This window comes from Quercus lobata, chromosome 9, assembly GCF_001633185.2.
Source record: "Quercus lobata isolate SW786 chromosome 9, ValleyOak3.0 Primary Assembly, whole genome shotgun sequence".
Taxonomy (NCBI): domain Eukaryota; kingdom Viridiplantae; phylum Streptophyta; class Magnoliopsida; order Fagales; family Fagaceae; genus Quercus; species Quercus lobata.
The window spans coordinates 19,557,821-19,629,909 of NC_044912.1; the positions used below are offsets into that span (position 1 = coordinate 19,557,821).

General features: G+C 32.5%; 2 protein-coding genes across 6 annotated transcripts; both read right to left on the bottom strand.

Moving 5' to 3' along the window:
- Positions 1 to 28,008: 28,008 nt before the first annotated feature.
- LOC115959908 (trehalose-phosphate phosphatase A-like) lies at positions 28,009 to 34,595 on the bottom strand. Of its 5 annotated transcripts, XM_031078572.1 has the most exons (14): positions 34,235 to 34,590; positions 33,939 to 34,016; positions 31,225 to 31,271; positions 30,643 to 31,133; positions 30,393 to 30,533; positions 30,209 to 30,280; positions 29,944 to 30,069; positions 29,737 to 29,793; positions 29,527 to 29,628; positions 29,315 to 29,392; positions 29,122 to 29,191; positions 28,947 to 29,017; positions 28,776 to 28,868; positions 28,009 to 28,383 (listed from the first exon to the last, which is right to left on the bottom strand). In XM_031078572.1, the coding sequence occupies exons 4-14, from the start codon at positions 30,928 to 30,930 to the stop codon at positions 28,345 to 28,347; spliced, it is 1,137 nt and encodes a 378-aa protein (XP_030934432.1). In that variant the 5' UTR covers positions 30,931 to 31,133; positions 31,225 to 31,271; positions 33,939 to 34,016; positions 34,235 to 34,590; the 3' UTR covers positions 28,009 to 28,344. The 5 variants fall into 5 exon arrangements, with proteins under 5 accessions (XP_030934432.1, XP_030934428.1, XP_030934430.1 ...); XM_031078568.1 differs by having other exon boundaries at positions 29,527 to 29,793; positions 34,235 to 34,595; XM_031078570.1 differs by lacking the exons at positions 33,939 to 34,016; positions 34,235 to 34,590 and adding an exon at positions 32,527 to 32,584 and having other exon boundaries at positions 29,527 to 29,793.
- A 16,990-nt stretch (positions 34,596 to 51,585) lies between these two features.
- LOC115960383 (BAG family molecular chaperone regulator 7) lies at positions 51,586 to 55,595 on the bottom strand. The gene is made up of 3 exons (XM_031079258.1): positions 54,684 to 55,595; positions 53,045 to 53,335; positions 51,586 to 52,137 (listed from the first exon to the last, which is right to left on the bottom strand). Exons 1-3 carry the CDS (start codon positions 55,413 to 55,415, stop codon positions 51,910 to 51,912), a joined length of 1,251 nt encoding a protein of 416 aa, XP_030935118.1. The 5' UTR covers positions 55,416 to 55,595; the 3' UTR covers positions 51,586 to 51,909.
- Between the last annotated feature and the right edge of the window lie 16,494 nt (positions 55,596 to 72,089).

Below are 72,089 nucleotides of genomic sequence, written 5' to 3' on the forward strand. Positions count from 1 at the left end.
TCGAACCTAGGATCTCATAGTTATCATGAAACCTTAAGAACCACAAAACTAACTCCTTGAAGTTCACAATCTTACTTATTATTGGGAAAATTTTGCAAAATAATATATATAAATTATTTATTTAAATTGTTATTGGTTTGAAGTTAAATGTGAATCTAGAATTTTTTTTTTTTAATCGTATTTTGGAAAAAAAAAAGTTTCAACACTTAAAATCAATGTATTTTTTTTTTTTTATGAAATCATGTTTTCAAAACACAATTTTTAGAAGAAAAAAAGAAAAAAAAGTTAGAACCCAAATAGTTTCAAAATGATGCAAATATAAATAATAATTATTAAAATGATATTTATTTTACAAATTTTGCCCTTGTTATTGGGATTTAATAGATTTGAAAATTTTTACATTACTTATCTCTACATATTAAGAGGATTTAAAAAGTTAGTTACGGCTTAGAAAATGTCAAAAATACCCCTAATATAACTAAATAATCATTATTCTTAAAAATAAAAAATAGGGTTAAAATTGTAATTCAATAAAATTCAAAAACAAAAAAAAAACTACCAGAGAAAATTTTTTCCTAAAACACTTTTTATTTAAATATATCTCACACACGTTTGATACATTTTTTCCTAAAAACTAGTACATATTAAACCCAGCAGTTTATTCCATTTGAAATCCTAAATTTTAGTTTCTTAAAAATCCATTCTACAATAGATAAATTCAAATTGAAAAATTACATTAAACTCAAAATAAAATAAAATAAAGAGCCACATCGCACATGTGAAACGCGTGTGATGAGGCTAGTTATTTTTAAGCATTTAATATCAATCTTTATATATATATATATATATATATATATAATCATTTAATATCAACCTTAAAAGCAAAGAAATAAATGGACTTTATTATTGGGGCCACTAAATTAATTGGGGTTACTTTAGTTTTCTATTATAAGGTACTAGTTTAGGAAATAATATTAAAATTGTTAAAGTAGAAAAGATAAAATAATTTTTAAATTTATAAAAATAAGAGAAATATAAGGATTTTAGGCAGCTGTTTATTTTTATTTTTTTTAATTTTAATTATCTTTAATTAGAAAATAGTGAGGACAATTTATATATATATATATATATATATATTTAGAAACAAAGAATGATCAGTCCTATTTTGAAGGAGACTCAGAGATTGTCATAAATTCCTTATGATGTGGCAATAAGCTCTCTTCTTATTTTGGTAATATAATTAGAGATATTTTGTCTTTGTCTTTTTTTTTTTCTTTTTTTTGGTGAAAAGGAAGCATTATATTAAACAAGAAGAAAACAGAGGAGTAGGTCCAAGCCTTTTAGAATACACTCCCTGGCAATTTGCCAAGACAACAGAAACTAAGTCCACAGGTGGATTGGAATGTAAAACAAACTCTAATTGTTGCAGACGACCCGGGTTGGCAAGCCAATTTGCACAAGAGTTAGCTTCGCGATAAATGTGCCTAAAAACTACCTGGGGAATATTTGAGGCCAATTGTCTACAGTCATTGAAGAGAGGAGAGAACACTGAGTTGTGAGAGACCCAGTTGTTCAAAGCATCTACTATAGCTTTAGCGTCTGATTCAACAATGACCTTAGACACCTTCATTTGATTGCAAAGAACAAGAGTTTTGTCTTTCTCTAACTTGTTGTTAAGTTGTCCTTTCTCTCATTCTGTTAAGTAAGGTAATGCAGTTGCTCATGTCTTAGCAAATATTAACTTTATTGTTATAGTTGATTTACCAACTTCGTAATACAAAGTTTCAATGACCTCCTATAAAAAATAAAAAAAAAAATTGATCCCTGTAAAGAGGATTTGTGAATTTCATTATACATACATGTATAGTCAAAGAGAATTGAATAGGAAGTTGATAAAATGAGATTTCGCCCTGTTTATGTGTTCCTCGTCAGTACTTTTGGACGATGTGCGTGTTCCTGTTTAAGAGAAAAAACCAAGTAAATGATGACACCAGTTTTGGGCCTGCCAAGGACCCTCCGATATTTGAATTAGCTTAAACTTTTTAGAAATAAATAATCTATAGAGTAATTTGTGTGTGATGTTCAGAATGTCCCACTTACTTGTCTCTCCTAGCTTTATATATCCTTTGTGTGAGTAAATATTCAATCTATTGGCCTCACCTTACATTGCACCTAAGCTAGAGGATTAATGGCTTAGTAATGACCGCCTAATCCTAGCCATTTAAGGTTCGTAACGACTATTAAATGTACAGAAGTGGACGGCAGTAATGGCTCCGCATCCATTTATCATTTGGTCATTAAATGCTGAATTTATGTCTGGGATTAATGCGCTTACACTCATCCATACCTAACTCGTCACTTACTTGGACGGTTTGTAGTATGTAGTATGGACAACCATTTTATCGTTCTTCTTCAAAACTCTCTCCCATTTGCCAAAAATATATATATATATATATGAATTTTCATGTTTTTTCATTCGGCCATGTGGAATCTTGTGCAGGGCCGGCTGAACCATATAAGCAATTGATGCAATCGCCTAAGGCCCCCAAATAAAAAAAAGCCCCCATTTGTAAAAAAAAAAAAAATATATATATATATATATAATATTTATCTATATATTTTAATTACAAAAAAAATTAGGTACTTTTATTGGTCAATAAAATGCATTAAGAAAGCCATATTGTATTCTAAAATGCAGAATACTATACAATAATAATGCACACAACTTGATAGGACAAGACTGCACAATGCACATAGTACTGTCTTGTCCACAAGTCAAGCCTAAGTTAAGCTGGCCCCCACACAGCCCCATAGTAATTAATAAGTTATCACATTTTTTTTAATGCAAACTCTTACTTTATTAATTATTATAAATTACCACACCAATTAATAATTTGATGTATATTATATCAACTCATTTGTATTATAGTCATACTAATTTATTGAACCATGTAATAAATTGATTTTTATTTGTACAAATTTAGACTTTAAAGTTTTTTTTTTTTTTAAATCCACTTATAATTTTTGCCTAAGGCCCCCTAAATTGTTGAGCCAGCCCTGATCTTGTGCCCAGAATATCTGGAGTTCTATAGATTTTGCCTTTGCACTTTCGGTTTTTGCCACCATTCTCATGGAGACAGAATCCACATTCATATTGGTTAGACCGGTACTTGGAAAAAGGAAATTCTACGATGACTTTGGTCAACTTCAAAAAATTACCATGACTTGATTTTTCTTTTCTTTTCTCTCTCTCTCTCTCTCTCTCTTTTTTCTTTTTTTTTTCTTTTTTCTGTTGCTAATATGGATTGATTTAACTTAAATTTGAATCAATGATTAGATGAATTTATGAAAGAAAATTATGAATTAATTTATTTAATTTTAAATTTTTAATAACAATTGTTATTTATTGAAGAATAAGGAAAATTATTGATTACATTATGGTGACTTGATCAAGTTATACATGAGCAAGGGAACCTTTCCAATTCACTTTAGAGCGACCCTAGCCAAAAATAAAATAAAAAAAAGAAAGTAATTTTCATTTTTTAACTTTTGTTACAAGAATGGTATTTTCTACTCAATAAAGTGGTCTAAATAAGTGACTAAAATTAAAAGAACAATAATATTTTAGATCAAACCCCAAAATGTATTCAGCCAATACGAACCCCAATAAAAATCACTTTCGAAAAGAGCACCATGCCTTCTTATATTTGCTCAATATTAATTTCACTTGGATGCATATAGGAAGCACCACACGATTTCACTTTGGATGCATATAATATAACAACATGTCAAAAAGCACAGACAGGAAAGTTGAAGACTTGAAATTCTGGACTTAAATGTACATGTAATGTAGAGGAACAATTATCTCATGAATTCAATATATGTATCGTCTCTCTCTTTCTCATAACATGTGAATCTCATATAATTTTAAGACTTACATACTATGAGAGAGATTATGCATATGCCGGAAACATAAAATATCTTCTCAAGATAGAGGTGGGAAGTTTTCCTTTCTTTTCGTCTTTTTTTTATCAAGTACATATAACACAACTTATACATCCATACAATATTTGTGTGTGTAAACATCCGTACAAGATTGACTATGTGATTTCACCCACCATTTCTCATTAATCAAGGAAGGAGATTCCTAAAAATCAAGGTATATAGGAGACGTCAACTTGATGCAAACACTATAAGTTCAGCAAAGTTGTCAACTGAATTTGAAATTAAGGTAAGATGGGGGCATGTGACATACCTAATATCTTAACCAAACCAGTCTAAATCAAGTATTCCTTTTGTGATCTCAAGCACAAAAAGGATGTAACATATCTTGACTAAGCCAGTCTAAATCAAGTATTTGTTTTGTCATTTAAAAACCAAACAAGGTGCTCAACCTCCTTTGCAAATTATTGCAAAGCTCTAGTAGGAATGGTAGGTGTAAAAAGCCCTGAAGACTGTTATGAAAAAGAATCATTGGATCCTAGGACCGACATTAGGTCTTGTCTATTATTTGACAAATATACGACAACCCTTTTAAATAGTGCTTTTGTACCTGTTTATTCTTCCATCTTAGTCGAGTTCAAAGGCACAGATCTAGCTTTGTGCAGAAAGCATATGGATGTCTTCTAATTTTTGGGTAAATTACTCATTTACATGTACCATTCATGTGGTGAACTCTTAAAATACATAGCGACTATGTCGTTTATTTGCGACATTTAAGCCTATTTGGCTTGCTTTATGAGACATTTCTGTTAATTTTGACTTAATTTGATGATGTAGCAATGTTAATCTTTGTAGGTTTGTTTCAATTAGCAAAGCCACTTTACCATGCGTGCCGTGAGCTATATGTGGGTGATGCATGTCTACGTTGAAAATTTTCCAACAATCTTGTAATTTGCAGAGATATTTCAGCATTGTTTGGATATGATAAAAAAGAATGACAAATGCTGATTTTTAGAGTTCGGTCATGGAAGAGAATTTCGAGCCAATCTCTAAAAAAATAGCTGTGAAGTACAAATTGGAAATGTGGGAAGATTCACTAAATTTAGAGATGTCAAAAAGATATGATAAAATTTAAATTTATGATAGCAATGGATTTCATTTTAATGTAGGTTGGACCGAAATGCCAAAATACTTGTTCGTGGTAATAAAAGACTTTATTAATTGACCTAATTGAAATTTTATAATGGAATAAGTTGTACAATAAAAAATAAAAATAAATAATCCTATGGGTGGTGAGATTTTCTTTTATTAGGTAAACCCCCTACAAATTAAGTGAAAAAAAAAAGGAAAAAAAAAAGGAAGGTAAATCCCCTGCAAAGAAGAGGATTTGAAGGACTTGATTGTTGGGATTTAACCTTTTCTCTATTGTAATTTCCTGTGAGAATAGAAGGATCATCATGTTCCTTCTTGGCAATCCCATGAGGGACTATCCAGAAGACTGATACCAAAGCCAGCATATACAGCACAAATTATGTTAGGCAAAGTAATGTTGTTTCTCATGTCTTAGTCAAGAGAGCAAGATCGTCTTTTTCACTTTTTATTTGGATGTAGACTATTCCTCCAAATATTAACTCTATTGTTATAGCTGATTTACCAGCTTCTTGATAAAAAGTTTCAATGACCTTTTCCTAAAAATAAAGAATGACCCTTGTAAAGAGGATTTGTGAATTTCATTATACATACATATATAGACGACATAAGGTCTTGTCTATTATTTGACAAATATACGACAACCCATTTGAATAGTACTTGTACCTGTTTATTCTTCCATCTTTGTCAAGTTCAGATGCACAGATCTGGCTTTGTGCAGAAAGCATATGGATGTGTCTTCTTCTAATTTTTGGGTAAATTACTCATTTACATGTACCACTCATGTGGTGAACTCTTAAAATACATAATTAACGACTATTTCGTTTATTTGTGACATTTACGCCTACTTGGTTTGCTTTATGAGACATTTCTGTTAATTTTGACGAAATTTGATGACGAAGCAATTGCTAGCCATGCTTATTGGGAAAGAATTTAAAAAATAAAATTAAAAAATTGTTCCATTGAATATCTATTTCTCTTTAGCTTTCTCCTTTAATCTTTATTTGGGTAAGGTTTTGTTCACAAGAGGCAAACAGTATAACAATAATTGTCTTTAATTAATTTTCAATGAGTGTACTTGTATGTTGGTACTAATCACATCATAAATCCTATTATAATCAGCGAAAATATCTCATTAAACAAACCACTAGGAGATAAATGCCACAAAATAATCACAAGATAATTCAAATAATGTCTTATTAAGAGTATACCATAGAGATGGTATCTACAATCTACCCTTAATTTTTTTTTTGTTTCTATTTACTTTTTTTTCTTCCATCCGAGCCCCATGTTTATTTGTCTACTATATAGTATATCTATGTGTCCCCAACTGCCTTTTTCTCTTTATCAATTTTGAATGTGGTTCTTTCTCCAAAAAAAAAAAATAAAAAAGAAAAAAATTTTTGGATGTGGTTAACAATTTATCATAACTGTCTAATTGTTTTAGAGAAAGAAAACGTTTTGAATCTTTTGATTCTTCCTTGGCCAATGGCTACAAAAACAATTCTTTTCCTTTATCTTTTCTTTTCAATTTAGTGAATCTACTCCCTTCCATTATGTATTAACCTTGTTTATATATAACTTGTTCAAGTAGTTGATCAAGCTTCCATTTATTGTTCATGAAGCAAGAAAAGAGGAAGGAGATTGAGCAAGAGAGTCTTTATTGTGCTTCAGTACTGCAAGAAGTGACATGTTTTTGGCTTGATAATACCGTTAGAGATACATTAACCCAATGTAATTGGCCAAAACTCAATTCTTCTATTTTTGTAAGCCAAGTCTCCTATTTGTAATTGAAGTTTATTAGTCTACAGTTTAGTTATATATATATACTCATATTAAGATTCATTGTATCACATGATTTGTACTACATTCTCATATATTAAAGATGTACAAAATTGGCAAATTCTTAATGATGTTTATACTTCCTTCATTAGTCCCCATATCACTAAAGGTATTCACGAGAATCACAAACATTATTACTTAACTGTTAAAAATGTGCTTACCTAAACCAAATAACAACCATAAATTCAGTTGCACCAAACAATAATAAGGCTTCAATATAATAATAATCATAATAAAAGCCTTGTTAAGACTTTTAGATAGATACGAGTCTTGTCATTAATCATTAAAAACGTTTTAAAGGCAGAATTTAAGGAAAAAAAAATTATTCAAATTACCATAAATGTACAAAATTGGCAAACTCAAAATGACATTTATCTGTCCTTCATAGTAATAATCATAATAAAAGCCTTGTTAAGACTTTTTGATAGATACGAGTCTTGTCATTAATCATTAAAAACGTTTTAAAGGCAGAATTTAAGGAAAAAAAAATTATTCAAATTACCATAAATGTACAAAATTGCCAAACTCATAATGACATTTATCTGTCCTTCATAGTAATAATCATAATAAAAGCCTTGTTAAGACTTTTTGATAGATACGAGTCTTGTCATTAATCATTAAAAACGTTTTAAAGGCAGAATTTAAGGAAAAAAAAATTATTCAAATTACCATAAATGTACAAAATTGCCAAACTCATAATGACATTTATCTGTCCTTCATTAGTCCCCACATTGCTAGGGTATTTAGGACCATTACTAATTAACTATTAAAAACGTACTTACATAAACCCCAAAAACACCATAAATTCAATTGCATCAAACAATAATAAGGCTTCGATATAATAATAACTAGTCGCTATCCCGTGCTATACATGAAAACCTATCTATTTGTGAGGTAGACTAAAATAATTTTATAAAATCTTAAATTATTTAAGAAACTACACTATTGTATGATTTACTCTTGTATAACTTTAATTTGTGTTACAATTTGATAAAGAAACTATTACTTGAACATGCAATGACTTACAAAAAATTTGTCAAACAGTTTCAGATACTACAAAAAAAAAAAAAAAAATCAAAAAAAGAATTCATATATTAAAGAAGGGTATGAATACAACATTTTAAAGTTTGCGTTTTCAAGCCGCGTGTTTCAGCTCTTTTTTTTTTTTTTTTTCCTTGCTGGACGTGCGTCTATCACTGTTCATTGTCCATGAACAGTGATTTTAGGATTATGAATAGTAAAAAAGAGTGAATAGTAATTTTTCACACATTAAAAAATTATTTTGCTACAGTGTTTTCAATTTTCAGTTTTCAGTTTCAGCAAAAATAAGTTGTATCTAAACAGACCCTAAAACTTTTGAAAGACCAAAAAATATTTAAAAATTAGATGATTCACTGCTTAGGAATTATTGAAACAAAACAAAATATATATAACTAAACATTAGAGAAATATAAGAGAAATATGAACTACATTCAAAAGAATAATTTCAATTATTGCAAACTTTTTTATCTTGTAAAAAATGGCTAGAGAGAGTTTGGTGGTTCATGTATGAAAATTACTTTTTAAAAAATACATGAAAAACCATAAAATAATTTTTTTTTTTTTTTTACAAAGTAGAGGAGAAGAAAATAACATAAGAAGAGTTTATACCTCTACTCGGTTATATATATATATATATATATATATATATATATATATATATAGGGTTTGCATTGCTTTTATAGTTGTAGGGATGAACGGGCCAGATATGGCTATTGGGCTGTGGGTCGTGCCTGAGAACATCAAATAGTCCGAGGATAGGTAAATACTAATGAAGGAAAGCAAATTAATGGTAATAAGGAGCTGGAAATGTTGTCCGAGGAGAAGTACCTCCTCGACTAAACAGAGTAGAGGTCAAAGGTCCAACCCTTCATCAAGAATGAGGCAATAGGCAATCATACTAACAAAGATAAACATCATATAGGGATAAGACAAAAGAGAGCTGGGAAATATCTGAGAAGAAAGCTGCTACCACCGCATTGAATGCTTTGCAGCTAACCCTCTGGCCGCATTAATGTGGAAGTAATACTTGAACAGTAACATTCAGCCTTACAACTACCTACAAAGATTTCAGGAAGGTGCTGATGGGACAAGTATAAAAGCCAACAATCTGATTTACATGTGGAGGGCTAAGATGAAGAGGGAAAGCAGAATATAAAGAAGAAAAACCCCATTACAAAGGGGGCAAGAGATAATCAAAGGAAAAATCACTATAAACTCTAGAATTGTAATTTTGTATAAGTCTTGGAGAAATAAATAAGAATAACCTTTGTCGGACTTGACCTAGGAGAACCTTTTTTTGTCTAAAACTGTTTGTTTTATGCTTTCCAGTATCGGCTAACCCATTATGATCATTGTTCACCTGACTCATTGAAAGTTCAGTTTCAAGCCCACTCTCTACAAATTCATTGTTTTTGGCTCGTTGGGCCGTTGACCCTTCATCTGGGCTTTGGGAGCAAAATGTGTCCTTACAATTGGTGTCGTCCATGGGGATTTGAACATTCTTGAGTTCATCATCCAACCATGGTAGGTTCAGGGCCAAACTGTGAAGAATCTGTGAGATCCCAACGTCAAGACCAATTTTTTAATCTTGAATAAGGGAGGGACCGCGAAGTTAGTGTACACACCACCCATACAAGTAGGAGTCAATCTAGAAGTGGTAGTCATGTGTACCATGGAGAAAGCACCAGGAACATGTAGTTAGAGATAGACCACTTATGGAGGAAGTTACGTCGTAAGCAACGGAAAGGGACTCCTTCAAGCTCAAAGTCTCCCTATGATGATGATGATGATGATGATAGCTATAGGTCCAGATTAAGGACTCCCCCCAGTGAGCCTTTTTCATGTGATGAGGACCGCCATTATAGGTGGAGAAGCAAAAGCCCATCTCGCAAGGGCCTGGACAACGATGCTATAATCAGGGCCTTGCACTAGATTTCTAAATCACTGTTTACACAGAGGATCAAAGGGGGAAAGCTTCCTCTGTGGTTTAATCAACCAACATTTACCATGTATAATGGTAGGATAGACTCTGTGGAGCATGTTAACCAATTCAATCAAAGAATGATTGTTCACTTAAAGAATGAGACCTTAATGTGTAAGGTGTTCCCATCTAGCTTAGGGCCAGTAGCAATGAGATGGTTTGAAAGAAAGTTCAATCAATTCCATTCAAGAGCTTACTAGGGTTTTTGGAGCCCATTTTGTTACTTGTAGTAGGGTTTCTCATCCCTTGGATTCTTTGCTGTCCATGGCTATACGAGAGGGAAAGACCCTGAAGACATATTCAGACAAGTACTGGGAGAAGTTTAATGAAATAGATGGAAATTTGACAACGTGGCAATAAAGACTTTCAAGGAAGCCTTTGACAAGGAAGCCTACCAAAAGCATACGTTAGCTCATCGAATTGATGAGTATAATGGGTCGAGGAGGATCAACAATAAGGAAAGGGGAAGGCTAAAGTAGTTTCCCAAGACCAAAGGGATTTCAGGTTGAAAAGGTACAACAACAATTGACCCAAGAGAGATTTTGCTCGACACACTGGACCAACTACTGCCCAGGTAGTTAGCACTGTGTTTAGGGAGCCTGTGCACCAAATATTAGAGAAAATAAAGAATGAGTCATACTTCAAGTGGCCAAATAAGATGAGAGGAGACCCCACGAAGCGCAACCAAAGTCTTCATTGTTAGTACCAGCAGGACCGAGGACATACTACAAAAGAATGTAGGACTTTGGGGGATCACCTGGAGCAGCTGGTCAAATTTGGGAAACTAAAACAATTCTTGTATTAGCCCAATGGACAAGGGAGCCAGGTAGGGTAAGCACATCAAAGGGATGCTTCTTCAAGACCATCGTTGGGGACGATCAATGTTATTCTTGCTGCCCCAGGCAAAACTAGTTCCTATCCATCCAAGGTGATGTCCATAGCCCAGCCATATGCTGAGGACTTGACCCCTAATCCTAAGAGGGGTAGAATGGAAGTCCAACCAGCTCTAAGTTTTTCTGATGAGGATAAGGTGGGAACCTATAGCCATATGATGATGCCCTAGTGGTTATCCTCGGGATTGAAGGGAATAATGTGAGTAGGGCTTTGGTAGATCAAGGCAGTGGTATAGAGATTATGTACAATGATCTATACAAAGGGCTTAAGTTGAAGTTTGAGGACCTGGCCTGCTAAGACTCTCCTTTAGTGGGGTTTGATGGGAAAACAGTCATCCCAATGGGCCAGATTAGATTACCTATTCAAGTAGGGTCGAAGGTCGTGGAAGTTGACTTTATTGTGGTAGATGCATATTCCCCCTACACTGCTATTATAGCGAGACCATGGGGGCTGTTTCTTTCACCTTGCACTTAAAAGTAAAGTATCCATCATGAGGTCAAGTTGAAGAGCTGATTGAAAGTCAGTCCACAGCTAGACAATGTTTGGTGGTTGCAATCAAACATCCGTCTGAAGTTGAATTTTCGGCCTTTGCAAAGAGGGATTTATAGCAATCAAGAAGAACAGTCTTGTCCACGGATGTTGTGGTAGAAGAGGAAAAGTGTGAAGAGTTAGAAAAAATTGTCATTGATAATGATGAGAAAAAAAATTTTCCAAGTGGGAGTTCAATTGCCTCATCAGGAGAAGGAAGAACTAGTTGTTTTCCTTAGGAAGAATATTGATGCATTCGCGTGGAGTGCTTATGAAGTTCCTGGGGTGGATCCAAATTTCATCTGTTATCATCTACACATTAATCCATCTATCACCCTTAAGAAGCAACCACTTTAGTATTCTTCCAAAGAACATTCTGATGCTGTTAAAGAGGAGGTGATTAAACTTTAGTGGGTAGGAGCAATAAAAGAAGTGTTTTATTCTGAGTGGTTGGCCAACACAATGGTGATAAAGAAGAAGAATGGAAAGTGGCGAGTATGTGTGGACTTCACAGATCTAAACAAAACTTGCCTAAAAGATCCCTTTCCAATACCCCGGATAGACCAATTGGTGGATGTAATAGTGTGTCATTCTCGGATAAGCTTTTTAGATGCCTTTCAAGGATACCATCAAATACCATTGGCACCGGATGATCAGGAGAAAATTGCTTTTATTACGCCGATTGGGAATCACCATTACAAAGTAATGCCATTTGGACTGAAGAATGCAGGATCCACTTATCAAAGGATGATGACTGCTTGCTTACTCCCAAGTACAGGAGATCGTAGCAACATAATTCTCGGAGTACCGAGGTCAAAACATAAGGAGCTGGGTAGATTCAAAGACAATGTAATTAAAAAAATAAAAAAAAATAAAAAAAAACTATTGGTAAAGATGAAGAATAATTTTTCTTGGTAATTGTAAACAAGAATAACAATAATAACTGATTTAAGTCAATAATGTAAATACTAGGGCATCGGGGTGTTTACCTATATCAATATGAAATTTTTTGTGATCTAAGAAATTATATATTTCATAAATGATTGTTCTTATACAATTAAATACTTATAATTCGGTTGAACTGAGACAATTTAAGAACACATGATAATCTAGATTAATAATGCGGTTAGAAAAGTTTTCAAAAAAACTCATTCACTTTAAAACGTAATTTCTATTTGAAACTATTAGAAATTCTTCTAAACAATAAGAAAAACATGATTGAACTTATTGAAAGCATGGAAGAACTAATACACCAAAAGAAATCTAATTGAATAATCAAATATGTTCTTTATAAAATCCTAAAAAAAATCACATTAAATATTCATACAGTATAGAAGAAACATAACCCTTAGCCCTGGCAAAGAGTTTAGGCTACCATTAGAGAAAGAAAATACAAGGTTTTCTCTCAAATTAGTTCTATCAACCTCCCTTCAAAACCCTAATGTCGAAGTGTCCAAAGAAAATAAAACTTTTATTATTTTAATTTCCATCTAGGTTTACAGCAGTAACTTGTGAGTTAATTTCAGCGTTCAAAAATTGAGAATTTTGAAAAACTCAAACTTAGAAAGTTGTAAATATTTAAGTCACAATTCCAACCCATCTAGCCTTGTGTCAATTTGATTTTTTGAGGAGAGAGATACGCCCAAAATATTGATCAGTACTCAAATCAGATTTTTCCTTTTCAGATTCTGCCTCTTTGATTTCTTTCCTTATTTGAAGCTTCCAATCATGGTAGATGATCCAAGCACTCCAGCTGCACCTCTTTAGACATTTAAGCATGGTCCTTTGGCTCCACTTTAATTCTAGTTTGGCTTTCATTCTTTCACAAATTTCTATAAACTCATTTTTCTCACATGATTTCCTGAAAGTAGAAAATTACACACAATGAATGACATCTTATTCAAGAAATTACGTGAAGATAAATAATTGGAACTAATGCAAATCATGGCTTAATTATACAAATTAAGCATAGTAATAAGGAGATAACGCCCACATAAATATATAACAAGTATACATTTCAAGGCATTATCAATGACTAGGATGTTTGAACCTTAACTTGGCAAGAATATCGAAGTTTACATAGATGATATGGTGGTGAAGAGTAAGGTAGAGTCCAAGCATGTGAATGACTTTGGAAACATTTTTGAAGTGCTGAGAAAACACAAGCTACATCTCAATGCATTTAAGTGTTCTTTTGGTGTCAGTTTAAGAAAATTTCTAGGTTATATTGTCACACATCGTGGAATTGAGGTTAACCCTAATCAAGTTAAGGAAATTAACAATCTACAAGCTCCTTGGAATCCCAAGGAAGTCCAGAAATTGATAGGAATGACTGCAGCCCTAAACCGATTTATCTCTTGGTTCGCAGACAGGTGTAGGCCTTTCTTCCAGTTGTTGCACAAATGGAAAGGATTTGAGTGGACTGAGGAGTGTGCCTTAGCCTTTCAGCAGTTGAAGGATTATCTTTCTCGGCCACCCATTATGTCCAAGCCCAAGGAGGAAAAGCTTCTTTTCGACTATATATTGTTGTGGCCTCTCATGCGGTTAGCCTAGTGCTGATAAGGGTGGACAACAGAGTACAACGACCAATCTATTATATGAGCAAGTAACTACACAAAGTAGATGTTCATTATTTTCCAATGGAAAAGGCTATTTTAGAGCATCTCCAATAGGGCTAGGCATCTCTAAATTTTGGAGAAAAAAGCCACTATTCACGCCCAAAATGAAGTCCAACAGCCTCGGCATCTCCATTTTTTTTTTTAGATTTGCTACAGTAGCTCTCCAGGCCCGGAGAGCATTGTAGCAATCACTATAGCTTTTGCAAAGATTATTTCTCATTAAACTAATACCGGTTGAATTAAAAAAATATTTTTTTCTCTTTCCTCCCTTTCTCTTTCTTCCTCACCGTCTTTCTCTCTTCTTTATCTCAACGGCTACAAAACGCAGAATACAATCCAAACATGAAAACAATTTTTCTCATAAACCAAATGAAATCAGAAAAAAAGAAAAAGAAAAAAAAAGAAAAAGAAAAGAGAGAGACCTATTCATGAGCAAAATAATTAATTCAATCTCAATAATCACAACCGATTAAAATTTTTAATTTTCACTCAATAATCACAACGGTAACAACAGAACTATTCTTGATCTTTTCTCTCAAACATCTCTAAACTCAGTCTCAATCAAAATACAAACTCAAATCACAATTTTAAAACTAATCAAATAAGAACCAAAAAAAAAAAACTGACCCATCTGAGCCTCGGTGGGGAGGAGGATATGCGGTGGTGGGAGAAGGACAAGCGGACGATCTTCATGTGTGAGAGAGAGCTCCAGCCGAAGTGCTGCTAGAGAAGAAAAGAAAAAAAGAAAAGTGCTCCTAGTGTTCCAGCCGAAGTGCTGCTAGAGAAGAAAAGTGCTCCAGCTGCTGCTAGAGAAGAAAAGAAAAGAAAGAAAAAAAAAAAGGTGCTCCAGAGAAAGTGCTAGAGAAGAATAGAGATAAGGGAAAGGTGTGGAGGAGAATAAAAGAGGAAAAAAGAAAAGAAAAGAAACGTGTGGAGGAAAAAAAGAGATAAAAGGAAAAATAAAAAATCCTAATTGAAAAATACTACCACAATATTTTTATAATATTTTCTCAATAAATTTTAAGTAACAGATTTTTATTAGTTAATATTGGCAAGTAAAAAAATAATTTCAGTGGTGGGTTCAAATTAGAACTAGTAATAACTTTCCACATAAATTTTGTTGTGAAAGTATTACGTAAAATGTTGTGAACATAGCAATTCTTATTGAAAAATATAGTTGTTAAAAAAAGAATAAATGATGATTAAAAAAAGAATAAACAATAAATGATGAAATAATATTTAAATGAGATAGAGAATGGGATAGAGAATCTGTTGGAAAGTGTATTTGAAAAAATGGGTAGCTAAAAGCTAAATGTCACTGTTCATTCACCAAACAGGTAAAAATTAGGCAAAAATTTAGAGAGGCTGTTGGAGATGCTCTTAGCTGTGGTACATGTCACATGGAAACTCCGTCATTATTTCCAAACTCACACAGTTGTGGTTTTAACCCAACTTCCTCTTTAGTCATTGCTCTAAAAAGCTATTATATAGGGAGAATTGCCAAATGGGGAAAAATTTTGGGGGCTTTTGACATTAAGTATATGCCTTAGACTTCTATTAAGGGTCAAGTTCTTGCAGATTTGGTAGTAGAATTTATTGAATCTCCAATAGAAATGGAGGACGAAAGGCAAAATTTAGGAGGAAAACCAGTTGAAACAACCTCTTTACAAGGACCTTTAACTTGGAAATTGTATGTTGATGGTGTAGCTAGTTGTGGTGTCCCCAGATAAGATCACTATTGAGAAATCTTTAAGGTTGGGTTTCTCGACCACTAATAATGAAGCCGAGTACGAAACTTGGTTGGTAGGGATGGCCATGATTCAGAAAATGGGGGGAAAGGCAATGGAAGTGTTCTTGGACTCAAGGTTGGTGGTGGGCCAAGTAAAGGGAGAGTTGGAAGCTAGGGATTTGAGAATGCAAGGATATTTGAGTCAAGCTAGGCACTTGCAGTCAAGTTTTGAGTTTTCCATTTTGCAACAAATTTCGAGAAGCAAGAATATGTATGCTGATTCTCTAGCTACTTTGGCAACCTCTTCTAGACAAGGCTGACCTCAAGTTATACTCATTGAAGATTTACATAAACCCGCCGAGGAGAAGAGGGAGAAGGTCCAAGTTTACTTGATCAAGGTCGAGCGTAGTTGGATGGATCCTTTGGTCTTATTTCTCAAGGAAGGTACTTTGCCTGATGAGAAGGGAGAGGCAGATAATCTATGGATAGAAAGCTCCTCGTTTCTAGTTGTCTGAGAAGCAAAAGTTGTATAAACGTTCCTTTTCTGGACCATACTTACTCTATGTCCATCCTAAAGCAGTGGAGCCATTTCTGGAGGAACTGCATGAGGGAATCTGTGGAAGTCATACGGTGGGTAGGTCACTATCTCATAGGGCACTTACCCAGGGGTATTGGTGGCCAAGTATGCAGAAAGAGGCATAGGAGTACGTGACGAAGTGTAATCAATGCCAGAGATTTGCTCCAAACATTTATTAGCCAAAAGGTGTCCTTAATCCTCTGTCTAGTCCATGACCATTTGCTCAGTGGGGCTTAGACATTGTAGAACCATTTCCTAAAGCTACAAGAAACCAAAGATGGCTTCTAGTTGGCACTAATTACTTCACAAAGTAGGTAGAGGCTGAACTGCTAGCCAACATTAGGGACGTGGATGCAAAGAAGTTTGTATGGAAAAACATTGTCACTCAATTTGGGATTCCTCACACCCTTATCTTAGATAATAGGCTTCAATTTGATAATAAAGCTTTTAGGAGATACTGCTGTAATTTGGATATTCAAATATTCAACTGTAGTCTATCCACAAGAGAATCGGCAGGCCGAGGCAGTTAATAAAGTTATAGTGAATGGGCTTAAGAAGAGGTTGGATGAGACAAAGGGTAGATGGGTAGAAGAACTACCACATGTCCTCTAGACATATCGGACTACTTCTCATCTGTCAATTGGGAAAAGACCCTTACTCAGGACCATTATTAATTAACTGTTAAAAAAGTGCTTACCTAAACCAAAAAACAACCATAAACTCAGTTGCACCAAACAATAATAAGGCTTTAATATGATAATAATAATCATAATAAAGGTCTTGATAAGATTTTTTGATACATAAGAGTCTTGTTATTAATTATTAAGAGCGTTCTAAAGGCACAATTTAAGAACTAAAAAAATATTTAAATTTTAATATTTAATATTGTTAGAGATACATTATCCTAATGTAATTGGCCCAAGCCCAATCATTCTATTTGTGCAAGTCGCGTTTTCTACTTGTATTAAAAGTCTATTAGTTTAGGGATTAGTCTACTATATATATTCATGTTATGATTCATTGTATCACAAGATTTGTGTTACACTCTTATATATTAAAGATATAGCTCTTAAGGGTTTCCTCCATAGCTGAACCACTTGTTCTATATTTTATGTTTCCACTTCTACATCTATTCTAGTATATTCAATGTAGTATATCGATGCTAATAAATAACATATTTTCTATATAGATTGATTTAATTTTTTTTAAATGAATAGAACTATAATATTTATTCAATATAATGGGAGATTATCAGGCTAAGCAAGTGTATCCTACAGTTAGACAATTAGACTTTTGGTTTTTAATGAATCTATTTGACTATTATGATTCTAGGTTCTCAATTTTTCTCATTATTCATAGGAGCTACCAGGCTGGTGTCAAAGACAACACACTTCATTACTGAAAATTCAATCCAATCCATGTTCCACTTAACATAAATTTTTATAGGCTTTAGTTCAAGTAACATATGGTGTAACTATAAGTAATGTTACACCACCCAATAACTTGTTATTGAAATCATATATTAAAAATCCCACCGTTGAATTACATGTTCTATATGTTCTAAACATTCATACCAATTTTCATGTCAATTGGATGTTATTTACCATTCAATCCATAAATTCATCTTTTATGCATTATTTTAGACTACAAAAACTTAATTTTAAACAATTGATTGATGACATGGTTATTAATATTTGATCACCTTAAAATTTTGTAAGCATGGAGAATATACAAAGATAACGTAATCTAACGGTGGATTTGTCAAAATTCGCATCCAATTAAAAATATTAAATGGTGTAACGTTGTTTAGAGTTACACTAGTTGTAACTTAGACCCAACCCATATATATTTGTTCACAAGGCGCAAACAGTAGAACAATAATTGTCTTTAAGACAAATCATTAAGAGACAAGTGGCATAAAATAAATCACAAGATATTTTAATGTTTTAAGAGTATACCATAGAGATAGTATCTACAATTTACCCTAAACTTTTTGTTTCTATTTATATTTTTTCTTCTATCTGAGCCCCATGTTTAGTAGGGTAAATTGCAAATTACACCCCTAAAATTTAGGGGTTTTTGGATTTTATACCCTAAAGTTTCAGAATTTGGATTTTATCCCTTAAAGTTTGAGGTATTTGGATTTTACACCTTGATGTTTCAGAATTTGAATTTTACCCCCTAAATTTTAGAGGTATTTGGATTTTACACTCTAAAGTTTGAGGATGTTTGGATTTTTCACCCTAAAGTTTTAGAATTTGGAGTATAAAATTCAAACACCCTTAAACTTTAGAAGGTAAAATCTAAATTCTAAAATGTTAGGGTGTAAAATCCAAATACCCTCAAACTTCAGGAAGTAAAATCTAAATTCTGAAATTTCAGGATGTAATACTTTAGAGGTATAATTTGCTGTGATTCTTTTCTTGGTCGATGGCTAAAAAAACAATTATTTTCCTTTACCTTTTCTTTTCAATTTAGTGAATTTACTCCCTTTGAGCTTCCATTATGTATCAACTGTTTAAACAGTGAGGAAAGGAGAATGAATTTTATTGATATATAAATCTAAAATAAATTTGGACCTCTATAACAAGTACAGAACAAGCATATGTTCATAGATTATTTGATGATTCCATTGTAGATGTTGAACGTAAATATCAACATGTTGTACTATCCATGTGGAAAAGGTACAATCATAGTTATCAGTATCATACGATACGTATCATATCATGTGTAAAAAGTTTTGTATCATATCGGCATATTGTAAGGACTCATGAATTGTAAGATACAGTGTGTGTATCATATAAATCATATCGTATCGTAAAATCGTACGTATATTATGATACATAGAAAATGCTTTAAATGAGATTTTTTTTTGTTAAAATTTGTTCTTTTATTTGAATCTAACAACTTGTTAGACTTGTTTTAAACAAAAAATTATTAGGTTACTTAATTTAACATAATAAAATAACATATTCATAATTTTTTTTTCCCTTTCTTTATTTTACAAAATTTGGACTACACAGTACACACTTACACTTCACTTTAATATTTGTAAATTTATTTTCTATACTATGAATAACATATTAATTGAAAATATAATTTTTTATTTTATTTTTTTCATTATTTTTATAAGTCCAAGGAACTAGAATGCCAAGAAGAAATTTTTTTTTTTTAAATTATTAAAATAAAAAGAAAAAGAAGAGATAGTAAATGTTAATGACAATGAAGAAAATTTTAATGAAGAAATAAATTTGTAAAATAATAAACATGATAATAGCATTGACTTAGACGGGGTTGATTAGCCAATATGATGAAAATAAATTAATTTTTAGGTCATTTGTAATATATTATCACTTTTGAATTTAAGCAATTTGAATGTGTATGTTATAAATACGTGCTAGTTTGATTTATTTAGTTAACTTTAAATATTATTACATAAGTGATGAATAAATTAGTCATTAGCTAAATATATTCAAAATTTATAATAAATATACCCTTTATATATGTATATCTATAATTTTTTTATAAATTTTATTAAGTGTTGAGATACACAATATGATACAATACGATATGATACACGATTCACATTTTGACAACTATAGATACAATGATGTAAAAAAACAGAGGTCCAATCTTTATCGTTGGAGGTACAAAATTGGCTCTCAATGACAGCTATTTGTCCTTCATTAGTCACCAACCGATAAGCTTACCTAAAATAAATAAATAAATATATATATATATATATATATATATAGATTCAGTTGCACCAAACAATCATAAGGCTTTGAAATAATAATAATAATAATAATCATAAAGGTCTTGTCTAAGAATTTTTGATAAATACAAGACTTGTTATTTGTGAAACTCCAATCCAATCCATGTTCCACTAACCATAATTTTCTTTTGGAAATTCTCTGCTATATGCTTGAACTCTCTCTATATTACAGTTCTCTTGAATCTTATTCTTATCAATGGCTACGACACTCAAGAATTGAACTTTAAGACTTTTCTTTTGATTGTTGAGCTAACTCAAAACTAGCTTAAATCTCATTCTTAGGTTCTTATAACATCACTTTTTTTTTTTTTTTTTTTAAGAGATAATTACAATAAGCAGCTAATCCCTTGACCTTAGAAAGAAGCCTGACCCCCCAAAGGTCTTTAATCAATCTCAAATCAACTTCACGTAATTACAACTTATTGTTTAAAACTGATCACCATAATCATCATCTACTCGTGCTAGCTTCTTTGGATATTCATTCAACAAAAAAGAAACTAGTGGAAGAGTACTTGTCTGTATACTGCTAAGCTTTCTAGCAAAATGGATTCATATGTTTCTTTTCCCAGGGCACTTTGTGCATAGGGGGGGGGGGGGGGGGCAATTCAATTATAACGCCCTTGGCAACATCACTTAGTTTTAGGTCTTATCTATTCACGAATTGAGGTTATTGTTCTATATATTCGATGCATGAAGTTCATATTTAAGAAATTCAACCAAAAAAAAAGTCACTTTCAGAAAGAGCACCATCCCTTCTCATATTTGCTTAATCTTAATTAGTTGGATGCATATAGGAAGCACCACATGATTTCACTTTCGATGTATATAATATACAACATGTCAACAAGCACAGACAAGCAAGTTGAAGACTTGAAGTTGTGAACTTCAATGTACATGTAAGGTAAATGAAATTATCTCATGTATTCAATATATGTATCGTCTCTCTCTCATAACATGTGAATCCCACATGATTTTAAGACTTACGTATTGTGAGAGAGATTATACATATGCCAAAAAAAAAAAAAAAAAAATCTCTTCCTCTGGGAAGTTTTCGTTTCTTTTTGTTTTGTTTTAATAAGTACATATAACAAAACTTATACATCCGTACAATATTTTTTGTGCATGTAAACATCCGTACAAGATTAAATATGTGATTTCACCCACCATTTCTCATTAATTAAGGAAGGAGATACTCAAGTCAAGGTACATAGAAGACTTCAACTTGATGCAAACACTATAAGTTCAGCAAAGTTGTCAACTGAATTTGAAATTAAGCTAAGATGGGGGCACGTGACATATCTAATATCTTAACCAAACATCTAAATCAGGTAATCCTTTTGTGTTCTAAAGCAGAAAAAGATGTAGCATATCTTGTCTAAGCCAATCTGAATCAAGTATTTGTTTTGTCATTTAAAAACCAAACAAGGTGCTCAAGCTCCTTTGCAAATTATTGCAAAGCTCTAGTAGGAATGGTAGGCTAAAAACGAGGGAAATGGGCATTTGCCCCTAATTTACAAACTATACAGCAAAATGTCCCTGTTTTGAAACAATTTAGCAAAATGTTTCTGTTTTTTAAACTCGATTTTAACAAAATCGAGTTCTATGTAAAACTCAATATTCTCAAAATCGAGTTCTATGTATATTTTCAAGTGAAACTCAACATTAGCAATATCAAGTTTCACTTAAATTTTCAAAAATAAATGGCAAAATATGCATAGACCTCGACATTGCTAATGTCAAGTTCTACTCATAACTCAATTTTGTTAAAATCGAATTTAAAAAACATGGGCATTTTGCTAAATAATTTTAAAATAGGAGTATTTGTTATATAGTTTGTAAATTAGGGACAAATATCCATTTTCCCATGTAAAAAGCCCTAAAGACAGTTAGAAAGAGAATCATTAGATCCTAGGATTGACATAAGGTCTTGTCTATTAGTCCTTCATTAGTCCCCACATCTAGAGTATTCATGACAATTACTAATCAACTATTAAAAATGTGCATACCTAAACCCAAAAAAAGAAAAGAAAAAAACCCTAGATTTAGTTGCACAAACAATCATAAGGCTTTGAAATAATAATAATAATCATAAAGGTCTTGTTTAAGAATTTTTGATAAATACGAGACTTGTTATTAGTGAAAATCCAATCCAATCCATGTTCCACTAACCATAATTTACTTTTGGAAATTCCCTGCTACATGCTTGAACTCTCTCTATATTACAGTTCTCTTGGACATTATTCTTAAATGGTTACAGCACTCAAGAATTGAACTTTAAGACTTATCTTTTGATTGTTGAGCTAACTCAAAACTAGGTTAAATCTCATTCTTAGGTTCTTATAGCATCACTTAGGTTTTTTTTTTTTTAAGAGATAATTACAGTATGCAGCTAATCTCTTGACCTTAGAAAGATGCTTGACCCCCCAAAGGTCTTTAATCAATCTCAAAATCAACTTCACGTAATTACAACTTATTGTTTAAAACCGATCACCATAATCATCATCTACTTGTGCTAGCTTCTTTGGATATCCATTCAACAAAAAAGAAACTAGTGGAAGAGTACTTGTCTGTATACTGCTAAGCTTTCTAGCAAAATGGATTCATATGTTTCTTTTCTTAGGGCACTTTGTGCATAGGGTGGCCAATTCAGTTATAAGGCCCTTGGCAATATCACTTAGTTTTAGGTCTTATCTATTCACGAATTGAGGTGATCGTTCTATATATTCGATGCATGAAGTTCATATTTAAGAAATTCAAGCACAAAAAAAAAAAAAAAAAAAAAAAAAAGTCACTTTCAGAAAGAGCACCATCCCTTCTCATATTTGCTTAATCTTAATTAGTTGGATGCATATAGGAAGCACCACATGATTTCACTTTCGATGTATATAATATACAACATGTCAACAAGCACAGACAAGCAAGTTGAAGACTTGAAGTTGTGAACTTCAATGTACATGTAAGGTAGATGAAATTATCTCATGTTTTCAATATATGTATCGTCTCTCTCTCATATCATGTGAATCGCACATAATTTTAAGACTTACATACTGTGAGAGAGATTATACATATGCCGGAAACATTTAAAAAAAAAAAAAAAATCTCTTACTCTGGGAAGTTTTCGTTTCTTTTTGTTTTGTTTTAATAAGTACATATAACACAACTTATACATCCGTACAATATTTTTTGTGCGTGTAAACATCCGTACAAGATTAGATATGTGATTTCACCCACCATTTCTCATTAATTAAGGAAGGAGATACTCAAGTCAAGGTACATAGAAAACTTCAACTTGATGCAAACAATATAAGTTCAGCAAAGTTGTCAACTGAATTTGAAATTAAGGTAAGATGGGGGCATGTGACATATCTAACATCTTAACCAAACTAGTCTAAATCAAGTATTCCTTTTGTGTTCTAAAGCAGAAAAAGATTTAGCATATCTTGTCTAAGCCAGTCTAAATCAAGTACGTGTTTTGTCATTTAAAAACCAAACAAGGTGCTCAAGCTCCTTTGCAAATTATTGCAAAGCTCTAGTAGGAATGGTAGGTTGAAAACGAGGAAAATGGGCATTTGCCCCTAATTTACAAACTATACAGCAAAATGTCCCTGTTTTGAAACTATTTAGCAAAATGTTTCTATTTTTGAAACTCGATTTTAACAAAATCGAGTTTTGTGTAAAACTCGATATTCTCAAAATCGAGTTCTATGTATTTTTTCAAGTGAAACTCGACATTAGTAATATCGAGTTTCACTTAAATTTTCAAAAATATATAAATAAATAAATGGCAAAATATGCATAGACCTCGACATTGCTAATGTCAAGTTCTATTTATAACTTAATTTTGTTAAAATTGAATTTAAAAAACATGGGCATTTTGCTAAATAGTTTTAAAAGAGCAGTATCTTGTTATATAGTTTGTAAATTAGGGACAAATATCCATTTTCTCATGTAAAAAGCCCTGAAGACAGTTAGAAAGAGAATCATTGGATCCTAGGATTGACATAAGGTCTTGTCTATTAGTCCTTCATTAGTCCCCACATCTAGAGTATTCATGACAATTACTAATTAACTGTTAAAAATGTGCTTACCTAAACCCAAAAAATAAAAAAAAAATAAAAAAAAAAAACCCTAGATTTAGTTGCACCAAACAATCATAAGGCTTTGAAATAATAATAATAATCATAAAGATCTTGTTTAAGAATTTTTGATAAATATGAGACTTGTTATTAGTGAAAATCCAATCCAATCCATGTTCCACTAAGCATAATTTTCTTTTGGAAATTCCCTGCTACATGCTTGAACTCTCTCTATATTACAGTTCTCTTGGACATTATTCTTATCAATGGTTACAGCACTCAAGAATTGAACTTTAAGACTTGTCTTTTGATTGTTGAGCTAACTCAAAACTAGGTTAAATCTCATTCATAGGTTCTTATAACATCACTTAGAGTCCGTTTGGATACAATTTATTTTTGCTGAAATCTAAAAATTGAAAACACTATAACAAAATAATTTTTAAATATGTGAATAGTGTCGTGGGACCCATTTTTATTGAAAAAGTGGTTGAAAAGTGAAGTTTGTGGGACCCGTAAACAGTGCACGCGCAAAATAATTTTTAAATATGTGAATAGTGCCGTGGGACCCATTTTTAATGAAAAAGTGGTTGAAAATTGAAGTTTGTGGGACCCGTGAACAGTGCACCCGTACACTATTCACGAGAGAATAGTCAAAAGTTGCGGCTTGAAAAAGAGAGAGAGAGAGAGAGAGAGAGAGAGAGAGAGAGAGAGAGAACGCACAGAAGCAAAATGCAAACGTGAATCCAAATAGATACCTTTTTTTTTTTTTTTTTAAAGAGATAATTACAGTACGCAGCTAATCTCGCGCAATTCAAACCTTTTTTCCTCTAAACCTCTAAGCACTTTGTGTACGAGGAATTGCCAATTTAGTTACAAGGGCCTTGGCAACATCATTTAGTTTTAGGTCTTATCTATTCAAAAATTGAGGTGATCATTCTATATATTCGATGCATGAAGTTCATATTTAATAAATTCACAATATATACACACACATTATTTTGGTCATATCATATCATTCAAGTTATACATCTGGAATGCAGTATATTCCTTTTACATTATTCTCTCATTACCTGTTTCATGCTTCATGAAGATCTTGTACATTATATAAGGTCCCTGATCCTCGATATATTGGGGTTCATTGAATGGACCTACAAAAAGTAATGGTGTGGGTAAAAAATTGAAGAACAGATGAGGACAATCTTTAAGTAGGTCACGTTCATGATCACAACACAGTTAAGTATGGGGCCTCTAATCCTATCGCTGCCACCTCATCAGTTGTCTTTCATATCTTATACAACATGGACCAATAGAGAAAATTGGGAGGAATTAGATAGAGAGAAGAAAGAAAACCATTAACAATAATTGAAGGCGTGCCAATCTTCACTTCTAACACCACCTATCTCTTTTTTGAAGGGTAGTTGCAAGGGCAGCCAAAACCTAAACTATATGAGAACCATCAAAGGAATATGATGTGAAAACTTTTGGCTGATTGGAAGGGTCATCTAGGCCCAATCCTAGGAAGCCTAAGCCCATTGGGAATGGCCCAAAACTATATAATGTTGTATGGGGAAGCATTAATCAGCCTCCACTGAAAGAACCCATACATATTCTCAAAAAAAAAAAAAAAAAAAAAAAAAAAAAAATGTATGCACACCATTTTCTCTACACTCTGTATACAAGCACCTAGAAAAATATTTTTTTTTTTGACGAAAAGAAAAATAAATTCAAACAATATAAATATGCATGTATTACACATATACATTAAATAATGTGAAATATAAAGTAGAATATAAATTTATTCTGTGTACTTACTCATTTGTTGAAAGGTTTATGTTTTATGGTCCAGAATTATTTGGTTGTTATGCCCGACTACTGGAATTTGCTTCATTTGGACAATCATGAGGACTAGTAATCCTAATATAATGTCTCCTGTCTCTTTATTTTTTGTTATTTATTTAATTAATTTTGATTCAACAAAATCAAGAAGAATGCAGACCACAAAGGAGATGAAAAAGTGGGAATTGATCCTGAACTAGAAGTACTACAGAAAAAGGCCGAACTAGCTTGCTATTCTTTATGTCAGGTCTCATCAATCACAAAGTTCTGCCCACTTATTCATGTTCTTCGACGGACCTCAAAGCATATGCACGTGAAACCCATTTCTTATTGTACTGGAGATGCTTCATGCATGTGAGAGATTGAATTAAGGTCGTTGAAGATGTTTGTCAATCAATACTAGGGAGACAACATTTTTCATAAGGTTGTTGAAGATATTTGTCAAGCAATACTAGGGAGACAACGTTTTTCATAATATGTTAAAGTGATACGCTTTTAATTAGAGTTACATCACTTTCATATATCAACCTATCAGTACGCGACGTTGGTTGAGTTATTTTAAATATACAACCTCAAAAAAATTAAAATCCTAAAAGTTGTTTTGGGCATTGGAAGTGAAAAATAAGAGCGAGTTTCATGCGAAATCCACAAGAGCTTAATATGCTAAAACTTTTAACCAATTTCATTAGTGAAGTCCACAAGAGCCCAATATGCTAAAACTTTTAATCAATCTCATTTCTTCTAACTAATTCCTGTAACATTATAATATTTTTTATTGTACATATCTTGTTCCATCATGTTCTCTATGGCACAAGGAAACATGTGCAAAATATGAGCGAAACAAGATGAAGACATTTTTGCCATCCTCAATGAAATCAGTCGAACACCAATATGACTCAAATGAGAGAGAGATGTTGGAAATAGTAGTAGGATGTGTATAAAAAAACAAATAATATTTTTTAATAATTTAAAGGAAAAGTTTTTCCTTCAAATCAGGTTGGAGAAATTTATTTCAACCCATTACATAGCAGATCGTAAGACTATTCAAGTATATTAAATCACATAATTCATTAAATCATTTGAACCAAGTCATATCTATTAAGTTGTCATGTAGTGGGTTGAATAAACTTTCCTTTAAACTGGTTTATAAGAAAATTTTGGCTAATTTAAATTTATATATAAATAAAATAATAATTATATGCACACATAATTGACCCCAAATTTTAAGACTAAGGCATGGTTATTGTTATTGTTGCAATACGGAACGAGCCAGAAAGGTGCATGCATCCCTATATATCTCATCTTTTATGGGGAAAAAAACCAATGTTATTAGATTAGATGGGGCTGGTCAAGTTGAGACTGAAAAATTTTCCCATCCCTATCTACAAGCAACTAGCTAAGATGCTGTGATTGAAGTAGTGGCTGGTATAATACTGTCTTTGTAGTAAAATGGTATCTTTCCTTCTCTTCTGGAAGAGGGTTTGGGATCTAAATCATTATGGGGTGCAAATTGCAAAGGCTTTTTCCTTTTCTTTCTTTCATTGTTTAGGGAAATGAATTTTAGTTAAGAAAAAGCATTTTGCTTTACTAGGATAAATGAGTGTGGTACTAAATCTCAAAAGGATTATTAGCAGCTGATATTGCAATCACCGATTCTCGTTTAAACTTCCAAGTATTTCAACGTCTGACAGTATAAAAAAATCTCTAGATTGTGTAGACTTAGGCGCACTGGGAATACTGATGGTGACACACAACCTTATCACATGACATTAGAAATTATTGGCCTTAAATATGAAAAAGGCTGATGCTAGGTTGAGATTGTGGCTGGCTAAATTTCCATCCTGTTGAGAATATCCATGCCACAAGAACCAAAAGGTTCCAAGTTTTACATAGAAATCTACGATAATGTTTGGTCGGCAATGAGCTGGACAGCAAAAGGGGTCTAATATAAGCTTGAAATTGATAGCCAAGATAATTTTCTGAACATTAAAATATATTTATATATTTAAAAGAATTAACAAATGATTAAGTATTCTATACATACCCCCATAGGAGATGTACATGTACTGACCAAAACTGAAGGGAAAAAAGGAATGATTGATACACTCATATTTGAGGATATGAAGGCATCCTTAGTGCCAACAATGGGAAAGATAATTAGAGCAAAGAAGGAATATACATTAAGACAAGAAGCTTTGAGCAGAATTAGCTATGGACCCCTTGGTATATTCTCTAGAAAACTCAAAACATGTAGTAGTAGTAGTAGTAGTAGTAGGCTGTCTTTATCGTATATGTATGTCAGATAAATTTCTTCTTCCTTTTATTCTACTCCATATAATATTCATAGTGCACTTGACTATTTGCACGCTACCAGTGAATTGAGAAATTTCATGACCTGCATACCAGAAAAATACCATGGTTAAAACCCCCAAAAAAGAAAAATTAAGGTTATGTTCGTTAAAACAGGAGGTGATGTCATCAAAATGGCAGCGTCAAGTCATCAACCTAGATAAGCATGAACTAATTGATTGCAAAGTAAGCGTGCTATGCAATTGAAGTAGTTGCACAATGCCAACTATTCAAAGTAAATATGTTCACCGTTACCATAGAAAGCCAGTTTCTCAAAATGTAAAGTTTTATAGAAAATATTCTAACTATAATCTATTTCATAATGTATTGATGGATGTTAATAATTTCATAATAAAGTATTCAGCATCTCTGATACCAAAGATGATAAGAAATATATTAGATAAACAAAAAAAAAAAGAAAAAAAGAAAAAAGTGTACCTCTGATGGGTCCCTCAAAGAGTAGACTGCCTTGCTTTCCTTTGGCGCAGAAGAGACTAAAATGCCATAACCTTGATTTCCCTCTCTTAAAACCTATGACAAGTTCAATTTGATTTGTTATACAATTCAGGACTCCTAAGAGCATTAACTTTAAGGTAATTTAGAAATTACCTTAAATGCATCCTCGTCTGTCCGGTCATCTCCAACGTATATTGGGAGCACATCATCACAGTCGCTTAAACCTAAAACAATTTTTTCATTGTTACACAGAGTAGATGGAATCAAAGATCTGCAAAACGTATTAAACAATGGATTCAGTTCGCAACCATAGCCAAAAATAACTCACCAAGTGATTTCAGTAAAAATGTCACAGCTTTCCCCTTATCCCAATCGATCACAGGGCGGACCTCTAAAACCTAAAACATGAGGTAAATTCAACAGAAATTAAAGGCATATAACTCTGCCTGGCTCGAGCAGAAAATATTCAAGGAAAAAATAAATAAAACTTGATCAGGCTGGATGTTGGCACTAAAGAATACCTTTCGACCATGAGTCAATCGTAACTGTGGATAGTCTTTCAGAACATCATTGACACATTGTGCTACTACATCCCAATTCTGGATATAAAAATTCAAATAAAGTTCCAACAAAAGAGTAAATAAATCAGCAAAAAGAATTCCCTCCAAATAAGTAAACAATACAAGCAAATGAATAAAAAATCAAAAGGTGTCTGCTTGGTAAAAAGCCATACCTTCTCGTCTACATTACGGTAATGTACAGACACACAGAACTTATTGTCCTCAACTTTTGCTCCTATAATATCTTTGGTACTTTCAACAAGGGATCTAAAAACCTGCTCAAATATTAAAAAGTAAGAATGCTGTATTACGAGAGATACTGAAAGATTGGAACAGCTTTCTAGCACTCCTAATAGACAATTACAGACAAGACATTTACATACCTCAACGATCATTGGTAAAAATTCACTAGCAGGCTGGAACAAATTAACTTCCTTCCCCTATAATCACAATCAGATAAATAATCAATCAAATATATATATATATATATATATATCCTGATGAGTCTGTTTGTGTGTGTGTGTGTGTGTGTGTCTGAGAGAGAGAGAGAGACATAGGGATGCAAGATAAAATATTTATTAGCCAATTACCTGATCATCTGTCGACCTAATACAATTTGGGTGGTCACCAGATATAGATTGTCTAACAGGGCCAATGATGTCCATCCCATGACTACCCGCATAATAGAGTTCTGTTAGTCCTACAAAATCATATACCTGAACGCATAGGATTATAGGAAACAATTGTCAAACTCAAAGACCACCATAAAAGTCTATTTGAATATAAATAAATGAATAATTGCAGAGGAAGATGTTATTGAGATAGACAGTTTATATAGAAGCCAATCAACTATACCTTGTCACGGCTTCTTCCACTAATTATTGCTGTTGGAAAACATTTTGCCACTTTTTTGACAGCAGCACGCATCTGAAAAAGGTTGCAAGTCAGAATGACCAAATGATAGAGGAAAAAAAAAGAGAAAAATATAATTTTCAAACAAAAATTTTCACATATGTTAAGAATGAGAAGAGATTCTTACAGCATCAGTCATGAAGGCACAATCAGGGTTATCTACAATTGGTGAAAGTGTCCCATCATAATCCAGAAACAATGCTATTCTCTTTCCCTTTGCATGGTTTGCAATTTGCTCAAAAGACGCAATTGCAGATGGATACTTAACCTGCAAAGTTGAAATATGTGCAGAGAAATGCATAAACAACTCACCTAGAAATTCTTGAAAGAAACAATCCAAAAGACGAAAAAAAGAAAACAGAGGGAATAAAAAATACCAGCCAGGTGTTGTAAGCATCATCAGCGTCAGACAACGCATAATCATTGTTGAAAACCTTGGTTATCTTCTTATGAGGAGGAGATGATGATTTCATGGCATCCAGCCAACTGCTAGAGCGAACATCATCAAGTATTCCAGTCTTCTTCCTAGGGATTGACAGGAGAAGGCTTGCAGAGTAAGCTGCACGAGAATAAGGCAACATACCGGAATGCACACCTAGTCTTGACTTGTTTATTGGTGCAGGATCAGTAAGAACAGGAGCAGTATGATTTGACTTCAGGTCCATCGGATCCAGATTTGTAGCACAACTTTTAATGCAAAAACTATGTAAAATTTAACAGCAGAGTAATTTTATACGGATGGAAGGCAACAGAGTAATCTCAGATATCTTCTTCACCCAACCCTTTTATCAATAAAAAACCACTTCTTCAGTTGCTTCTTGTCACTAATACTTGGCAAGCAGTCCATCAAGCACAAGGCTCCTGAAATCTAATGATCATAAAAGTGTGTTAATTGCAAAGCAATTGAAACTGCAATGTCAGAATATTAGTTAAACAGAGCCTGGGTTAACTTTGTGCACCTTATCATGTCGCTAGAAATCTTATGAATGAGATGACAGACTGTTATCTGCAAAAAAGGATTTTAGATTAAGAGAATGATTTAGCATGAGGAGAAAATTCCCAGCCTTCTAGTGCAACCACAGAACAGCTAAGAATTGTGGTCTTTACGGATCTAAAGAACTTATAGACACTGATCCCACACATTGCATTTATTGTAGCAACATAAAAAATTAAATATGCCTTACCTAACATTTACTAAAAATCAATTGATTAAGAAAAGTTAAGAGATGGACACACAAAAGCGGGTTTCATAGCGACTGGTGTTGCCAGATTAATAATCATGTGGCAAGGATGCAAAAGATACTTTGAATGAAGCCATGCCACACAAAAGAGAACTAGAACTATTCAGTAGATTATAAAAAAGTCACAATTTTTTGGAAAAATCTCTGAAAGTCTAAAAAATAACTGCATAAAATTTTGACTTAAAGAAAGCCAAAACAAAAGCTTACAGTGCATATGCTTGCCTCAGGGATAATGTATACACTAATACACGTTCATGAATTTGGTATTGAAAAAGTGTAAAATGAAGAAGTATCTATTTCTACTGTATGCGGCCTCTCACTCACTATGCTTACTTTTGTTGTTTAATCTCCTTCCAACTAATTGAAGTTAGTTCCAAAGATAAGGGCTTTGATATAAATAAAAAATATAGTCCTCAGTTTTTTTCAAAGCAGTTAAATTTAAGGGGATTGAAATTTTGTAGCAGCTACTAGAATTAGTTATATATACAAATCTCACTACAAACTAATGGCACATGTTTTCGAATGTGAGGTCATGAGGTCAAGACCCACTGAATACATGAATAATTTACCAAAAAAAATAGAAACACTTGTTTCCAATTTTTTACTTCAAACAGTGGCACTTGTTTGCTTAGCTTTGAAATTAACTAGAATTCAGGAAAAAGAAAAGAAAAAAAACATTCTTTTAACTGTGAGTTTGTTATGCCAAAAGTGTCAGTCAATGGGTTGGAAAAAAATCTTAGTTGATCACTAAGATGAAGATTGTGATGTTGATAATGAACCTGATGAAAAGAATGTTTGCTCGGATGTAAACCTTACTAAAATTATTGACCAAATAAAAAAGCAGAGCAAATTTCATTGCAGCATGCATCATGGTCATGGGTAAACTTAAATTATCACAATCACAATTCTTTTCAAACTCAAATTGCAGAAACTCAAAAATCAAGGGCCCGGTATGTTAATAATATCATAAAGAAAAAGAAGTTCAACATGAAAGAATATGTAAAAACTGTAAGCACATACGTCATGCATATCTTTCACTGTAGACGAAAGTACTATAAATAACCTATGCTAAACAGAAAAATTAGAAAACATGTGGATGCTAGAAAATTGAAAACTGTGAGTATATATAGCAGAGAAAAATATCAATAGTCTACAGTGAAAGAGACTAGTCCAGAGAACCTATATTTGGTACAGAAAATATAGGTAATAGGCAAGGTAGTTGTATACAATAAAAGGCTATTCTAAGTTCTACCCCACATAGTGGAAAGGAAACAATACCATATGCAACCACACCTTATGGGCCTACAAAGCAGAGCATGGGAATCATTAAACATATGGACCCAGCAGATAAAGATTCTGCAATGAAATAAACCAACATAACTGCCAAAAGAAAATTTTAAAAAAATTCAGACATCACATCCTTCTGTAGCTATCCCCATATCTACTGTGACCACCAAAAAGAAGCACAAAAATTTCCAAATTTTTTTAAAAATACTATTTTTGCAACCATGTATTGATCAATCTTTCTTGTCATCTTCTCGGCATGACAGAATAATTAGTCGATTTAAGGTCAATATTTCCAGTATGAATAAGGATTACTTGTCAAGAAATAAATATATACGTATATATATATATATATATATATATCTATGAATAAGGATCGGTTTCTTTTCTTCTTTTTTTTCTTTTTTTTTCTTTTTTTCCTGGTTTAGAATAGTTCAACACCACGTCGAATTGAATAGACGTGATATGATCCATCAACAAACAGTCGTTGCCAAAAAAGTTTGACTAAAAAATCAAATATGAAAGCAAACAAAGATTTCACATCAACTTTATAAACAGCCAAGAGGCAGAAAAATTAGAATCAATGTCGACACTATTGCAGGACAAAACTGAATTAACCAATCATTATACAAGGCGACCAAAGAATAATACATACATACACATACAATCATACATACACCATATACGCGTGTTTGTGGATAAGAAAAGAATGAAACCCAATACAGTACACAGTATAAACCCAGAAATAAGATAAAGCTACTTTTGAAAAAAAAAAATGAAGGAAAACCAGAGCAAAAAGGACCCAATTCATAATTCCTCATTAAAAATCTAAACTTGGGGTCTAATTTAAAATCAAATTAGCATAGAATCCAAAATCTAACAAACAAGATTCTAAGTCTTACCATAAGTAACATTGAAACCAAAAAAAAAAAAAAGATTTAATAACAACTACCATATTATCATTAGCTCAAAAATCAAATCAAATCAAAACTTTAAAAAGGCAAAGAACCCATAATCAACAAAAAGGTAACCAAACTCTATTCCAAATCATTTTCCAAACAGCATTGTGTGGGAAACTGAATAAGACCCTTCAAATAAACACACACACACACACCAAAAAAAAAAAAAAGACAACACCACAAACGTACCTGACTTTAGAAAGAAGAAGCTCCAAAGCCTCCAATCAAGAACCAACCCACCAATCTCCAAATTGCAAATGTTCAACCCTTCAAAACCCAAAACAAAAACAACAAGACCCTTTTCAATACAAACCAAGACAACAAAAAGCAAACAATGCCCACATAGGCATTAGACCAGCTGAGGCAGTTTTGGTTGAAAAAAAACAACAAAAAAACTCAATCTTGATTAAAGGGTTCTCTCACAGAGGAGATTTTTTCTTTCCAAACCAAACTAGCAAAAGAGAGAAAAAGAATGAGTCATTTACCTGAGGAAAGAGAGCGGTAGAAAGACTCAGTTGATTCGCAGAGAACGAGGAACGAGAATCAAGCGCAAAATAGATGCCAAAAACCAATGAATGTGTGTGTATGTGAGAGACAGAGAAAGAGAGAGAGAATCTGAAGAAAAGGAAAGAAAACCTTAAAATAGAGAGGGGAGTATATATATAGAGAAGGGAATTTGACAATACAAAATACAAATACGTGTTTGCAAAGGAACTCTGACTCTGCGCCAGCGTGCGCGGTTGGTTGTTCTATTGGGAAACATCACCAAATCTCCATGGTCTTTTAGAACCCACGCGCTGTTTAGCGTGGTTAGAGTTTTCATCCATTCCCATTCCTTTAGGAAACTTGTAAGATACTGTCAGTTAACTACTATTTTGTGTTGACTTCATACTTTTCATCTAGAAAAAGTTACATGAAGAAGATGGTAAATGTACAGACAAAAATGTTGGAAATATCGAGTGAATTTCCTTGTTGACTCCATTAGAGATACAAGGAGATGTGAATTGAATTAAAAAAATTTTAATTTCATTATAGTTATAAATTGTATCAATAAGTTAACGTGACTTTATACTTTTCAACTATATAAAGTCATGTTAAGATTTAAAAGGGTTAGATGTATAGATAAAAATGTTGTGAATTTGAATTCCGCTGTTTCCGTTAGAAATACAAAAATATAAAGACTGATTAATAAAAGCTTTTAATTTAATAATAATCATAAATTGTATCAATAAGTGGATTTGAATATTGACTGTTTCCATTATAAATATAAAAATATACGAATTGAACTGCAAAACTTTTAATTTATTTGTAGTCGTGAACTGTATTTAAGTTTTATTATGTATAAATAAATGTTTAAATTATTATTTTATTATTGGTGATACAATAATTTATAACAATTAGTGACGGAACTATACTTGGGCGTGGGGGTAGTGCCCCACGCCCCAAATTTTTTCAAAATTTTTAGTGTGTGTGTATATATATGTATGTATGTATTAATTTTAACAATTTGCTTCAATAAATTTGCACTTAAATTGAATTACAAAATTTTTAATTTCATTATAGTTATAAATTGTATCAATAAGTTAACATGACTTTATACTTTTCAACTATATAAAGTCATGTTAAGATTTAAAAGGGTTAGATGTATAGATAAAAATGTTGTGAATTTGAATTCCGCTGTTTCCGTTAGAAATACAAAAATATAAAGACTGATTAATAAAAGCTTTTAATTTAATAATAATCATAAATTGTATCAATAAGTGGATTTGAATATTGACTGTTTCCATTAGAAATATAAAAATATATGAATTGAACTACAAAACTTTTAATTTATTTGTAGTCGTGAACTGTATTTAAGTTTTATTATGTATAAATAAATGTTTAAATTATTATTTTATTATTGGTGATACAATAATTTATAACAATTAGTGACGGAACTATACTTGGGCGTGGGGGTAGTGCCCCACCCCCCAAATTTTTTTCAAAATTTTTAGTGTGTGTGTATATATATGTATGTATGTATTAATTTTAACAATTTGCTTCAATAAATTTGCACTTAAATTGAATTACAAAATTTTTAATTTCATTATAGTTATAAATTGTATCAATAAGTTAAGGTGATTTTATACTTTTCACCTATATAAAGTCATATTAAGATTTAAAAGGGTTAAATGTATAGAAAAAAATGTTGTGAATTTGAATCTTTCTGTCTCCATTAGAAATACAAATATATATGAATTGAATAATAACAGCTTTTAATTTAATAATAATCATAAATTATATCAATAAGTGAATTTGAATCTTGACTATTTCCGTTAGAAATATAAAAATATACGAATTGAACTGCAAAAATTTTAGTTTATTTGTAGCTGTGAGCTGTATTTAAGTTTTATTATGTATAAATAAATGTTTAAATTATTATTTTATTATTGGTGATACAATAATTTATAACAATCAGTGACGGAACTATATTTGGGCGTGGGGATAGTGCCCCCCCCACTCAAATTTTTTCAAAATTTTTTAGTGTGTGTATATATATATATATATATATGTATGTATGTATGTATGTATTAATTTTAACAATTTGCTTCAATAAATTTGCATTTTACCCCCTTTAACAATATTATTGATCTCTTTAAAGGCTATAAAAAATTTTATTGATATAAAATCTGAAATAAATTTAACAAGTTCACCAACAAAATTTACCAACAACAAACTTAAGCCCAAACAACACCCCAAAAAAACCCCACAAGACACAAACAAAAAATAGAATAAAATAAAAAATTTCTAAGCCGATTCTATCTAGTCTAAGTAAACACTCACACACATCTGACAACACACAAGACACCCATAAAAAAAATAAAAAAAAATAAAAAAAAAAGTAAAAAAGAAAAAGAAAAAAGAGAAAAGGTCTAGGCGGCTAAAGAGCAAGACAAAAAAAAAAAACACTTAACTTTCTATATGAATGCTTATTTGAAGTTTCAAATAGATAATTGTTTATACTTTTGCCCCATTACTCCAAGCCCTAACTCAGTATTTGATAACTATGGTCTGATAAAACTTACAGCATCTCCAATATTACTTCTCTAGTATTTTCCACATGTGTGAGAAGGAAAAAAGTAAATAAAAAATAATAATAATAAAAAGAAGTATGTGGACATATTGAGATGGACTGATATCTATTAAAAAAATGGGTAATTTTGATTGGTTGGGAGGTTTGCAAGGATAAAGTAAAAGTACTAATAATAAATTAATAAAAACGGGGGGCTGCTATAACTTTTTGAATTAGGGGGAGTATGAGTATCTTGGAAAGAGGAGGTAGACGTGGCAGGGGAATATCAAGGGCCAAAGCGCGTCAAGACACGTGTGATTGAGTCGGGTCTGACTTGGGCCACGACTTTTACAAGGCCCCTCCACGTATGTGTGTTGGATGTGTGTGAATGTTTCGTCCTTTTCAACCCTTCACAAGTGGCTTTCAGCAAAAAATAAATAAAATTTCAGCCAAAAAAAAACCCTTCACAAGTGGCTCTGTGTCCCTTTCTTTGCTTTTTATTTCTTTTTATTTTCTTAAAAAAAACCCATAATTTCTAAAGTTTTTATTCTTCATAAAATGGAAAGAAGTTAACTTATAATTTTTATATTTTTCATAATAGTAGTATTGATTAAAATTCATGTGCTATTGACTTTAGTTAGATTATATGATATTTACTTATTTTACAGAAGTTTTATTTTTAATAATCTAGAAAGAATTCTATTATAATCTAATTTAAGTATATATATAAAGCATTTTTGTAAAAATTTGAAACTTAACTCTTATTGTACAGTATTTTATAAATATTTATATTTATAAAATAATCATTATGTCACGAATACGCGACTATACTGTGATTATTTTATAGAGTTTGAATGCAGGGTAGACTTGTGGGGGATTTGGTGGGACATAGCTGAGTTGGAGATAGGAACTTTCTTAATTTTTTTTTTTTTGGTGAGCAGGGGAGAGAAAACATTGTTAATTTTACATTGTCAAAGATGCCATGTATTGCTGACTAGTGAAGTGACAACAGAAACAAAGGGGAAATGAGCAAAAAGAACCGAAAACAAAGTTGGAGAAAAAGTAAAGGCCTTTTTTTTTGGTAGTTCTCTACTTGGGATTAACTAATTAATTAAATGGGTAGGTGGGGCCTTGTGATGGTTGGTTTCGTTTAGGAACCCACGGCGGAACCTTCCATTTCAACGCCATAAAAGGTGGTCAAAGTCAGAGCAAGACTTGCTTTTTATAGTAATTAGTTTTTTACTAGGGTAGGGCTTTTCTTTCTTTTTTTATAAAAATTAATTAATTAATTAAAAATGTGTTTTCAACTTTCCTAATGCATCTACAACTGTAATAACTAATGTTATAAATATGGCTTTTGTTCTTTTCAAAAAAAAAAAAAATATATATATATATATATGGCTTTTGTTCACCATTGTTATTATGTTTCTGTTTAGGGAGAATTTATTCGATTTCATTGTTGTTATTATGTTTTCATTTAGGGGGGATTTTATTCGGTTTTATGGCATTAGGAAATAACAAAAACAAATAAATAAATAATTTTTCTTAACTGACCTATATGTGACTGCATCCAAAAAGCTGATCAATTATAATTAAAAAATAATAATTTTAACACTGCATTTAAACACTTGTTACCTGATCTTGTAAATATATACATATACTATATTTAGAGAGAAATGGTATTTTTATTTATTACATAAAAGGTCGAGTTGTGAATCGCATACAGTGGGGTAGTAGGTTTTCACACACTATGAAAAATAGATGTGGTTATTTTCTAATGAATTTAGTTGTTTTTATATTATTATTAGCAAAATTCAAATACATTTATTAATTTTAATGGTATGAAAGATTTGTCATTTAATATTCTATTCAAGTAATTCAAATAAGAATTGAAACTGAAATACATTTCTTTTAATACTCTCATTGAAACAATTAATTTTGTATGGATTTAAAAAATATTTCATCCAACTCTCCTACTCACGAAATCTTTTTCTTCGTTAAGATAGTAAGATATAAATGATAGACAATCACTTTTTCATGATTCTACCACAAAAATTGTTTTTATTGTCCACCACTCTTATATTTTAGCATGTCAATGCTAAAAGTCATATAACTGAATTGGCGCCTCCCTATGTACAAAATATTATGGTTGAAAGGAGTACTGATTCATCCCGTCAAAGTTGCACAATTATGCTTCATTGTTTAGTCTTTTTTTATGGCTTCACGTGAAGTACATATATTTAATTATATTGCTCAATCCTCACTTTATATGTTGGTCACCTTTGCTATTATTATTATATTATGCTCCATACAAATCACATTTTAGTTTGGTTCCCTCAGTTTATTGTGCATATGTATATTGGAAGGGTAGGTGGGTTGAATACAGGAATTGGGGGATGGGTAGGTGTTTTTTTTTTTTTTTTGATAGGAGGGATGGGTAGGTGTTAATGAGACTAGGAACTGGTTCGTCCAATTTTTGTGTATGTTTGGTATAATCTATTTTCATTTAGTTGAATAAAAGTACGATTGTACTTAAAAAATCAGGTTTTATAATTAAACTCTATAAGTACAAATGAGGTATAAAAAAGTTGTGTTAATGAATTTCATTTAATTAGTGTGTAACCGTTATAAATGAATCCAACTTGTTTTATTTATTTTATTTAATGAATTAAAACAGCTCTATCATTGCAAAGAAGAGGGCTCCACAAAAAGCGTAAAATTGCCTTGCATATCAATTTCTGATATGGTCTTGTGAAAGAAAAAATTGCATACCTTCTGAAATAGTTGTAGACTTGTAGTTATCTGAAATTTTTTGATTAGTAGTATTTTTATATGCTTATTATTGCAATAGATTGTAAAATAATTAATATTTAGTTATTGAATGATATTTTTATTGTAATAAGCTATCACTTTGAAATTTTCATGGTAATAGATTGTAAAAATAATTGGTATTAAGTTATTACAACGATTTCTTCCATTTAAGTTATTACAACAATTTTTCTTAATGCAATTTCATATTAAAACCTTTTTTGCAATTGAAAATTATAAGTTATTACAATTAATTATTATCAATATAATAATTTATCACTTTTAAGTTACTATTACAATGACTTTTAATTTGTAGATATGATATTGTGTCTAATATCACTATACTAATTTTGTTATATAGTTGATATAATAAACTTATATTTGTGTAATGATATTTATATCACACAAGTCGTCAAGGTGACAACAAATACCACAATAACCAAAAATTATTTTGATGAAGTAGCATGATACCATTATATCATTATTTTTTTATCAGTGGGTATGACTTATGAGGATACAATAATTTTCATTTTTTTTTTTTTTTTTTTTTTTTTTTTTTTTTACTGATATTGCTAAAGAGGCATTTTGTTATTGGAGGGTGCTAATGATGTTGGTAACTTGAATTCATAAAAAGTGAAGTTATTCTATTGGCAATTTATCACATCAATATAATTATTTAAAATGATAAAATTATTGTGTCATTTTAGACTATTAGACTAGTTGTATAATACCGTATGACTTTCAAAAGGTTGAAAGTTGTTGAGTGTAATGAATTTATGACTGAATCAGAGTCTTAACACAACAACCAAGGGCAATGCCTTCAGCTACCGAATTTATGTATCTTTAATTGGCTTAAGAGCTAGTGCATAATTTGCTAGTGTAGTCTAGAAAGTGGAAACACAGCCAACAAGCATTAAAGAAAGGAGAGAAGATAATAAGTTTGACTTTGACACGGTTGTTTATACGTTTGCTACAGTACATAAACTATAAAGGCCCTAAACCTTTCCTGTAAATAAAAAATTGTTCAACAGATGCTTTTAAAATATTTGTTAATGAATTATTTAAAAAAAGTTTTAATATTATTTTTATTGAAAATATATAAAAGTTGTTAAATGATCGATTATATTTTTCTTTTTTCTTAATTTTTTTTTAAAAAAAGATATAAACCAATACCCTTATGGTGCATTTGAATGACATGATTTGGACATTTGAATTTGGATTTGAATTTGAGTTATTAAAATCCAAATAACTTGTTTGGGAAGTTTAAAAAAGATCAACGATTTGAATTTGACAAATCCACTAAGGATTTTATACTTTTAAAATGCTTGAATTTAAAATAACTCCTAAAATCAATGGATTTGAAATCCCTTGATTTGAAACCTATTAATTTAAAATCTAAATCCAAATTCAAATCCAAATTCCCAAATGCAACCTTAAGGCTTCCATTTAAGTAGTGACTTTAGTGGTTGAAATTATGATGGAGGGATATTTCTCTATAACACCAATCTTTTGAGAAGATCTCTAAAACACCAATCTTTTGAGAAGATCTCTAAAACACCAATCTTAATAAAATATAAGCATAGCACTGTCATCTAGGAATTGGAATTAAAAATTATTAATTAGCATTTTGGCATTGCACAATATGTATATGTATGCCCTAATCCATGACCAGATACGACCTCAACCAACATTATTAAGTATTAACCACGGCGTGGCCCATATAAACTATTTGTAATTATGTTAAAAACATTTAAAGAAACTTAACATTAGTCTATGTAAATCATATTGGTTAAATCTATTTTTTTATTTTATGGGTGGGTTAAAACTAATTTAATCATGCTAAATCATATGAATGTACGATGGTTGATTCCCACTGTTGTTTATCTTATGATATAACAAGCAAAAAACCTTGCTATTACTAGCAAAAATGAGTTTTTTATATTCATAATTTATCCTTTCCACAAAAGGAGGGGGCAGTTTTTTATAGTAAACGATCCGGATTAGGATTTTGTTGGAGCACATGTTGAGAGACCTTGGTTAGAACTTGAAATAGATGATAGATCAAGGTCTTTACAATAACATTAAGACCTTGTTATTTGTTATCTAAAAACATAAGACCTTGTTTGTTGTTACTCTATTTGTTAATTTAAGAGTCTGTTTGTAATTTTTTTTAAAAAAAAAAAAAATCTAAAAGAGGAATAAAAATATATTAAATTTGGAACCCATAAATAGTGATATTATCGTTTCAAGAAACGATAATGTTACCATTGCCTTGAATTAACGCGCGTGGGACCCAAAAACTATTCGCACGCTACAAAATTAATAAGCTAAACGCAAGCGTGCTAAACAGAAAAAGCAAATATTGACGTAGGATCCCAAATGCACACTGTAGCAAAATAATTTTTAAATGTGTAAATAGTGTCGTGGGACTCATGAATAGTGCATGAACAGTATGTAAACAGTGCGTGAATAGTATTTTTTGTCTCTGCACAGTGCTTTTACTGTTCACGTGAAGAGAAAAAAAAAAAAAAAAAAAAAGGGTAGGAAAACGTAGAGCTGAAACGCAAGTTTCAGCTCTACCCAAACGGGCACTTAAGCTAAATGTAAGCATGCTAACCAAAAAAAGCAAATATTGATGTAGGATCCCAAATGCACACTTAAGCTAAATGCAAGCAAATATTGATGTAGGATCCAAATGCACACTCAATCTAGATAATTGACATAGAAGAAAAAAAACAAACAATGACTAAATAAGTGGATCCCAAATGCACACTTAGAGCATTCACATCAGCTCTTGAATAATTGTGTATAAATGTGTAAAATACACATTTTGATCATTTTTACACATTTTGGAGCAAAAAACACACTGCATCAGTCTTTCTAAACTCATGTAAACTCATGTATAATTTTCAATGAGCTACAGTACCCGTGTAAATTTACACGGGCACTGTAGCATGTGTATACATTATTTTACTAATTTCCGTTCGCACCAATTTTTCTCTCTCTTCTCTGTGCACAACAACCTCAGCTCTCATCTTGTTTTCCTCAGATGCACACAAATACATCCACACAAATAAATCAACACAGAAACACACCCACCCACAAACAAACCCACACAGACAAACCAACAGAGAGATATGGGTCGCCGGTGAAGAAACGATGTGGGTCACCGGAGCTTGGTTCGTGAATCGTCCGGTGAAGAAAGGATCTGCGTCGCCGGAGCTTGGTTCGTGGATCGGCCGGTGAAGAAAGGATCTGCGTCACCGGAGCTTGGTTCGTAGATCGGCCGTTGAAGAAAGGATCTGGATCGGCCGGTGGAGAAAGGATCCGGTGAAGAAGTGATCAAGGTTGGTAGTTTTTAGAAAGAAAGGATCTGGGTAGCCGATGAAGAAAGGATCGGCTGGTGAAGAAAGGATCTGGGTAGCCGGTGAAGAAAGAATCTGGATCGGCCGGTGAAGAACCGGTGAGGAAGTAATCTGGGGTCCGTCGTTTTTGGGAGAGAGAAGGGAGAAAAGAAAGAGAGAGAGAGAGAGAGAGAGAGAGAGAGAGGTCTTTCAGTTTTGTTTGCTGAATAGAGAGAGAGGTCGTTTTGGAAAAATGAATAAAAAGAGAGTGAGAGCGCGTATATAGGCAGTTGAGAGAAATAATAAAAAATTAGAGAAAGGTGATTATTTTATTAAAATATCTTGTAAAATAGAAGAACTGATGTGGGTGTTTTATATAGATGATAGTGTAAAATAGAAAAAGTAGGTTTTTTTGTGTAAAATAGACGAAAAATTTAGAAGAGCTGATGTGTGAATGCTCTTAATATGTAGATAATCAATTAAATTAATGTGTTTGTTCCAAAATTTCAAGATGAAAAAAATGATTCATATAATAAAAAATGATCCGTCAACTCATCAAGTACAAAGTACTTCTTCTTAAAAAAAAAAAAAGGTACAAAGTACTTATCTAAGTTTCAATTAATTTAAATGATAAATTTTTTCTGTTATGAATAGTAAACTAAAATTGAATCCTAACTACACCAACAAAAAACTATAATGTGGCATTTGGTACCGGAGAATCCACATTACTCCTAGTATTCAGATTCCTAGGAATGTGATTCTTTACAATCTGGATACCTAAGAATATAGTTATTCCTATGTTTGGTTTCATTAGGAATCTCTTAAGATTCTTAGGAATGTGAGATGAAAATGTTTGATTTATTTCTAGGAATCTTAAATGAATTATTTATTTTTCTCATTCTATCCTTAGATTTGAATATGAATTACCAAGTCCTTTAAAAAAAAAATATTCCTCTAAATAAATAATTAAAAAAAAAGTATTAATGATGACAAATTTATTAAAACTGAAGTCTAACATTTCAAAATGACAAGTACGATACAAAAATAGCTATTTAAATTCTCAAATGTTTTATTCTTAATAATAATTTTAAAACAACTTAATCTATACCTGACATTAATGGAGGGTCCCCTTCAAACTTTTTTTTTTTCCCCACATGTGAAATCTAAATAAAACTTTGTTAAAGAATATATCAACAGAGTTGTCTATCCTGTTTATGTTGTTTTGGCGAGAAAAGATATTGATGATTATTTTATATTCTATCTTAATTGCTTAAATGATAAGGAAAAATGGTTAAAATTATCAATTTATAAAAATATAATTTCCTTTTAAGCTTGGGAATCTGGATACCTACCTGTTTTAAAGGGAATCCATATTTCTACTAAGAGGGACTTAAAGGGGGAATCCAAATTCCCCAAGCATTTGATTTCTTAGCGTGATTTGCAACCAAACATGAGAATCTTTAAGCATTCTTGAGAATCCTAAAACATTACCATGTACCAAACGTCACATAAAGGTATGTATAATAATGTTACATTGTTAGGTAACTAATTTATTTTAATTAATATTAGATAAATAATGATGGAGATATGTTTTATTTATTCAAATAAATTAGTTTGTATTAGGATTTGTTAGATTAGTTTGGATTAAGATGAGTTATGATTAGTTTGGTAGTCTATTTTGTATAAATTCAAATGTTTACAATGAATAAAGAACGGTCTGGACTTTCTCAAAATAGCCTATTTATCAAATTATTATTATTATTATTTAAAGCTTATTCTAAAGAATAATTGAGAAAGTTATGACAAGGTTGATGCCTTTTTTACTATGCGTGTAGTACATGTAATTTTCATCATACGACCCACATATTTTTCAGGTGAGATTGCATAAAATAGTATTCTATAATGTTTCTTTCGACAAATTGACCATTGTTGGGGAAAGCAGTTGAGCCTAACTATGTATTAACTGAATTTTGAACACTTTACATGGTTTTAATTTAAATAAGACAATTTCAAGTTGTATTCTTAAGTCTATACTTCCAAGTTATATTGTCTTGGTTTGACTCGGCTTATATGTTATGTCTCCCACGTTAAGATATACAGAATCTATTCCTTAAAAACTAAGCATAAAATGAATCTTTGCCAATAGGCAAATAATGGTTCAAATTATAGAGTTGAAAAAGTATAAAAGAAAGATAGCACATTAACAATGATAATAATATAAAGGACAAAATCGGCTTCTGCCATTTTTGGGCAAATTAATTATCTTTCTGCCCTTCTTCCCAAACTAAATAGGGAAATGCCCTTCTTTTGGAAATCGAGTTTCTCAAAATTGAGTTAAAAAAAAAAAAAAAAAATTGGAGCCCTATAGTGACGTTTTTAAGGACCTATAGTGACGTTTTAAGAACCTATAGTGACGTTTTATAACTTGATATCCATGAAATCAAGTTATAGGAAATAAATTTTTAAGGATCTATAGTGACGTTTTATAACTTGATATCCATGAAATCGAGTTATAGGAAATAAAATTGTCTATAACTCGATTTCATGGATATCAAGTTACAAAACGCCACTATAGGTCCTTATAAACGTCACTATAGGTCCTTGAAAATGTCACTATAGGGTTTAAATTGATTTTGGAAAACTCGATTTTCAAAAGAGGGGCATTTCCCTATTTAGTTTGGGAAGAAGGGCAAAAGGCTAATTAATTTACCCGAAAAGGACAGAAGCCCATTTTGTCCTAATAATAAATAAATAAAATACAATGCTATCATGAACCATATATAATATCATGAAAAATGAAAGTTCAACTTGTCGGGCTACCTAAACTTCAAAAGCATTGATTTAGCAAAAAATAAAAAATAAAATAAAACTTCAAAAGCATTGCATCATTACAAAATTATAAAAAGAATGTTTTTGCCCCCCTTAAATCAGGACAAAATGGGCTTCTACCCTTTTTGGGCAAATTAATTAGCCTTTTATCCTTCTTCCCAAACTAATTAGAAAAATACCCTTCTTTTGAAAATCGAGTTTTTGAAAATCGATTTAAGCCTTATAGTGACATTTTCAAGGACCTATAGTGACGTTTATAAAGACCTATAGTGGCATTTTGTAACTTGATATCCATGAAATCGAGTTATAGGCAATAAAATTGCCTATAACTCTTTATTGCCTATAACTCGATTTCATGGATATCAAGTTATAAAACGTCACTATAAGTTTTTAAAATGTCACTATAGGTCCTTTAAAACGTCACTATAGGGCTCTAGGTTTTTTTTTTTTTTTTTTTTAAACTCAATTTTGAGAAACTCAATTTTCAAAAGAGGGGCATTTCCTTATTTAGTTTGGGAAGAAGGGTAAAAGGCTAATTCTTTTACCAAAAAAGGACAGAAGCCCATTTTGTCCCCTTAAATCACTCACCTTTTTTATGTTCATGTCACGTTAATTAACATATTGTGATTTGTGGATTCTTTTTTATTTTGATTTATGTGCTTTTGGTGTTTATCATACATCTATTTGGTCTAAACTAGGAGTGTTAAAATTGGACATGAACTCATGAATTTGACACGACACGACACAAAATTAACAAATTATGGATTGAGACTTAGTTAGCATTTGGGATTAGAGTTTAAAGTTAACTTATTTTATTATTCAGCTTATTTTTGCTACTATTCATAAGTCCCACTGCACTTTTTGGTACTATTTATAGGTCTTACTATATTATTTCAACAAAAAGTGTTCAGTTTCAACTAAATAAATTGTTTCTAAACAGATCATAAATGATTCGTGTTATATTCGGATTGACACAACTGACCCATTTAAAATTAACATGAGGTTCGTGTCTAACCATAAACTCTAAACATAATTTGTACATAAACTAAATAGCCATTTCTTGTTTTTATTGAAAACAAATAGGCACTTGTTAACGAGTGTTAAGGTTACGTTAAATACACTATAATACCCTAATTTTTTTTTTATTTTTTTTTTTTTATGGCATTGAGGAAAAAAAAGAGAGCCATAAGTGCGCAGAACTTGAAAGTGATTTACATTTTCTTGTTTTTTTTAGTTTTAGTTTCCTCTTTGCCGCCCAACTTTTGGGTCATTCCAAAGTATGATTGGTAACTCATATAAATAATCAAACTTTCAAATGATCTACGCAAATTGTATATGACTCCAATTTTCACGACAAGTAGAGAGACCCTTTCACTCTTCCTATGCATGATTTCATAGTGACTACATCTTGGTCAAGTTTTCTATATTTTTTACTTTTGAGTACAAGTCGTGAAAGGCAAGAAGTTATGAACGCATGATAAAATGGAAAATATACTTATTATTTAATATTATTGTTTGCCTTTTATTAGCAATTATTATTTTTGTTTGATAAATGACTACTAATTGTCCTATACAATTTAAGTTGAAGAGTTCGTAATCACGATTTTAACAGATTTTGTTAAGCTAAATTGTCAAAACTAGACGAATGTAATATAAAATAAAAAATAAAAAACTATTATAGTTTACTTTAGAAGGTTGGCCTGTTGTATCAGTCAAGCTAGCTTTGCTGTCGGTTTTGGGGTATTTGACTGCATTTATAAGACCACAGTTTCAAACTTTTAAAAAAAATATATATTTTTATAAAAGCCTTTAAATTTTTTTTTTTGAGAATTTCAATTTATAGTGTCTGTTCTTATTGACAACTCTTTATCATTAGACCAAGATACCAATCAGTTTTTGGTATAGGCGAGAATTGAACCCCAGATCTCTTATACAACCATCGAAAATTTTACCAGTTGAGCTAACTACAAGCCACATGAAAGCCTTTCAAATGATAGGACAAGATTCATCTTTGTGTGCTTATAATAGCAGATTGAATGGTTACTCTAGTCTAAAAAAATAAACTTCACAAAGCTATAAGATAATTATTATTGTCAAAATATAACTTATTATAAATTAACCATATTCAACTATGATATATTGCTTTACTAAATTTTTTTACAATTTATAGTCTTATTCTTTTTGGGATTGCTTTAATCACACCACTTTCATCCATTACTTTTGGAATATTATTATTATTAGAATTTACGTATCATATAAACCAATAAGTAAGTGATATATTTCCTCAAAAAAAAAAAAGTAAGTGTAAGGGTTGGGATTGGATTGGACCCAATACAGGATTGAGTTTGAGCCCAAGAAGCCCAAACAATAAATTTATAGAGCGTGGATGATAGAACTAGATCTACTCCAGAAGAAAAACGATAAAATTTGCTAATTTAAGGCTACTAAACACAAGTAAGATAAGAAAATCTGTCATCGGAGTGGCTTGAGGAGCTTATATTATATTGTCTTGTTTTTTAACAGCTTTACAAGAGTTCACAGTCTTATCAAAAAAGTTTCTGGATTTCTTCCCTGATCTCCCCTCTTTTTTAGTACATTTTCCCATGCTATATACTACAATCTTGGTATCATCCCTACCACACACATGTAGGTTAGATTCGTGGAACTCCATCCTGTCCCATACAACACCTCCCAGAACTATCAACTAGTAGCTGTAAGGCTGCTTGACCACTGTTCAGGCATCATCTCCACATTAATGCGGCCAGAGAGTTGGTTGGGAGACATTTAATGCGGAGGTAACAGTTTTTGAAGATATTTGTTTGCTCTTCTCTTTTCTTACCCTTGTCCAACGTCCAACCCTTAGTTGTGATGTAACTTCGAAGAAGGTCCTTGATGACATAGCACTCTTACTGACCTCGGACCCTTGTTACCGAGATGACTTTTCTCCTCGGACATTCATTGAACTTATCTCTTATTATCTTTACTCTTCTCTTTACTCCGTTCCCCTTATAATTTCATCTGGATATCCTCGGATGGTCTAATATTCTCGGATTGAGCCATAGGCCCAATTAGTACAGCCTTAACAGTACCTCCTGATTAACTGGCCCCCACAGTAAGTGATATAAGCTTAAGAAAAAAAAAATACATCATTTTTTTTTTAATAATTAGAATAAGTTAAAAAATTATTCTTCCATTTTATATTTTTATGTTGTTATTTTTAGATTTTATTTCTGTAAAATAAAATTATTAAAGTTTAGGGATAATTACAGATTACCCACCTGTGGTTCAGCCCAAATTTAACTTACCCACTTGTGGTTTCATTTTTGATACTTTACTCACCTGTGCTTCACTCTGTTACTACTCCGTAACCTACCTCCCTTTCAGACATTACTCTAACACATTTTTTTATCAAAAACAAAACCCAAAACAGATCAAACACTCCTCTCTTCCAAAACACACTCCCATCCACATGAGGTAGATTTACTAATTTGCTTGAAAATCATGAGTATATACAATATGAACATCTTAGCATATTAATAATTATGATAAAGTCAAAAACATCTGAACTGAAAGATGTACCACAAAATCAGCAACTTGCGCTGCGTGGGTTAGCATTGAGTTTGGGGCAATGTGGATTTGCAGCTGCGGCAATTGGTGTTATGGCCACTTCCATTGGATTTTCTAGCTTCACTGCTTAATAGTATTTCCTTATTATCTCTTTGTTTTTTGGGTTATTTTTGTTTTTTTAGCTTACCATTGTGTTGGATGATCAATTTTATTTATCAAATGGGGAAAAAAAGAAAGATGGGTATTTTTTTTTTATAAGAAAATGGCTGTATTTATTTCAATAATTCCATTCAGAGTGTAAGTTTGAATTTGTTTCAGTAATTCCTTTTGATATGTGAAATTAATGACAATGTTCAAAACAGGAAGAAAGTAGTAAACATGTAATCCTGGGTTTGCTGATTTTAGCGACACATATGATGTAGCAAATGAAATTAATCCTAGGAGAATGGCTCATTAAGAAGTCAATGTAGAGTTGTTGATTCCTAATAAGTATGGAACTTCTGGTGGTGTGATAGCATTGCACACCTAACTTGGTATCTGAGGTCATTGTCATTGTACCCTTTCCTTTGTAGGCCACAGAGAGTCATAAATATAGTGAAGGTTCTTCAAAACTAGGATTTTTTTTTTCGTTGTTTTGTAGGATGGCTTTCACGATGAAGCTGATTATGGTGTTCTTCTTGTGTTCTGGGTTTGAAAATTTTTTAATTTGAGCCATGTTTTAAGAGATGCATATTCCTGGGTTTAAAATAGCCCATTTTGATTTTTTTTTTTTTTTTTTTTTTTGGGATGAGTGAGACATAAAATGAGAGTAAAAAGACTTATTTACCCCTTTATTTTTAAAAAAAGTGGGTAACAGAGACTAAACGAAAGTAACCTCAAGTGGGTAAAGTGTCAAAAATGAAACCATGGGTGGGTAAGTTAAATTTGGGCTAAACCACAAGTGAATAATCTGTAATTATCCCTAAAGTTTATTATATTTTTCTTAAATCATATGTCATGTGCTCAATACATGTGAATATTATATAAAACACTTTCTTTAACAATTTGCTTACAACAAATTAGACAAAGATCCAAACTTGGTTTTGGTTGCCTTATGTGCAAAAGTAAAGCATGTTTAAAACCACGAAAGCAAGATATTGCAAACATATTATTCTACATTTGTGATCACCACCCTATTATTAAGTGGACACTCAGTTCAAATTCTATGATTCGGAAACAAACTTTTTGACATATACATGTTATGTATGATAATCACTTAAAAGACTGTATAAAATAAATCTTTATTTTTTTGGGTATCGAAATATTAAATGCAGCAGGCAAATTAACAAAAACAAAAACAAATTTTATGAGAAAATACCCTGTATGACATGACTAGCTGAACTTATGCTGGGCCCAGTGAGTTAAGGCTCCAGCCCCAACAATAGGCTTTCTTTACTTTTCTAGCATTATTGTACCACAAGGCCCACAATAGCTTATAATTTTTTGGGAAAACTATTCAACAGCAATGCTCCCTCCTCATACTCATTAGTTTGTATCATGAATATAATTAGTGAAATTCATTAATATATTAGGTGAAAATGAGTATTATTTCTGAAATATTAAATAATTTATATAGCCTAAATGTCGATTGAGATCGATATTTTAGTTTTGTGGTTAGATTTGAAAGCTTTGTCCTTGTGTATACAATAGTTTCAGTGAGACTGCAATAAACCATTCATTTTGTGTAATTCTGCAGAGAAGGCCCCTAATTTTTGGGTTTGTCATGATGATGATAGAATAACGTTTGATTCTCAGCACAAAAAGGATGATGGTCACCTTGAAAGTCTATGACTGATCATGCAGGAGGAGTCGTTTCTGCATTTACTTTGGAGACCTTTCCCTTTCATTCTCTGAATCCTCTCAAATGGCCATATACTATGTATAGGATGAATAAGACAATTTTTGGCCAGGTGGCCATATATGACAATAACTTGAGTTAGGACGCTAAGATGAGAGAAGTAATGTTTCCAATTTTCTGTTCTTTTCTTTTTATTTTGGTAAAAAATGTTTCCAATTTTCGTTCAATGCATATGAAGATTCAAAATCCATCTTTTGAAAGAAAGGTCACATGGCAGACAACATAGTCTGACATAACTTTCTCTGCATATAATTTTGGACAGAAAAATATCAAAGTTGCAGATCGTAAAGCAGAGCTGTTTTTACCGTGATGGCTTAAGAAAAGTTTCCAGACATTACATGGTGAGAAATGATTATCCAAAGTTGGGATGAAAGCTTTACTAGGTTGAGAGCATTAATTAACATTACAAACAATGTAAAGCACAATGATCAGTATCTTCAAATGCAAAGCCATCTTCCCTGGAAGAAACTATAACACTACAAAGAAACAGCCAGTTAAAGTCTTCCGAATCCCCTTGAATCCAGAAGTAGTGGGTAAAGGTTCAAGCATTACACAGCTCAATACATGAGAGAAACAACCGGTTAAAGTCTTCTAAATCTCCTCACTTCGATCACATCTTCCTGGGAACACACTACAATCCGAAACAGTGATCATTACATGTTCTTACACACATACCTCAAAGGTCTCGGAACTCTTTTCTTCATCAAGCATTTGGATAACCTGTGCTACACCTTCTGCAATTTCCTTGTGAAAGGCACCATCGGGCATATCAAAAGTCCTCCTCCTCATAGAAAGTGATTTCCCGGGAGGCTGTGGATCCACTACATCCAGCATTGCTTCCAACTCATCCACCATTGACCTCTTTGCAGAACGCACCATGACGTCAACTCCCTGTTACAATGTAGCATTGAGACTCCCTATTAGAAGATTGATATTCATGATATGTTCTGTTTGATTTCTCGGACACTTAAGATAAAGAGATGAAAACATGGAATCTTAACAGTTGTGAACTTTCAGGGGTTTTGTGTGTGTGTGTGTGTGAGTGCACGCATGGTAATTGGCTGTCAAAGCATTATCGAAACAAGGATCAAAATATTTCTGAGAACAGATTTTCACAATTCATCCTAATGAAAGGTCAATTACTCCCTCAATCAACTTCGTAAAGTGTCTTTTGAAGCAATTTCAGATAATATGATGGAAAATTATAATAATAGAAAGAATCAATGAATGCTGTTGAATGAGGTTTGGATGATTTTGATAATTATAGGCACCATCATAATAGTTGATTCAGATACTAAGTAATGTCCATCATTTTCCAAACAATTAAAAAGTTTTTTTGCTTTTAAAAAAAATAAAGTAAAAATCATAAAGTTTATCCATCTATCAGAGTTTGCTTTATTATTCTTGAAAACTAACATATGAAATCACTCAAATATCAAATTGCGTGAAACAAGGAGTAAGGTTTATCAATGGCCCAACAACAAGATATGAAAAAAACCAAAAAACTGCTACAATGTCTCATTAAACTCCTGGCATTTGATGAAGAACAAAGTTAAGATCTCCTCCACCCCACTATGTGAAGATTTATACGACCATCCATGTTTATTATTTAAACAAGTCAAATGACTGAGTCGTGACTAAAACTACACATGGATGGTCTCTTCAATCACCATATAGTGGATTGGAGAAAGATAGCTCCAAAGTGGTTTGGAGCTTAACTTTTTCCTTGATGAAAAGTTATTGAAGAGTTTTATCAGATTCACGACTACGGAAATTGAAGCGATTTAGATCAAGTTACCTCAATGGAATCAACAGTAAGGAGCAGGACAATAATTTTTTCTGAAAACCTCTGACGCTCCCCTGCGTCTTGAGCTACACGACTGCGATAGGAGAAATTATTGAACAATGCTCTGATCTCCTTCAACTTGGTCTTGGCAACTGCCAGATCTCTAAGAGCACGAAGAGCCTTTGATCTACGGATTAGATAAGCTCTGAAATTCAGCTGAATCATCAATGCTGCATCTTGAGGGGACAATTCCTTCTCCTTGCCTCTGCACTTTTTGACAACTCCAGCTCTCCTGGCAAAGGCCTTCAAAATAATGTAGAATACAGGAGCTCAACTTATTAAAATGATTCACAAAGCGCAAAACAATGTGGAAACAAAGTTACCAAGCACGAAACCAAACAAACCAAATATCAGATTTAAGTTAAAAAGATTATCAACAGGGGAAAGGTAAGACAAAAAGAAAATCAAATTCCTTTACATTACTACTCAAACTTGAACATTCAGCCCAAAGAAATAAAAGGGACCCCCGTCCCCTCCCCATTTTTAAAACTTGACCATCGACAAGCACCAAAAATCTTTTTGTTTTTGATTGGTAAGTTATGCACATGCTTGATGGGTCTTGAACCCACGACCTCACCTTCCACCTAGCACTTACAAGAAGAGGAGGTGGCCGTTGAGCTAGAGCTCATTGGCGACAAGCAACAAATATCATTTTTGTTTTTTATTTGTAAGTTATGCATATGCTTAATGGGTCTTGGAGCCACAACATCACCTTCCACCTAGCACTTGCAAGGGGAGGAGGTGACCATTGAGTAGAGTTCATTGGTGAAAAGCACCAAAAATCTAGATACTAAGTTCATTAGCTCAAGTGTATTCCCCTTAACCTTGAAATGATGTTGTTTTTATCTTCATACACAAGTTTTTTACACCATTTAAACTAACTTCTTCATTTTAACATAACTCCCACAAATCACAACATAACAGAATAACTATTGGCAGTATCAGCCATCCATTGACAAAGGTCAGGACACCAATAAGTTTGGATAGAAATATAAAACAAAGTCAGGAGACTAATTTATAAAATACAGTTCGACAACAACAAGCTCTAGTTCAAATGACACCTTTGCCCCTCTCCCTCCCCTAAGAGCAAGGTGGAGCATGAGATACCAATAGAAACTACAATAAAACATTACTTTCATCCTTGAAATGCAGCCCATTTCAACGCCGAAAAGAATTTTTTAAACCCAAAAAATAACATATAGTAAGTATATTAACGAGGGCAAAACTTCGTCACACATCTAATCTAAGTATTGCCCTTTTAAAGCACTCATTTTCTCCTAAAAATACAAACAACTTAAAAACACACTTATAAGTGCAAATTAAGCTGCAAAGACTCTTGGTAAAAGAAAATATGTTAGTACACTATACAAAATACAATATTACTAAGCTTCAAGTGTTGCGTACAAATCATCCGGGCTAAATTGTTATTGGTTCTAATTTAAATTCACAACTTAAATTACCTTTTTGCCCACCAATATCATCCAATAAATAACAACCAATCTAACGCATAACTAAATTTAAACACAGAAGTAGGAGCTAAAACGCAAAAATCGGAACCAGGAAAAAAAAAAAAAAATCAAAATCAAAATACCTGTCTTAAAACCACAGCCCTATGATCTCCAAGCTCTTCGATCTCCACCGTATGCTTGTGACTCTCTTCCTTCTCTTCCTTCTTTTTCTTCTTCTCCTTCTTCTTCTTCTCTACCTTTTTCTTCGATTTAACACAATCACTATCATCATCAACATCAACAACATCATCATCTTCACCATCACCGTTCGTTGCTTTGAACGTGTACTTCTTCGTGATCGGACGGCCCTCCTCGCCTCTTCCTTTAATCTCCGCCGTCCATTTATAGTTCTTCTCAACCCCTCCTCTCTTCACCACCACTTCCTCCTCCTTCTTCTTCTTTCCGTCCTTGATCTCCGCCGTCCACTTGTACTTCCGTTCCGAGCCGTCCTTGATCTCCGCCGTCCACGTGTACTTCCTGTCGACGCCCTTGACCAGCCGATCGAACCGCGACTCCAGCTTGCTCACTCTGTCGCTGAGGCTCTGCAAGTAGAGAGACTCGGCTCCATGCCTCTCCACCTTCTGGATTCTCCTGTACGACGAAAACGACGGCATTTCGTCGATTCGGACCAGATCGGTCACCGCGTCGAAGAACCCGAACGGACTCGGGCTCAGAAAATCGAGATCGAGATCCTCCTCTAGAAACGAAGGCAGAGAGAGGGTTTTTGGCGCGAAAATCGAGGTTTCTCGGACGGAGAGCGTAGGAGGAGAGTAGTAGCACGGCTCGATGAGCTCGAATCGCCGGAATCGGCTCATTGTTTCGCTGAGTTGAGAAAACAGTGTGAAAACGAAACTCAGTGAGTCAGATTGAGAAATGAACGAGTCAGAGTTTCACGGGTTTTTGCTTAGTCAGTGACTCATCAGTGACTGATGTTGATCTATAATAGAAGAAAGAGAGAAAAAGAGAAGAAGACAAGAGTTTTGAAAGGTACAAGGAATGCGAAAAACTGTGGGCCGTGAGAGGGCAAAATCGGAATTTTGAAATTTGAAAACAACTATTCCCAGAGGTACTGGATAAGGTTCGCCGCGTAATGGAGTAGTTTTAAGAGGGTGAATTGACGGAAATGGCCATGCGATTGTTGGAAAATAACGGAAACAGAGAGAATCTGGTAGTGGTAGTGCGAGATTACGCTGTATGGTTGTGAATAGTGCGCGGGCATGTGAGGTTCTGATTTGGTGGAGCCCCATGTGATGTGATTGATGTTGATGCAAAGTTTGGATGCCTTTACGTATTTAATGTCTGTCGTTTTCTAAAAGCAATGTATAACAAAGTCCACACCGAAGTTACTTTTCCACCGCTCTGACGGGAAAAGATGGAAAAGAAAAAACAACTCAGCAAAACAAAGTGGCTTTTCCCCCTATCTAAGGAGAAAAACAAGGAAAAAAGAACTAAGCTCGTTAGGAAGGAAAATTTATTTTATGAAACAGTTTTTTGAGAGGATTATTTTTTGTTTGAGAGATTCTCTCAGAATATTGCAATGTATTTTGATTTATTTGATTTAAAAAATAAATTTGATGAAAAGCTGTTGTATTTAAGTTTATTTTCAAACAAATTGTATGGAAAAAGTTTATTTTCAAACTTGTTTTGAAGAATTTTTCTCTAACCTGCCAGGACTACGAGGACCATTTGTGCATTTTTAGTTATATAATATTTTTAATAAAATATATGACTTGTTTAAATAATATGTATAAATTGCTATATAGTGGATTAAAAAGATTTCTCCAAATTGAAAACATTGAACTAAAGTTATACATTCTCAAATCAATAACTTAAAAAATAAATTGTTATATACTATCAAGCTTTGATGTGGTTGGAAAAAGTATCTCCTAATCCCACTTCATAGAATGAGCACATAAGATAATTTTTAATATGGTTGAGTCTATTTGATCAATCCTCTTCTTATGGTGATTGTCAACTATGATTCAACTAAAACCAAATAAGAGTGAGGAATCCTTCACATTTACATCATGCTTCGAGTGCAAAACTCAGAAGGGAATGCAGGAGATGGATTAAGGTAGACATTGCAAAACGGGTCAGAATTTTCTAACCTGACCCGTTTGACATGCAACCCAATTGACTCGTTTAAAAATGACCTGCGACCCGAACCCGACCCAACCCGCCTGTTATGCCATGTCTACCAACGTTGAGTAAATTAAGATTGAGGTGTAATTCTTATAAAATATTTACTTATTTTTCTTTACTTAATATGTTATGTATTCCATTATAATTTGTCGTTCTTTATTTGCCACCTTCATTTTTTCTTCCTACTTTAAACAGATTGAAAATTATACCAAGATTAGCTTCTAGAAAGCCGGAACAAGAGTTGCACCCAATTTGGGTATTAAGTGTTTAGTGGTATTTGATAACAATATCACCAATAAGAATCTAATCACAGTTAATGAACTCATAAACAATTGACAGATTGCATCTATTTCAAAAAAAAAAAAAAACTTGTTTGAAAAATATGGGTCAACTCGACCTGACTCGATCCGTAACCTAATTGACCCGTAACCCGATTGACCCGTTTAAAAATGACCCATTTTGACCTGCGACCCGTATGACCCGCAAACCCAATTGACCCGACTTGAACCCGTCCTGCCCCACCCATTTTGCCATGTCTAGATTAAGGGTCCAAAAGGAAGCCCAGTTGTTTACTGAATGAGCTAAACCATTTTCCAATTTTGTTGGATAAAAGGCAATTACTTTGAAATAAATCAAGAACATTATAGATCTATACAACTATACCATACCTCGATTTCATTGAGGTTCTAATCCCCTTTCTCTACTTAATAATTAAATTATTAATTTTTTTTAAAAGTCAAAAGAAAGAATATCAACTCTGACTTTTGAATGGTAAAATTTAAATAAAGAAAATTTGTATTTAACTAGCGTGTTAAATATATTAACATTGATGTGTATATCATGTTCTATATGTTAGATTAGATGCAGAAAATAAAGCATAAAATAGGAACACTAGAACACAAGGATTACATGATTTAGCCTTATCGGCCTACATCCATGGAGAAAATTCTTAAGGGTGCTACATCTTTATTGTATAAGAGTGTGGTACAAAACATGTGTTAGACTGAACCATAACATGAGTATATATAGGAGACTAAACCCTAGACTACTAGTACAAGTAGAAGACTTGTCTTCACATATAGTAGGTGTGGGCTTGAATCTATTGATGAAGCCAAAAATGGTCGTTAGTCGAAGACCTCATCAAGGCTTTGACGAGGTTATGTTCCCTGCGAAGATGAGAGAGAAAGGCACTAGAGTGGTGTTAGCCAATGGTTCTCTGATGACTAAGTCAGTAAAGTTCTCATTATCTCTTAGAGAATCAGAATGTAATTCTGTGTGTTTGAATATGCATACCTTTCTCTTGGTACTTGGTGGCTTATTTATAGCCTTAGTACAACTGTTGGGAGGCTCATTATGAGTGAAACTGATGGCAGCCTCTTAATGGCTCTCTTGGTTGTTTTGAGTAATGTTTGTCTGAGCTTAAATGGAGGTTTAATTGGCTCATGATTGACCTTTCTGAACATTGAAGCTCATCAATTACGAAATCATTAATGATTGTGCCATTAATGCTGTATGGTCGTCCATCTTATTAATGACACTGTAGATTGAATGTTCATCAGCTGTATTACGAGCCTGTAATTTTAGTACTCGTCAATTGCCCCCTTATTCATGTGTCAACCTTTTGGACGACTGTAGGAATATTGATGGTTTACACATGTTTTGACGAAAACTCCTATTTTTGGATGCCACTTATATCACATGCTTCTTGCTAATCTCGATAATTAGGTAGAACTTTTGATTTGTTGATCTTGCCTGCTTCTTTGAGAATTTCGTCGAAAGAGCTATGCCCTTTGGTTTTTATACTTGTGACTTTAATTATACGACTTTATTCTTGTTTTGAGAATTGGGCCATTTATATGATTTTGTTCATTGGTTTTAATCTTACGAGTTTGATTAGATGACCTACTCTCGTATTGAGAATTTTTTGTCGTTGATGTGATTTTTCTTGTTGATTTTAACCTTGTGGGTTTACTCACGTGGCTTTACTCTCATGATGACAATTTTATCGTCAACGTGATTTTACCTGTTGGTTTTTAAACTTATAATTTTAATCATATGACTTACTTTCGCTTTAAGAATTTGATCGTCATTATGATTGTACTCATTGGTTTTTAACCATGTGAATTTAATCATATGACTTATTCTCACTTTGAGAATTTAATTTGTCATTATGATTGTACTCGTCGGTTTTTAACCTTATGAATTTAATCATATGACTACTTACTCTTGCTTTGAGAATTTAATCGTCATTATGATTGTACTCATCGATTTTTAACCTTATGGATTTAATCATATGATTTACTCTTACTTGAGAATTTAATCATCATTATGATTGTACTCGTTGGTTTTTAACCCTATGGATTTAATCATATGACTTACTCCCTTTTTGAGAATTTAATCGTCATTATGATTGTACTCATCGGTTTTCAACCATTAATCATATGACTTACTCTTGCTTTGAGAATTTAATTCGTCATTATGATTGTACTTGTCAGTTTTTAACTTTATGAATTTAATCATATAACTTACTCTCGCTTTGAGAATTTGATTGTCATGACAATTGTACTCGTTGGTTTTTAACCTTGTGAATTTAATCACATGACTTACTCTCACTTTGAGAATTTGATTGTTATTACGACTATACTCGTCGGTTTTTAACTTAGTGAATTTAATCACATGATTGACTCTTGCTTTGAGAATTTGATTGTCATTATAATTGTACTCCTTGGTTTTTAACCTTTTGAATTTAGTCATATGACTCACTCTTGCTTTGAGAATTCAATCTTTATTATGATTGTACTCGTCAGTTTTTAACCATATGAATTTAATTATATGACTCGTCGGTTTTTAACCTTATGAATTTAATTATATGACTCACTCTCACTTTGAGAATTCAATCGTCATTATGATTGTATTCACTGGTTTTAACCTTGTGAATTTAATTATATGACTTATTCTTCACTTTGAGAATTTGGTCGTCAATATGATTTTACTCATTGGCTTTAACCTTGTGAATTTAATCATATGACTTTACTCTTATTTTGAGAATTTGGTCATCAATATGATTTTACTCCTTGGTTTTAACATTGTGAATTTAATCATACAACTTACTCTTGTTTTGAGAATTTGGTCGTCAATATGATTTTATTCATTTATTTTAACCTTATGAATTTAATCATATGACTTACTCTCGTTTTGAGAATTTGGTCGTCAATATTATTTTACTCATTGCTTTTAACCTTGTGAATTCATATGATTTACTCTTGTTTTGAGAATTTGGTCGTCAATATGATTTTACTTATTGGTTTTAACCTTGTGAATTTAATCATATGACTTACTCTCATTTTGAGAATTTGGTCTTCAATATGATTTTACTCATTCAAATTTAACCTTATGTGACGATTTTACTCTTATCGAGATTTTCATCGTGTACTTGGTTTTACTCGTTGGACTTCAATGACGAGCTTTCTTCTTGATTTTTTTTTCTATTGTATAGTGAATAAGACTTTTGGATTTTCCAAGAGAACGACATTATTCATGTGGGGAAAAAAGTCTCCTTATTCATTCCTGCTCATAAAACAGTTTGATGAAAGAAAATTGAAAACATCATCTAACTAGCAAAAATACCTCTTGAGGTGCTCTAAATTCCATGGATGAGGTAACTGTTTGCCGTCAAGTGATTCAATAAGTTCCTCTTCTAGAATACTTGACGATCTTGTGTGGGCCTGCATACTTTTGTTGTCATTCTTTCTACTGGGGGAACTATCCTTTTTCTCCTTCTTTTTGTGTTGGGGCTCATCAATTTCTTCCATTTTTCGCTTGCCATCTATCCCCTTCGCCATTAACGTGTCCTCTCCATTCATGTACTTTTGGGCTTTGAACAGGAGGTTTGTCATTGAAGTCGGCGGGGTCTTGGCTAACGAAAAGATGAAGTCTTTGGTCCTATAGCCAGCCTGGAAGGCCGTCAATTGAACTTGGTTGTCAACTTCATTTACCTCCAGGATTGCTCAGTTGAAACGCTTCCCGTAAGCCCTTTAAAGTTTCCCCTTCTTGTTGTTTTATCGTTAGTAGATGCAAAGTTGGCCTTTTGTGTCTCTGGCCACCCATAAAAAGCCGTACATAGGAGTCACTTAGTTGTTCAAAATTTGCTGTGTCATCTGCATTGGATCAAGTGGGGTTGATGAACTTGGATCCATTGCATTGTTTGAATTGTAGAGTTACGAAAATCTGTATGATTCAAATCTACATTCCCCCATAGATGGCGCCAAACTGATGAAGCCAAAAATGGTTGTCAATTGAAGACCTCGTCAAGGCTTTGACAAGGTTATGTTCCCTACAAAGATGAGAGAGAAAGGCACCGGAGTGGCGTTAGCCAATGGTTCTCCAATAACTAAGTCAGTAGACTTCTTATTATTTCTCATAGAATCAGAATGTAATTCTGTGTGTCTGAATCTGCATACCTTTCTCCTAGTACTTGGTGGCTTATTTATAGCCTTAGTACAGCTGTTGGGGGGTTTATTATGAGTGTAACTGATGGCAGCCTCTTAATGGCTATCTTGGCTATTTTGAGTAACGTTTACCTAAGCTTAAATGGAGGTTTAACTGGCTCATTATTGACATTTTTGACCATTGTAGCTCGTTGGTTATAAAATCATTAATGACTACGCCATTAATGCTATATGGTCATCCATCTTATTGGTGACACTGTAGATTGAATGCTCATCAGCTGTATGATGAGCTTGTAATTTTAGTACTCGTCACCTATTACATTGACCTAATATCTAATATATCTCTAACTAGTGCAATCAGGCTTTTTTAACTGATGAAATGTAGACAGTGCAACATTAAGGGCACGTTTGGTACACTGTAATGATTATTATATGGGAATAGGAATAAGTATTACAAGGAATACATTAAGTTGGAATATAATAAGTATTACTATTCATTAGTTTGGTGACTATTTAGAATAGAATTCTGAATATGCATCCACAATTTAGTAGAGTATTAAAAGAATGTGTAATTAAATAATTTTTAAGTCAAATTTCCTAAAATACACTTATTTTAGGATGTTCAAAATGGAGCTAATAATTAAGAAGAAGGAAAATTTATTTTCTTTCCTTTTGAAGATGTGGCAACTAATGACTTTTTAGGGAATTTTTAAAAAAAGTTATTACATAAGGTGAAGAAATAGATATTCAGTACTTTTGATAAGGTGAAGAATAGCTATTCATAAAGAATAACTATTCATTGTAATAAAAACATAACCAAACAACCGAATAGTTATGCCACAAAAATAACTATTACATTACAGTGTCTATAACGATCTACCAAACGTGCTCTAAGAATAAAATTATCAAGAGAATACTTCTTACTTCCTTGGAGGCAAGGAGAATAAACCTCCAAGCAAATAGGAAGCATTTTATCTATTTATTTATTGTATAATTCGATAGTTATAAGAATGTTATAGATGGAATTTGAATATTGATTCTACTCATAAAGGAAAATTTTTTTTCAGTAGATCATTAAATGCAATAAAAACTGGATTCGTGGTTATGTTCTTTTAGGCCTTAGCTACCCCCTCCATGTTTTGCCAGAGGTTGGTTTAGCCATTTCAAACCGACAACTTGTCTAGGATCTTCATTTTGGCATACTATGCCATTTCGTTCTGAAACTATAGAAGTAATGTGTAGTTTGGAGTGATCATATATCATCTTTGGATTTACGATGAATGATAACATTTGGGATGAAGATAGGGATATACATTTTTTTTTTTTATATATAAAGAATTGACATGTATTTGAGTATTTTCGCTAGGTGATTTTGTTATCAAGGAAAAACCGAAATATGTTGTCAAATCTTGAACTTGAAAAATTGAACAGTAAAAGACAAGATCACAGAAGAAGTTTTTACATGTAACTTGAACTAAGAAATGAAATCCAAATATCCCTTAATCTTCCTTTTTTGACATTCCCAAAACGAGAGGAATTATTTCATAGAATGATAGAATGAGCATTCAAGAGAAGAATCAAACCAGGAAGTAACAATTAATTAAAAGAAGATATTATGGAAATAGCAATGATATGAAATTGTTTGTACTCAATCTATATTTGAATTTAATTGTTTCTGGTCTTTTTGTATTTTCTTCTGAAAGACCTAAATTAGGAAGGATATATATTATCACCTGCAGTGGAAATTTGAAATACCCCACCTCCTAAGGAAGAGAAGGGGATAATTTTGCAGAATATCCTAAACAATTAAAAATTAGTAGAAAGGCAAGTCCTATAAATTATATCATATGATAATTGAGATGTGACATCGCAAAGAATTGTTTATTTCTATACTCCCATATACACTTCATTGCTTTCAGTAAAATAATCGTACAAGAGAGAAATGGAGGGTCACTAAGCAAGATATTGCTTTTGATTTACCACACACAAGCATCACTCACAAGATAAACAATACTTCATCAAATTGCTTTCTTAAATAAATTAAAACGTTATCATGACCATTTTATGTCACACTCGTGAAATTTCTTCCAAAAGCCACCCAATTGTACTCAGTCAAATGTGAAAGAAATTTGAAAATTTGGCATGCTAGCTTGATTCATAGAAACTCAAATTTTCAGTGTCAAAAAAATAAAACGAAACTATTGCTACAAACATAGAGTACATACAACACATCTATATCAAATCCAGTCTAAAACAAATTTATATAGTGAAAAAAAAAAAAGAAAAAAAAAAAAAAGACCTACCATATATTTTTTCATAAGAAATTGAGATAAGAGTAAGACTGTCTACTCATTATCTTTTTAAAATAACACAAAAGTGGAAGCGATGTAGAATAGATACGATCTTTAGGTCGGGGGAGGAAAACCTCCTTGTTCCATATAATGAAAGCAACAACAGAACCTTCCCATCACACAACCCATCAAAGCCATTCCGAACACAACCCCACTGGCCATAGCCCAACAAATGCTACCAATACTCCGAACCCTTCTTTGTTCTTCCTTCACATCCCTCTCAAACTCAACCTTAACCTTCTCATCCTTCGCCTTTTCCACAACCAAAGATTCCCTCTCTTCATTCAAACCCGGCCCTGAAAACTCCACCAGAGCCTTTTCCTCAACCAAACTCTGCGGAAACCTTTCCGGGTCTTCTTCATGAACACGCGACGTGAACAAATCATCAGCAGAGTCCTCACCATCATCATCACTATCATCGCCGAGCAATGACTCGGTGTGAGCACGTGGTAAGGGATTAAGATTAACATCATCAGTACTGCTCATGAGTACTAATGTGGCTTTGAAATTGTCCCAAAACTCGTGGTTGAGTTCAATGAGTCTTTGTTCCAAGTGGTGTAAATAATGGGGTGGATTTGATGCATGGGATGCAATCTCGGCTGCTAGGAGGTTCTTGAGGAACTCAAATTTTTGGAGGATATCGTCGAGAAGGGGTTGAGGCCATGGGGTTTTTGGTTGAAGAGAGAAGAGATGGTGGAGTTCAGACTCGAATTCTTGAATTTTTTTCTCCAAAGTTGTTGAGGATGCCATTTTTGTTTTTCTGGGACTTCTTGTTTATGTTCTTAGTTGGTTTTGTCTTTAGGAGTTATGGGTTTCGGTTATTTTTCTTTTGGATTAATGGGGGGTGACGGTTACAAAGTCTGGGAGTTATGCGACGGTTGACATCAAATTTGCCAAAGTCAGATGAGGTCGGATTACCACGTTTCATACTCTGGTTATTCAATAATCAAACCTCTCGTTTGTTTTTTTGTATCATTTCTTTAAAAAATAAAAAATAAAAAACCAAAAATTTACACAGTTGGTACTTTTTTTTTTTTTTTTTTGGGGGAGAAGTTACACAGTAATTACTTAAAGGTTACTAATTCATTGCAAAATACAAAAAATGTAAAAATTTACATAACATAGCACAAAAAATACATATATCAGTCTTTCTAAACTTTTGTAAATATACAAAAATGTGATAATATTAGTAACCATGTAAATATACATAGTTACTGTAATTTTGTAAATAATATTTTATTAATTTCTCTCTTTCTCTCTCTTCTTTGTATGTGTTTGTCCCAATTTGTTGCAAATCCAGCCAACCCCACCCAGTATTCTGGCAGTTCGATCACCTGACCTCCAACACAAGTGGCTCCATTGGCCGAGTCATTGATTTTGGTAGTTTACTTGAAAAATAAGTTTAAATTTAAAAAGTATGACTATTAGAGAAAATAAAAAAAAAAATTAATGAAGAATGAATATTTTATTGAAATATCTTTTAAAATAAATTGACTAATGTGAGTGTTTTGAAAAAGTAATTGTATAAAATAAAAAAAGTAGATTCTTATGTTAAAATAGACAAAAAATTTTACATAAACTGATGTGAAGGCTTTTGGTTTTTCCAAAATAAAAAAAGTTTACCAAGTGGGAATTTTTTTTTAATCTCTCAAATTTCAAGAGAACTCTATTCCTATAAAAAAAGAAAAAAAAGAAAAAAAGAAAAGTTAATTCTATTGGTTACTAATATTTAAAAAAATAAAAAGAATTTTTTTGTTCCTAAAATTTTAAGTGAATGCTATTAGTGGTAAAATTTCTAAGCACTATCATTCTGTTAGACACATAAATGAAGAAACTAAAATATGTTGACAGAAGAACTAGTAATATTTAAATTTTAAACTTCAAAGACGTTCACTTGAAATTTTAAGAGCCAAAAATGCTCATTGTTTAAGTGTTCACTTTAAATTTTAAGGACCAAAAACATTTAATTGGTAAACTTTATGACCTAATAAAAATGTTTTTTTTTTAATTAATGTCTCCCTCTTCCTAATAAATAAGTGGGCAGTTATTGTACTCAGATTGTTAAATACTCAAGTAATCTCTTTTTCTAGACAGGGGAGAAAGAGAAAGCTGATGCTTCTAGTGCACAATCGGATACGAGTTTGAAAAATCCTAAGGATGCTCGGATTTTGTGTTTCGTACCAAAGAAAATAAGATTGAATTTTGAGTTTAAAATAATTAAGCACCGACTCTACCCAAAGTAATTAAGAAATTAGGTTGAGTTTAAAATAGTTGAATTTTGAATATACTAGCCAACTCAAGTATCCTATATAAGAATAGTGTTATTGCGGCAAAATTAAGAGTGTGTGAGGAAAGAGGCTTTATCTTGGTTTTGTTATTTGATATTTGTGGGTTGCAGTTTAGAATAGTGAGAGAGGTTTTGTTACTGCTTGGTTTTAGTTCTGCGATTTGGAGATTTGCTTTCTCTTGGTGGGTTGCAACTTTTGGATTTAATTTTGTGGCTTTTTTTTTTTTTTTTTTGTGCAATTTGTATTTGGTATTTGATATTCGTATTTGGTATTTGTAAACCTTTGGTTCTTTGGTTTTGTATTTGAGTGTATTTGGGATTTGGGTTTGTGAGAGTGCCTCTACACTAATTTGTATTGTCCCATATTTCATATAGCGAAATTTTTTTGTCATCGCCGAATCACGAAATTCTTAGTGTTTTATGTCTATTTTTCATTTGAATTAATTTTCTTCGTTCTTATTGTTTGTTTGGAGATCTTTCTTAGGCCTAAAATATTTTCATAATCAATTTTGATAATTTGAGCTTTCACAAATTTCCAACAACGATTACGATACATGATACATATCATACCATACATATTGTATCGAATAAAAAAAATTGATATGATATAAATATATGTGTAGGGACTTGGGCCCCTGAGTCGAGAATGGCCCACGTCACCAAAGTCCAACACAGAGAGGGGCCCATGCGGCTTAGGCCCATTACAATGGAGTTGAACCATATGGCTAAAGTCAGACACAGAAGAGATGGGATTAGCTCGCTAATAAAATGGGTAAGTCCTTGGTAAAATAGAGTTACTCTTGGGCCAAGTTAGGCCCAATACCGACAAGCCAGCCAAAGGAAAGACCGAGGGAGAACAACCATTTGAGGTCGGAACCGAACACTGTCTAATAACTTTGGGGAGTTCGCTGCTGAACACTAATTGATGTCTAGAACAAGTTTTAAGGGAATCCTCTAAAATCGTGAGGATTCCTGAGGATTCAGATAAATGTGGAAAAATGTGTCAAGTGGGGAAGTAATGATAACTCCCCAACTAAGGAGAGACTATGAAAGGAAGAGAAGGTGAACATGTTAAGGGGTTGGAAAAATTAGGAGGAGAGAGTGAGAGTAAGGGAGAGTAAGGGAAACAAAGGGAGACACAAGGAAATAGTGGGAAACGTAGGGAAACTAGAGGAACTTCATTGCATTAAGTGTTGGGGGAAGACAAGCCAAGCGAAATTTAGGGCCTAATCTATAGGATTGTGACATATCCCACATATAAATAAATTGGGACCCAAATACAAACTTATAACAAAGTGTTTGGCCACCACAATATGTATTGGCCATACTTATGAATTATACAATACATACATATGTGTATCGTATGTACTGTACAATACATGATTAAGATGAGAAATACAATCAAACTCCATCCAACCGAAGCAATAGAAGCTGAACAAATTGACTGAAGCTGCACCGGTGACAATCCAATTTCTGAAATTTTCTTATTCCAAGTGTCCACATATACCTCCGTTTTCAGCTGGGCAAGACCACGAGGCATGAATGATCGTCTCATCTTTGTTGCTTGCTAATAGGACATCACACATCCACAGGGACTCTTTTTTGTAGTCAGATTCCCCGTTATAGGAAGTAGTGCTCTTTTGAGCAAATTATAAAAACACCGCTACAGCTCCAGTTTTTTGTAGCGCAACCATTGTTTGGTGTGAAGCAAAGTGAGCAAAAGTGTGTCTTTTAGAAAATTTTGAAAACACAATTTTTGAATCACAAGTTGATACACTCCTAGCTTGACTCAAGCTAGAGACGTGATCTCAACCAAAGTTTAGTCTACCCAAAAGTGACCATATTTTCTCAAAATAGGACAGTAAATTAAGCTTTTTCTTAACGCTAAACCAACTTCTAGAATCAATAAATTAGCGTTGTATCCAATCACTTTTGCTATGAAATAATAAAAACAATGGGATTCACCCATTATTTTGTATCAATGAATGCTTTATATTCTATCCAACATTCATAGCATCACTTTTTTCTATCATATTTGGCTATAGTTACCATGAAATATTGCTTTGTTTTGGAGGGGTTGGGACAAATACCACTTTGGACAGTTGGACTTTAAACAGTTGAGCAATAAATCTCTTGGATGATAGATGATAAGTAAACTATAAATCAAACATTTTGTTAATTTATTTATTCATAAATTTTTTACAAAACTTGTCTAATAAATTTAATCACATGATCTACATATAGTATAAAACTATAAATAATGGATTTAAAAAAAAAAATTATTGGTGATTTTGAAAAAGTCATGCGTACATCATGCGATCAAATCATTTAATCTTCAACCAAAAATACTAACAATTTTTTTTTATAGGACTAACAAAAGTTTTGATTTGTCATAAACCTAATATCCAAGGGATTAAATGTTCAAATTGAAATTTCGAGAACCAACTTGATACACGTCAAAGTCAAAACTTTCAAGTTATTTTATTTTATTTTTGCATAAAGATAAAGAAGAATAAGGTCTTATACAGATTTAAGGCCCTATGTGTGTGATGGTTTATACGTCAACGAACACAAAGTTGACCAAGATAGATATTGAGATATGGCTGGAACCAGTTAATGTACATTAAAGAATATTAAACAAATCCATCAACAACTTTTTCTTTTTTGATATTTTGATAGATAAGCGATGAAGAGAATTATGGTAACTTCATCTAATGAGACTAGAATTTGAAGACCTACTGATTTTAGGAGCCACATGCCCCTATCGTGGCTAAACTTAGTGTGCATTTGGCTCCAACTTAAAAGATTAGCTTATTTTATTATTTAATTTATTTTTACTACTATTCATGGGTCTCATTATACTATTTCAACTAACTTTTACCTTTATCTATAATACTTTCAACAAAAAATTTTCGGTTTCAGTAAAATAAGCGGATCCCAAACAGACTCTTAATTATCCCAAAAGCTTAGTGCGTTTAGGGCCACATAACTCAAGGTCACATTAAACTATACTCAACTCTTACTCTTAGCATGTAATGCAATGTGGCCTATCTTCTGACACAATTTGAAGACCTACTGATTTTAGGAGCCACATGCCCCTATCGTGGCTAAACTTAGTGTGCATTTGGCTCCAACTTAAAAGATTAGCTTATTTTATTATTCAATTTATTTTTACTACTATTCATGGGTCTCATTATACTATTTCAACTAACTTTTACCTTTATTTATAATACTTTCAACAAAAATTTTTCGGTTTTAGTAAAATAAGCGGATCCCAAACAAACTCTTAATTATCCCAAAAGCTTAGTGCGTTTAGGGCCACATAACTCAAGGTCACATTAAACTATGCTCAACTCTTACTCTTAACATGTAATGCGATGTGGCCTATCTTCTAACACAATTCCCAATAAGTTGGGAGAAGTGCCCAGACCAACAAAACAAGCGTAGCTTGTCCCATAGACATGGCAAAACGAGCGAGTCAGGTCGGGTCAATCGGGTTGATCCGTATTTTTCACATGAATTTTTTTTAATAAAGAAAATAACATGTATTTGCCATTTAGAAAGTTGTGCAACAAATTACTTGATGTAAAATGCATTACTTTGAATTCACCACTTATATCAAGAATGAACTCAGTTAAACTTATTAATATTTATTCAATAATTTAAAAATTATACAAATCCTAACATTGCTATCTAAAACAAAATAATATAAAAATAAGTAAAACAAATACATAAGGTTTATTGAATTCACCACTTATATCAAGAATGATCTCAGTTAAATTTATTAATATTTATTCAATAATTTAAAAACTATACAAATCCTAACATTGCTATCTAAAACAAAATAATATAAAAATAAGTAAAACAAATACATAAGGTTTATTGAATTCACAATATCAACATCCCAAAATATAAAACAAAATTACAAATGACTTATTGGATAATTGACAAAGAATAAAAACATATAAGAAATTTACAATCTTGAAAATTAATTTTATAACCTATTATCAATTATGGTTGACACTCTATTTCAATTTGAGATATACATTAAAATTTGATTGTTTACTTTTTTTATACATGGTCTCTTTTATGAATATCATATCATTGTTAAGCAACACATATTCTAGGAAATATCATAATTTATTTTGAAAATCTGTTTATTTTGGACATAAATTGTTAAAAAATAGGTCTAAGCATTCATAATTTATGTTAATTTGATACTTTGGCTTCACTATTTTCACACTTGTGAATGATTCTCACACATATCTACAATTTTAAATTTATGTTTTTAACTCTATTGTAACCAGATTATTTTGGTATGTACTTTACTATTTGATATTTAAAAATCTTTACTCATTATAGAATGCTCAACCATTCATTTTTCAATTAATTTTCATGCAATTATGTAAATATCTCAATTGTTTCCTTAAAACTCACAACAAACAATTAAACTAATATTGCCTTAATTTTATTAATTTTTTTACCAAAAAAAAAGTTTTAAAAAATGGTTAGGGTTTGGGTCGGGTCAGGTTGACCCGCAAAAAAACATGAGTTGGGGTCAACCCGTTTTTACTTCGGGTTAAAAAAAATAGGGCTTGGGTCGGGTATTTTCCAGGTTGGGTTAGAAAATTCTAATCTGTTTTGTCATGTCTCTCATCCAACTAATTTTTTTCTTTGAGTGGGTTTGGTAAGATCATAATGATCCTCCTGTCCTACACAATCCTTGGCAATCCTACATACACTCCTAGGTTTCTAAGTGATCCTACTCTTTTTGGGTAGGTAGGATCGTGCAATCCTAAGATTTGGATTGTGATTTTAACAACCTTATAAACTTATTTTTTTTGGGGTAGTTCTTTACACAGGTGCAAGTAAATTTGTTTCTGTGATAGAACATATGCAATGCTACAAGAAAGCTGTATGTCCAAGAACAATCAAATTCAATTATATGTGCATAGGTCAATCCAATCACGCAATTAAATTTAATTAGAAAATCCTAAGAAATTATACCTAAATTTATTCTATAAAATAAACTTGCAAAAGTCCAATGGGTTATCATTCATCCTATAAATTGCTTAATATAAGCACACAGATGTTAATTAAGAATGCTGGATACTCCAATCAAAACTGGTAGCCTTAGCAAAGCTAAAATGGGATTATGGAAAGGTCATGTACATTTTAAAAATAATCACTGTTTTATTTTGTTTTGTTTTGTTTTTTTTTAAGAGATAACGATAGAAGTATATATTATTAACTGAGAAAGCAAACAGTATTACAGGGAGTTTTGTGTCATTGATTCGTGTCCACCATCAATCCAACCCCAAATCTATTACGTTTCTCCCCACCCCACGTAGTGGTCTACCATTTTGTCATTTACTCGTGTCCACCAACAATCCAACCCCAAGTCTATTACATTTCTACCTATCCCGCGTAGTGGTCTACCGTACTGACACTAGCAAGACCGCCAAGCTTCTTATGGTACGACTGCTATGGCGTTCTGGGATGCTGCAAGGCGCTGATAGTCCTCCAGAATACCAGTAGTGTGATCCATGATAGACTTTGGCTGCCATCTGCACCTTCTCAAAATAGTATTTGTTCCGAGCATTCCAGATTGCCCATGACGTCGTGGCCCATCTCCCCAGCTCTATCTTTGTTAGCTTACCAAAGTTGGAAGAAGTCCTGCACCTGGTTGCTACATTTCTGCACCCTTGCCCACACATTCCGTGCCATTGGACATTCCCATAGCAAGTGCGAGGTTGATTCAGGCTGTTGATAGCAGATGTCGCATCTCGGCTCCATCTTCACCCTTCGGCTGTGCAGATTCTCCTTAGTGGGAAGAATGTTTGAACACACTCTCCAAATAAAGTTCCTGACTTTCGGTGGCACCTTTAAAGCCCAAATTGTCTTCCACACCTTGCCATCTATCCGAGCATTTGAGTGTTCAGCCCCATCTTGATGCGAAAGGCGAATAGCAACATGGTACGCATCTTTCACTGAGAACCTCCTTGCCCTGTTTTCCTTCCACTCTAACTCGTCCCTTCTGTGTAAAGCATTCAAGGGTATGGCCAAAATCTCACATCGGGTACTGGGTGCAAATAATATATGCACCTTCTGTCTGTTCCACTGGCCCGTGTCATCATCAATGGGCTCACTGACTAGCATATTTGTCTGTTCTTCCCCAGTAAATACCAGCTTGTGTGTCAGCCAATTATCCACTGCCACTCTAATTCTTTTTACCGTCCCCCACTTCTATTGTGACCCCGC

Excerpts from the sequence above, each read along its gene's own strand:
- LOC115959908 (XM_031078568.1), bottom strand. The coding sequence starts at position 30,930 with ATGGACCTGAAGTCAAATCATACTGCTCCTGTTCTTACTGATCCTGCA. Across the intron at positions 29,393-29,526 it reads ACCGTAATGTAGACGAGAAG|AATTGGGATGTAGTAGCACA; the intron begins GTATGGCTTTTT and ends TTTTATATCCAG. Across the intron at positions 29,192-29,314 it reads GATTGACTCATGGTCGAAAG|GTTTTAGAGGTCCGCCCTGT; the intron begins GTATTCTTTAGT and ends CTCATGTTTTAG.
- LOC115960383 (XM_031079258.1), bottom strand. The coding sequence starts at position 55,415 with ATGAGCCGATTCCGGCGATTCGAGCTCATCGAGCCGTGCTACTACTCT. Across the intron at positions 53,336-54,683 it reads GGGCTGTGGTTTTAAGACAG|GCCTTTGCCAGGAGAGCTGG; the intron begins GTATTTTGATTT and ends ATTATTTTGAAG. Across the intron at positions 52,138-53,044 it reads TTACTGTTGATTCCATTGAG|GGAGTTGACGTCATGGTGCG; the intron begins GTAACTTGATCT and ends ACATTGTAACAG.